The 63234-nt window shown below is 42.2% G+C and overlaps 2 protein-coding genes across 2 annotated transcripts; one reads left to right on the top strand and one right to left on the bottom strand.

The window, feature by feature from the left end:
* Positions 1-3191: 3191 nt before the first annotated feature.
* On the bottom strand, positions 3192-22260 carry LOC104613518 (cysteine-rich receptor-like protein kinase 10). The gene is made up of 7 exons (XM_088901590.1): positions 21353-22260; positions 5519-5641; positions 5220-5416; positions 4913-5123; positions 4521-4758; positions 3673-3823; positions 3192-3561 (listed from the first exon to the last, which is right to left on the bottom strand). The coding sequence occupies exons 1-7, from the start codon at positions 21798-21800 to the stop codon at positions 3256-3258; spliced, it is 1674 nt and encodes a 557-aa protein (XP_088757716.1). The 5' UTR covers positions 21801-22260; the 3' UTR covers positions 3192-3255.
* A 36791-nt stretch (positions 22261-59051) lies between these two features.
* LOC148801571 (uncharacterized) lies at positions 59052-59856 on the top strand. Its single transcript, XM_088900020.1, has 2 exons — positions 59052-59223; positions 59297-59856. The coding sequence occupies exons 1-2, from the start codon at positions 59053-59055 to the stop codon at positions 59846-59848; spliced, it is 723 nt and encodes a 240-aa protein (XP_088756146.1). The 5' UTR covers position 59052; the 3' UTR covers positions 59849-59856.
* Positions 59857-63234: the final 3378 nt, after the last annotated feature.

The following is a 63234-nucleotide window of genomic DNA, read 5'->3' as shown; positions in this document are numbered from 1 at the left end:
AATCTTAAAATTGCAAAATTTCTACCAATTTCTTTTAAGCAACCAATTAATGGTGAATGTTGATACTTGGTATAAAGAAAAATACACTACAATAAATGTAATAAGGAATCACCTGACATAAAAAGAAAAAAAAAAAACCCACATTCCAATCCCTCCAATGTTCTTCAAACAAAAATTTCCATAACCAAATTAGAATAACGAAAAAAAAAACAACACTCAAACCTTTACGTCAAGTTTGATACTTAACCCCCCAACCCATATAACACAAAAAAATACTCAAACCCACATCCTAATTCCTCTCTTAAATTTGATATCGGAAAACTTCAAAGTAAACAAGGTTCAGTTGTCAGGCATCCCATTCGCCTAGTTCAATGGAAAAAAATAATACACTTTCGATTGAAGAGAAGGGAAAATCTATGATGCGGAAAAGATATGCTATGGGAAGAGTTTTGACCAATCAAAATTCACCCATGAATTTTGATAAATAACATTTGATTGGCTACTATGTTTATAATTTCAGTTTACTGGTTTAAAGTTTTTCAGACATCATATCTTTTCTACATCATAGTCGAACCCTGAAGAGAAACAACGAATTGGAGAGAGGAAGTTGTTGTTTTGTTAGAAGAGAAGTCCACCGTTCTTTTCAATGGTAAAGATTAATTTAATTCAAGAGAATGGCGAACTAGAGAGGACACTGCTGTTCTACAACAAGAGAAGCCCTCTGTTATAGCCAGTGGAAATTAGCAAACTGGAGAGAGGATGTTGTCGTTCTGTTACAAGAATGTCAGCATCCGATTTTTGCTCGGTTTGCCGCCTAAACCTCCAATTCCCCAAACACCTGATCAAACCCATCCAACCTATCCGAAACACCCAAAGACCCAAAAAACCCGAATTTCACCCCGAGAGCATCAGATCCATCGTTAAACCTACCTGATACCTATCTGATGGCCCCGATCGACCCTCACTTACACCTCAATCATTAGATCAAACACAACCATCAGACCCGGGACCTCCCAAAACACCTACCCATGAAATTTGAACTCAAGATTCCTCTGTTCACCCGTTCATCAAACAAAGATTCCATTTCAACCCTTCTCGTACCCCAACCCATATCCACTTGATCCGAACACTTCTAAACCAATCAAACCTTTCCAATCACCCCCGGAATACCAGAAAACCCCTACATGTGGAATTCCATCCCAAAATACCTCCGTTTACCCTTCAATCACACCAAGATTCCATTTAAGGCCTCAGATTGACTGAATTACAAATTTACCTGATCCGGGCCAGTTGGGCCCATCTGACCTCACCAGTTGACCCAAAACATTCGGAAACCCCACCCTACCAATTTTCAACTGAAAGTACCCTAATTTACCCCTTCATAAAAAGATTCCATTTCGGTCAATCTTGTTAGCCTACACACAAACCTATTCCCTGTGGTCAAACCCATCTCAACCCTCCACTGTTTTTACCCGAAACCATCCATCATTGAACCAAGAACCCGGTTTAACCCAATTGTCGAAAATTACCAAAACACCCTCATTTTCCTTGAAATTACAAAATAGACCCGCCCTATTATAAAAGCAAAATAGAGATTCTCTTTTAACCTAATCCAAAGCATTCGAAGGAAGACACTAAATCACTAATCAACCGTTCCCCTTCTTTCCCGTTCGCAAAGAACAGAGGTGACAGCGGCGACAACTCAGCGACAAAACTCTCCCTTCACTGGTCTCTATCTCTTTCTCTCGTCCTCTTATGGTCTTATTCTTCTTGTTCTTTTCACCTTATTCCCTTCCCCTCGTCGTCTTGTTGCAGCGGCGATAGGTCATCTTTTCTTCCTTTCTCGATTTCGATCCCTCTCTTTCTTTGCCAAAAATCCCAAGAATCCATTCAAATCCTATATTTTTGGACTGTGCATATTCTTCGACTGAAAGAAAATCGACGGCGACAACTCACCTTCGAAAATTGATTGAAGCACACTGTTCATCTTCTTCGACAGAACCCAAAACCAGCTACAACTAACCTCACCTCTCTCTCTCTCTCCTTCTTCTTCTTCTTCTTCTTCTTCTTCTTCAGACCACCCAAAATCCACCGTTTATCGCTCCATTTCTCTCGACTCCAAACTGAAGCAGAGCATCGAAGACTCCTCAACCTCCTACTTCTAATCCACCAGAACCAAGACTGAGTTTTGTTTAGTACCTCTGTTCAGTTGAAGAATTTATGCTCAGATGCGATCAGTTTTCCAGAGTAGCTAGAGTAGCTCTCTGTTGTCGCCAACAACATATCCCATGTGCCATTTTTGACAAATTGCATGAATATATTAGTCTACGAGCTAATTATTATTTCATATTGTATACCGTAGAAAGGACTTTTATCTACGTTCCATTTCCAATTATTCATCTATGAGATTTTCCTTTTTCTTAGTGACAAAGACATTACATATCTTTGAAAATGTGGGAAATCATATAGGTGCATGGGGCCAACTGTTTCAATTACATAACACCATCATTTTCTGTGAAGGATCATGTATCCCCCTTCAACTAATGCTATGCATCTTTATTCTTTTTAATATAAAAGATTTTTATTAAAAATAAAAAAAGCGAGATCCCCCCTTCCCCTTCCTCCTCCTAACTCCCCTCATCTTAAGGAGGCTTACACCTCCTTGTGTTCGGGAGGCTTACACTTCTTGCATTTTGAACCACACCTCATGCCTCTAGCATTCTTAATTGAGTCAAATTGGCCCAAGTCCGATTCGGGCAATATTTGTTGGTAATGTCTAATCAGTCTTACTATAATCCAAATTGCACCCTCGATAGAGTGGTCAACTTATAGTAATGTTTATTTTTATTCAATGAAATCTAAGGCTATGTTTGGTTTGAAGGAAAAGGTAGGGAATTCTTCAAACCAAACATAGCCTAAGTGAACTTTAAATCAATAAAAATCAGGCGTCAAAAAGAAAATAAATAAAAATCTATTCTATGTACCTAAAATGTTGTTTACATGTCAACATTCCCTTCCCCCATCCGCTAAAATTTGATCATAATTATTATGTAATTCAACAACATTGAACATTGAAATTATGTGTTTATTATCTGAATCATCATCAATATATAACGAGTACTGGATTTAGCTTAATGATAAATAAAATAAAACAAAACAAAAAAATAGATATATATAGTTCTGTAGCCATCTCAAACTTGCTTCTTCCAAATTTGAACCCCTCTAGAGCAAGAAGCACAGACCCATTAATTACACTCATCGTGGTGAAACACTAGAAATTGTTACCTCATTGCTACAACTCCTGTAACTTGTTGAAGATTGAGCTGATCTAACCAGAACTCGTCCAACAGAAAATGCAGGCTGTGTAGGTTTTGGAAGGACTATTGAATCAGTTGCCAACATAACAACAACTGAGGACATGCTTGGTCTGTCTGCAGCATCTTCTTGAACACACGATAATCCTATATGAATGCATTTATGCACTTCAGTTGTCACACATGACTTCTCTAGTAATGGGTCCATCAACTCCAATCCTTTGTCATCACACCACAGTCTCCATGCCTATACTTAAAAAAAAAAAATCAATGCACCAAATTAAAGGTTAATATAAAAATTATTTTTCTTGACTTGTTCCTCCATGAAAGCATGGAAAGCAAACTAAGAGGAACATACATATGCAAGAAGGCTGAGACCGTGTTCTGAGAGATGGAAGCCGCTGTTCCTTTTCCCACTTACTATCTCTAGCAGGAGAACTCCAAAGCTGAAAACATCAGATTTTGTGGAAAATAGACCTTCCATGGCATACTCAGGGGCCATGTATCCACTGATATAAAATTAATCACATTAAGGAAAAGAACTCAATTAGGTTTAATTCCTTTCATATGTATCAATCAAACCAGTGTGTAGAAAAAATGGGTATGCTAAAATGGATGAATGAAAAAATTAGAAATGATAGAATCAAGAATGAAGCCATTCAAAAGAACCTAGCATCCAGTAAGGTTGGAACAACTTTTCCTAAGGCTTTCAATGTGTTGAATTAAGTCAATCAATTATGATAGCTTATATCAAACACAATTAAAAATTGAAAACAGTAAGTTTGAATGGAAAGAAAAACTCTTTTTATTTTTTATTTTTAAATTTTTAAATTTCTTAGTAACAGAAATCAGTGTTTCAAAAACCGACCTGGAACCAGAACCACTTTGGTCACGAGTTTCTAGATCAGTGGTTCGACCGTCTGGTTCGAACAAACAGCCCGTTCTGATTTAAAAAATAATTTAAGTAAAAAAAATGGCCAAAAACCATTGTCTAAGTTGAGAGATTGATGATTCGACTGATGGGGTTAACGAATCATTGACCAAGTCAATGGTTTTTGGCCCAAGAACGGTTTTAGGGTGAAAAGGAATCGATTGCCTAAACGGTTCCTGAGTCATTTGACCGTCCGATCCAATTTTGAAAACCATGACAGAAATTGAAAACATATACACGAGTTACCTAACTAAGAGACAAGGGTATTGGCTTACTATGTTCCGACGACTCTGTTTGTGTTAGCTTGGTTTTGGTTTCCTCCAAAAATCCTTGCCATTCCAAAGTCAGATATCTTTGGGTTCATCTCATGATCCAACAAAACATTACTAGCTTTTAAGTCCCTGTGAATGATTTTGAGTCGAGAGTCTTCATGAAGATAAAGTAAGCCCCTTGCAACTCCACATATAATATGAAGCCGGCTTTTCCAATCTAGTTGTTCTCCTCTGGTTGGATCTAACCATCACGAAAAAAACAAATTAAAACTGCATTTGTTAATTATAAGATGGTATGTTCATGCAGGTTGTTGAATACAGATAATTTCTAACTTGCTGGGTGCTGGCTATATAAACCACTACAAAACCAAAGAATTAATGAACTAATTAATCACCAAAGAGAAAGTTGTCGAGGCTAGCATTAGGCATGTACTCATAAACTAGCAGCTTCTCCTCTACATTTATGCAGTACCCCAAAAGTCTCACAAGATTCTTGTGTTGTAATTTGGCAATTAAAGTAACTTCAGTTTTGAACTCTTCTAATCCTTGCCCAGAATTCCTTGATAGTCTCTTTACTGCAATTTCCTTTCCATCTCCTAACACACCCTGCATGAAAATTACATCAACTGAATAAACAATCTCCTAGCTAGTTACTTACACACAATCATAATTCCAATTAATAAATATTATTATTTAATTTACCTTATATACCGGGCCAAACCCACCTTCCCCAAGCTTATTTATATTGGAGAAGTTGTCTGTAGCAACCCTTATAGTATTTAAAGGGATTGAAGGGAAGTCCTCATGAGATTTATCTCCTTCTACATTCCAAAGTTCAGACATGGTTCCCGACTGCAACTGAAGTAGTATTGAATCTTCTTGGCTATGTTGTTCCTTTCCTGCGTGGACAAATAAGATTGCATATGTAACAATTGGTATTTTACAAATGTATATAGCGAGAGTTACGACTTACGAGCTGAAATCCTTTGTACGTTAATTACCTTCTACTTTTCTAGGCTTCCAACAAATGCAGTAGTAGTAGATAAAGGAACTCGCTAAAACAGCCACTGAGATTGCCGTCACACTAGCGATGATGATAATCCTTGATGTTTTGCTCCCATTTCCTGCTTGTTTTTTTTTTTTTTTTTTTTTTTCAAAATGTCAATCCTAGTGCATTATGAAGAACGTGATGGACAGATTAATTAAAATAATGTCAAAGACCTATATATGTATATAATATAGGCTTTTATTTAACGCAAATGCAGAGGGTTCATGCTTTTGTCTTGTGTTGATTACTCCCTGAGCCCCCACATTCTAACAATTCAGAAAATACTGAAGTTTCCAGTATTTTAATGTTAAGGGCAAGTAGAAATGTTTTGTGGTCAATCCAGTATTTTAATGTTAAGGGCATGTAGAAAGTTTAGGATATAAGTTTCCTAATCGGTTCAGCAAATTAGGGGAGCTCCCTAGACAATTCCACTAATTTCTGCCACATAGAGGAGCCCTATCTCAACTAGACCATCCACCATATAGGGAAAAAAATTGGCTTCTACCCGATGGGAGAGGACATATATTGTCCAACCAAAAAGCTTGTTCACGTTCATTTTAGGGTTTAGGGGTTTTAAAATTTAGGGTTTAGAGGTATAGGGATAGGATTTAAGGGTTTAAGAATTTAGAGTTTAGATATGAAAAAATGGCCTTGGAATTTCAGCATATCCACATTTTCTGGCGGGGGGGGGGGGGGGGGTGATGCTGTCCAAACCAAGGTAGACGTGCAAGCAAGGTGAAGTCCCACCAATTTGGACAAGCTGAGGTAGGACAAAATGGTGCACTGAGTAGAGCCTACAACCAAAGTGCGGTTAGAGGTCTTGAGGATGAGGTCTTTAGGGAAGGAACTCTAATGCTCAAGTTAGTAAGAGGTAAAAGGGTGACTGGCCAAGAAGGGTTGAGGAAGCAAGAGAGCAAGAAGGCAAGAGAGTTGAAGGGTTCCAGAGAGACCATACCTTGAAGGGAGATGCCTTAAATAGCCAAGTGTCGTAGTGAACTCGGTCACATACTCACATCCCTTGTGGCGTTCAAGGGAGGAGACTACAAACTGAGGTTTTCGGATGATCCTATGTTTCTTGGTGGGGATGCTTATTAGTGAAGTGGGGACATTGCATGCCATGCTCTTGTTCAAGGTTTTTGCCTACAAGTATGCCTGCCAACTCCGATGCATGATGTGTTGGCTTACTAATGCAGTCGAAGAGGTTGGGTGGCCCTGGAACACAACAATAGCCACATGGCAGCTCGACCAGCTACGGTATGACCCTAACACCAGTTCCCAGTTTCAAACTCGAGAAGAGAGGTGTTTTGCCGAGGTGAAGAAGATGAGTTATTGTCGTGTTCAATTGAGGAAGTTAGTACTTTTTTTGGGTTTGTCAAAGTGTGGTTGGATCAGATTAGGGAACCATAACGTCGGTTTGAAAAATTCAAAATTTGAACATTGATTGTATGGTCTGACGGTTGTGTCATTTTGTATTCCTGAGCTTACATGCATTCAAAGCGTAGAGATGGATCTGGATCATTGGATGGATTCACTCTTGACCATTGGATGATTCTATATATAAAGCAAGGGGCAAGCCATTTAATTTTGTCATTTGAGTGAGTGTTCCCTCCAGAGTTCGGGTGGTCCTCAGCTAGACTTCATCCTTGTCTGGTGCTTCTATGCACTCATTCTTTAGTAAGATGTCTTCGTCCTTGTTTTCCTCTTCTTTTACTTCTTTGATGTCTTTTGGTTTTAGTTACTCCAGCTCGAGGGATGAGTTCCAGTTGAGGCCTCAACATGAGGCCACTGGAGTCGTTCCTGATACTAACACCAATGAGGCCGAGGTTGAAGAGGAGGCGGAGTTCGGTAATGAGTCTGCTCTGCTGAGGCTGAGTGGGCCAAAGCTTAGGAGACTGAGGGGCCAAGGTCGAGGAAGAGATCGATCAAGCTGAAGTGGAAATTCTAGAGGAGGAGCCCGAGGTTCCCTTGAGGTTTGGGGAGTGCTTCGCCATGGATTCCTGTAAGTTAGTAGCCTTAAACATGCAAAGGTTCAGAAAGCATATGACATCCTACCTGAGTTTGAAGGCAGATTCACCTCGGCTTGACGAGCTCTGCATGTAGGAAGAGAGCTTGGTGGCCAGATTGAAGTTCCCCCTAGATAGAGGCCTAGTGATTGTATTGAGGTGGCACCACGTCCTTCCCGTCCAGTTGATGCCGAACTCCTTTGGGTATTTGGTTGGGCTCCTTTGTTTCTATACCATTCATGACTCCCCAAGATTTAGAAGGATACTTCTAGTGACACAAGTGGGGCATTGGAGAGCTTGGCCCTCCACGAGGCTATAGTGGCAAGTTTTCATTTTGTATCGATTATTTCTTTTAACTCCAAGAGCTCAGTTTGACGCCTTTCTTCTATAGGCTATTCATGTCGTCACACAACTAGCCAACCGTACATGCACCCTCTGCAGGTTTGCTGAGTAGAGGGAGGGGAGAACATAGCACTGAAGGCCGAGCTGGTTGAGGTGAAGAAGGCAGTGGAGGACAAGGAGGAAGAGCCGGAGAAGCTACAAATCTACCTCCACAATATGAAGGGGAAGATGAAGGAGGCTGAGGTGAGGATGGCTTGAGCAAAGGAAGAGGCTTTGGTCGAGTTCAAGTTGTTTGACAACTATAAGGCCAAATTGAATGACATCACCACTTACTCCTTCTATATGGTTTTCACACGCTATAAGAGGAGGATTGGGCGTCGTTCCTGGAGATCACCCACATGATAGAGGAGCTTGGCCATTGAAACTAAGGGGTGCCCAACGAGCGAGCCAAGGAGGGAAGAGTTGAGGCTATCGACCGAGTGGACACCTAGGAGCATTTTGATGACCCCTTGGCTAAGCAATAATAGCCTCCATGGTCCTTAGGCATTGTCTTCATCAGCCATTTTTGTTAGTTTCCTTGTATTGTTTCTCTTTTTTTTTTTTTTGTTCCACCTTGTACAACTTGTTTCTCTTTCAGTTCTTCATCTTCTTCCCCTAGTTTGAATTGCTGTCTAGAACGTGGCCTCGGTCTTCGAGTGATCAAGGTCTTTTCCTTAACACAATGAAGTCTTAATGGCTTCCTTGGGTTTGCTCTGAATTGTCAATTTAAAATGTAGCTTCGGTGTTTAGGTAGCCAAGGTCTTTAACTTAAATTGAGTTGTCCATTTGAAGCATGGCCTTGGTCTTTGGATGATCGATGTCTCGGATATTATTGCTTAAGTTATTTTCAAGTCAGGTTGGCCGAGGTAGTTCTGATCTCTCGTGATGATTGGGGTGCTTGATGGTGCCTGATTGCATAGGATCCAGATGGAGGTTCCTCAATGGGCTAGTCATAGTCTTTAGTCAGCTCCGCCTCGGTTTTAATCTAGGGAATTCATCATGGGTCCTTGACCCCATAGGTCCATCCAAATGCCTTGGGGTGGTCCTTATTGGACATCCTCTTTCCACGGGTGGCAGGGACATCGTTCCCATTGTGCCCAACCCATGATGGGCTAAGTGTTAGGCCTCGACTATTGCTAGTCGACCAGGTCGAGGCATACGATACTCTGTGTGTGTAGAAGTACCATGGAATGTGGTGCACGGTGTTTGCAATGTAGCATTGTGGTCTTCGTCATTTGTTCTCTTGTGCAAAAAAAAAGCTTTATTTCTTAATAGGGGATTACAAGGATTTTGGTCGCCATTCATCTTGGCGCCATTCACTAATAGTACATCCTTAAATTACCGGAGTTCCAACTTTGTGGTATCGAGTTGCCATCAAGGTCTTCCAACTCGTAAGAGCTTGGTCCCAATAATTTTCTAATTTTGTATAGTCCTTCCCAATTTGATCCAAGCTTGCCTATGCCGAGCTCTAACACAATAACTTTGTAGAGGATGAGCTCTCTTGCCTTAAACTGCTTGTGGTGGACCTGAGCATCATAACATTTGTTCATTCATTGCTGGTATGCCACCATTTTGAGCTATGCTCAATCTCTAGCTTCTACTAGGAGGTCAAACTCTACTTGGAGGTCCTCGTTGTAGATCTCGGCCCAGAGTGTAGGGGATCTAATTTTCACTAGGATCACTACTTATGCTTTGAATGCAAGATTGAGTCCTTCTAATCGCTATCTTTGGTGTGGTCTGGTAGGCTCAACGGATGATAGGGACCTCTTCTACCCACCTGCCTTTAGCTCTGTTCATTCGTTTCTTCAAACTATGTAGTAGGGTGCAACTGCGGTGGTGCTTTTGAGCTTGTCACATTACTCCTCGAACCTTTTGTTTGTGAATTGAGTGCCATTGTTGGTGATCAACACCTTGGGAATGCTAAAGCAGTAGATGATGGATCTCCACAAGAAACCTTGGGCATTCTATGCTATGATGTGTGATAAGGGCTTGACTTTGACCCACTTGGTAAAGTATCCCATAACTATGATGAGGAATTTCTTCTGCCTGACTATAGGAGGGAAAGCACCAAGGATGTCCATGCCCCATTAAGTAAAAGGACAAGGAATGTTGATCGGTGTCAAGGGAACCCTTGGTCCATGGTGTAGATTAGAGAGTTCTTTTAGTGGTCGACTGGTCGTACATTTGCAGGAGTTATGCAACATCTTGCTTCATGATCAACCAAAAGTACCCTTGTTGGAGAGCTTTGCATGTGAGCGTCCAAGCACCATGGTGGTCATTATAGATTCCTTCATGAATTTCCCTCAGTATGTACTCAACTTCATCTAGGGGGAGACACTTCAAATAGGGAAAGATGTGCAATCTCTGGTAGAGGTACCCTTTGATGATGCAATACCAAGATGCTTTATGTGTTGGCTTCTTGACTTTGGCTCGATCTTGTGGGAGAGTGGATTCTTGCAAATACTGAAATATTGGATCTATCTAGAATGGCTACAACTACATTGGAGCCTGAGATGAGCTGGAAAGCTTGGAAAGGCATTGGCTTGAACATTCTTGGCATGTGGTATCTATTGTATGGAGAAGTGCTCGAATGGAGCAACAAGCTCTTCAACCTTCTTTAGGTAGCTAGTCATGCTAGGCTCCTGGGCTTTGAATTTTTTGTTGACTTGTTTATCATAAGCTGGGAGAATTGAACACATCTTGTGTCGACCTCCTGTGTAAGATGTAGTTCGACTATGAGAGCTTCACTTTTAGCTTTGTTGTTGAAGGCCTTGAAGTTAAACTTGAGGGCGTATGTGGAGGGTCTATGCCAAAGTTGAGGTCAAACTCATTGAGTTCTATGCTCTACCTTTTTAGAAGACTAGTGGTCTTTGACTTCTATAGCACTTATCTAAGGGGTTGATCTGTGAGGACACAAATGAGGTATAGCAATAATTGGTCTCCTGGGCTCAGCTTCCTTAGTAGGGGAAACAAACTTTGGTACTGCTTCAACTACTGGCAAGCTTATTCACATTCCATGGTCCTCTAGAAATCCTTCACTTTTTTTAGTGCTTTGATGAGCAAAAGGTGGTGGTCTATAGACTTCAACATGAATCTACTATGTACGACGATCTGCCTTGTGAGGTGTTGCACTTTCATGTGCGTTAGGGGAGATTACATATCCTGGATGGCATAGATCTTTTCAGGGGTGGCCTCGATCTCCATTTGGGTCACCATGAATCCCAAGAACTTTCCTAAATTGACACCGAAGGTGCACTTGGTTGGTTTCAACTTCATCTTATACTACTGAAGGAGGTCGAAGACTTCTTTAAGGTGGGCCAAATGCTACTCAGCCTTCATGCTTTTTATTAGCATGCCATCAATGTACACTTCTACATTCCGACCTAGGTGCTCTTTGAAAATGTGGTTTACCAGCCTTTGGTAGGTCAAATTGGCATTTTGATCGAGTTGCTCTTTGAATATGTGGTTCACCAGCCTTTGGTAGGTTGCACTGGCATTTTTTAGGCTGAAGGGTATGACCTTGTAGCAATAGAGGCCTCAGTCAGTGATGAAGGTGGTCACCTCTTGGTCGTTGAGGTGCATCCTTATATGATTATAGCCTGAGAAGGTACCCATGAAACTACGTAGTTCATGGCCTACTACGGCATCGACAAATTGGTATCTCCTCGATAGTGGGAAACTGTCTTTGGGATAGGTCTGGTTGAGGTTGGTGAAGTTGACGCAAATCCTCCATTTCCTATTGTCCTTCTTCACTATCACCACATTCGTAAGGTAGTCTGGATAGGTCATTTCTCCGGTGAAGCCTGTGTCGAGGTAGGGGTGCAAATGGATTGGATCATGATTTGATCTAGTCCTATTTTGTCGGATTCAAATATCACTATTTTGGATCGAATAATCAGATCTAATGAAAAATCGGATCAGATTCGAATCACCCCTATTTAATTTGAAAGGATTTGATCCTATATATGTTATTTATTTATTTATAAATATGTTATTTATATTGCATTTTTATATTATTTTTTATAAAAACATGTAAATATATAAAGAAAATATTTGAAAAATACTTGTATTTTTTCTTTATTTAAATTGTTATATTTTCTTTTCCTTTTAATAATTGTTTTAAAAATTAAACTGATAATTTTTTTTAAATTAAATTAGATGTAATCAGATTTGGATATCTAGCATCCTAGTTGAATTCGAATCAATATTAATGAGATCCGATTAGATCTTTGGATTGAATTAGATTGGATTTGCAGTTTATCAGATCATATTTGAATATACCTTGATTTGAATCCTATCCAATGCATTTGCATCCCTACATCAAGGATTTTGTTAACCTCCTCATTTATTTGCTATCACTTTTCTGAGGCAAAGCTCCTCTTCTTCTATCGTATAGGCTGGTGTTGAGTCGATGGGTTATCACCAAGGTTCAAAATATTGATACAGGCCAATATGTCGAATGGGGTGTATCATCTTGTATCTTGGATCACTTTTATTTTTTTTAGTTTTTTTCTCAACCTAGTTTTTTTCTCAACAGGCCAATATGTTGAGTGATATGTCTCGATACGTATCAAAATTTTGGACCTTGGTTATGACTTGGAGGTTAATTCTGAACATGTTTGTTGCAAGCAAGCAAAGACATCAACGTTAGAATTCAAAAACTAGATGATGTTACTTCAAGGACCATCCTCGAATTGGGAGCCCACTAGGATAGTCTTCTTTGAATCACCATTGAAGAGAGCTACCTGAGTCAAACCCTCGACGGGTTGGCTGTATTTTGTGCTGAGCTTATTCTAGAGGTCTAGGTCGTCAACGAAAAAAGCTTCCTGAGAGGTGGCTTTTCTCATATAGGTTGCTATGTAGCACTGTCATGTGGTGCATTGATTTCCTCGGGCCATGCCAATGCCATGATTGTTAGGGAACTTCACTACTAAGTGGTTGGTGGAGACTGAGGTGCGAAGTGCATTAAGCATTGGGTGGTCGAGGACGATGTTGTATGGCGGCTGGACTTTTACAACCAAGAAGTCAAACTTAAGTGTGCTCTTTTGGGAGCCGTCTCCTAGTGTCATGATCTTCTCCTCTGGTATTAATGAGTCACTAGAGAATCCAACTAGAGGGTGTTCATTAGTCGTAGTTGATCACATCCAATTTTCATTTTCAAGAGGCCTCTTCGAAGAAGACATCAGTCAAGCTACCTATGTCCACAATCACTCGACATACTTCAAAGTTAGCGATGTTCACTTTTATCACCAAGGTATCATCGTGTGGCATCTGGACTCCTTTGAGATCATCCTCGGGGAACGTGATGGGTGTGTTGACCTTGGGCTTCTTTGGCATTCGGTTTTCTACCTGATTAAGATGGGTATAGGCCTTTCGGGCTGAGGAGCTTTCCCCTTTTGAAGTCATTCTACTAGAGATGATGACTATGACTCTAGTTGAGGAAGGTTCTTAGTCTCCAGGTGTGTCAACATGGCCAAGGTTCTCTCTCTAGAGTTCTTGAGGGTTGTCTACAGACCCATTGAGATATCAACGCGACCAAGGTATCTGCAACTCTCCTTGTCATGGCTGTAATCTCTATGGAATTTACAATACTTGTCTTGGCTTTTCTTGTTGCCTTGTGATTTCATCTTATTTGGCCATCAAACAAAGTGGCAATCATGGAATTGCATTAGCACTTTAGTCAATGTTGCATTGAAGGGAATGAAGGCCCTAAAAGTTGGAGGCAGAGTCCTCCTCGCTGGTAGTCTGACCTCTTTTTAGTGTGGTCAGATTGGACATTATCCCAATCTTTGTGTTTCAAGTCGAGCCGATCCGAGCCAAATAGCTAGCTATTCGAGCTTGGCTCGCCAAGGTAGTACAAGGCTCGAGCTCAGCTCAAGTCAAAAGCTCATAAGCTCGAGCTTGACTTGAGAAAAATGTTTTATAAAAATAAAAACATTATATATAAAAATATTTTTTATAAAACATTTTTCTCAAGTCAAGCTCGAGCTTATAATAATTAGTAATTATTATATAAAAATATTTTTTATTTGATATTTAAAAAATTAAGAACTATAATAATTAGTAATTATTATATATAAAAATAAAAATATTATATATATAAAATTTTTATTATATATATTATTTTCTATGGTTTTATATTTTATTATATGTATGTATGTATGTATGTATGTATGTATGTATGTATGTATGTATGTATGTATGTATGTATGTGTGTGTGTATGTATGTATGCATTTATGCATGTATGTAGTTATTCGAGTAGTCTTGCGAGCCTCACGAGCTAAACTTTATTAGGCTCGAGCTTGGATCGATTAATGAATGAGCCTGTAAATTGGGCTCAAGCTCGGGCCGAGCCGAGCTTGTGTAGCTCGTAAGAGCTCTGCTCATGGCCACCCCTAGTTTCTGGTTGTGTTGGTTCTCCTCATCTTCCTGGCATTGATGTACTTGTGCCTACGCCAAGAGTTCGGTCGTGCCCAAGGGGCCTTCTTCTACAATGAAAAACAGAAGTTCGAGAGGCGCAGATTGTGCATTAGGGCAACCATTACTATGGATTTATTTGGGTTTTGGACCTGAATGACTCGGAATTGAACCTTGCCAAGAACTTTCTCATGGACTTCTCATCTTTCTTCTTGAACTGGTCCCGTGTGCTTATGGGCTGGGGTTGTAGTGTGGAATACCACTATCGAGTTGCACCTTGTAGGGTAGAGGTGAAGGCTTTGCACATCAAAGTTTTCATGGTCCTGTGCAGAAGCATTGTGGCCTTGAACCCTTCCAAATGGTTTTTTTTTGGGCTTGTGGTGCAGTTTTATTTCTCAGATTGAGTGGTTATCACTTGATAGGGGGAAGCTTATCCATGATTTCTTGTTTGAAGGCAGGCTCCCTGTGTTCTAGAGGAGGGTGTGTGGTGGTTGAAGTGACTTCTCTTGAGCTTGTTCATACACTCACACATGTCCTTGATTTTGCTGCTAATGTCGGTGCACTTGGGTGGCTATGGTGGTGCATGGTGGTCCTTGGCTGAGCTTTATTCGGTGTGTGAGTATTGCTATTGCTATTGTTGTGGTTGCACCTAGGGTCCGAGGTGCTCCTTGTTAGGGATGCGGGTGCCAGAATACTGGGATTCTTGGGAATGAGCATTCTAGGCTCGGTTTTAGGCATGAGACCCAAACCTCCAAGACTACTAAGGTCACTCACATTCAACCCTTGGCTCTATAGGGCTGTTGCCAAGAAACCCCCGGGCTGCCCTATTGTCTACACCATGGTGATGAGCTGGTCAACCTATCTTTGCAAGATGTTGAATTCTTCATTAGTTGTAGGTTTTGGCTACTGAGCTTCGTAGGGAGATTAGGTGCCTTTGGAATCGGATTCCCTAGATGGGGACTAAGTGCCAAAGTGGTCAAAAGTATTCTTTGGAGGCATGTTCACTAGTATATAGAGAAAAGAAACCGGAGGCTTTTTGTACTGGTTGCCACATACAATGCCAATCTAATTCTAACCAAACCAGGTGGACATGCAACAAGTGATGTCCTTCCAACTTGGATGAGCCGAGGTAGAAGGACAAAGTGGTGCACCGAGCAGAACCTGCAACCAGAGAACAGTTAGAGGTCCTGAAGATGAGGTCCCTAGGGAAGGTAGTTCGACGCTTGAGTTAGTAAGAAGTGAATGGGTCGTCCGAGTCAAGCTGTAGATGACGAGTAGACCTATTCCTAGGTTGAGTAGCCTGACAAGTCGACCCATCTCAGCTTGATCTAAGTCTGTCTAGGATAGGATTTCAAGCATGCGGGCTTGGGCTCGGGCCTAAAGTTTTCGACCTTTTTTTGGCTAAGGCCCTAGCTTTCTCAAAAAAGCCTAGCCCATGCCCAAGGCTGACTTGATAATGTATTATATAATAAAAATATATTTTATATAACAAAAATATATACATAATATATTTTTTCTTTATTATTTTTTCTCTTTTTCAAGTAATAGTGAGATCTTTCATTATTTTTTTAGGTTTTGAGGTCTTTTAATATAGATAAAATAGTTTTTAGTTGAATAGAAAAAGGAAAAACATATTTTTTCCAAATTTCTGGTTGGGCTCAAACTGTCCCAACATACCCAGGTTTTGACTGAAAGAATGGTAGGATCCATCGTATGGACGCTAAAAAGGTTGCGGAATGGGTGGGCGAATTTCAAAAATTTCCTACCTTTCTTCCAATTGGGAATCATATTCCCTAAATTTAGAATACAATATTCAAGAATCCTACTTGAACCATAATCAAACCAGATCTGAACCAAAAGACAAGGGAGGAATTATACCTGATCCAGAGAAGCAGTATCTCCCAAAGTTGGCGTTCACGCCCAAAGAACACACCAAGATCTGCTCCTACTGAAGATGACACAGCAACTGTGGAACGAAACCAGCAGGGTGCGTCCTACACACCGAATCCTTTAGAAAAATCCTCTGGAAACTATGAATAACACAGGAGCAACCAAGAACAATTCTTGATCCTCTCGAACTGGAAAAAGGGGTTGGCGGCTACTACAAGAGGAGAGTGCTAGAGAAGAAAGTGGCGAACTGCTATTTTCTCCTCTAGAGTTTCTAAGATTTCTTCTCAAGAAAGCAGAAAAATTCTCTCTTGAAAAATCCTAGGGTTCAAACTCTGATCATTCGAATTAGGGTTTTTTCTCCTCTTTTCTTCATGATTAAGCGGCCTCCTGATCCTATCAGGAGTTGCCTTTATCCAAATCAGTATTTGGATTAGGTCTGTTCTTAATCTTATCTACATATTAGATTAGCTTTAAGGCCCATCTTAATCTCATATTCGCCCCCTTAAAAGACTGATCAAATCAGCCCAGTTCAAAATGGGCTTTAGGCCCATTAAGTAACAGGTGCTCAATAAGTTTCCAAACTGCTACCCAGTTGGGCTTCTTTGTATGGTGTGGGACCCAAGCATTGATCTACACACCAGCCACATGGGTTCGGCCCAGCCTTTATTACAAGGCCCAACCGAATTCACTGGAAATCCCAGTGAACCCCTTGAGCCCATCATATGGACCCTATGGGCCCAACACTTACACTAAGTGGTCCCTGGGCCAAGCCATCTTATAAAAACCCAGGGACTGTGGGCAGGTGCAATATTAGCCCATCAGGTATTATCCCAAATGACCTTACACTTAACCTCTCAGCCCATAATGATAAAGTACTACTCGACAAGAGAGGACCTCTCCCTCGGCTGCAAGGAACAGTGCTGCACTCTCTACTCACATGGATCCCAGGAATTAAAACCATTTGCAAACAACTTGAAACTAAAATTATCTATATACCATATATATATAAATTTCGCAAAACAAAATTCCAATGATTGAAATCAACTGCCGACAGTTTGGTTTCCATTAGAGAGAGTGCTTCCCGATCATTACCTTTGTCCGACAAAGGGGCTGATCCTGTCACTATGATCACCCACTCAAATGAATTCTCAGACTGTCCCAACATACCCAGGTTTTGATCCTTGTTAAGGATCTCACTGATTGGCATATCAAAGTCAGCCCAATCCAACACCTAGTGAAGTATCATAATCGAGTCTAGGGGTCAGGTGTAACTTTCTAGTTTTGCCCATCTATCTCCAAGGTCCAGGGCAATACTGAAAATCTGGTACAGTTCAAGGGTTCAAGTAATCCTACACTGCGTGTGCCTTAGGTCTCACCCTGACGGCTGAGACAAGCCACCCCAATAGTTGGTAGCACACCAGTATCAGCCTTGGTAGGATAAATCTCCCCAAACTTATCCAGTGGCTGTAAACGTTTAAAACTAACACGAGTCTCATTAAGTGTCCAGTTTTAGGGTCTTACACAGATCATACCACACAACATGAATCAAACATGCACTTTATTTATTTACACTAAATGTCAAAAGTACATCAAATCAGATTGAAGCTAAGGGCATACAAAATTGTCTAACATTGACCCTCTCTAAGAATCTCACTGATTAGCATATCAAAGACAGCTCAATCCGACACGTAGTGTTGTATCATAATCGAGTCTAGGGGTCAGGTGTAACATTCTAGTTTTGCCCATCTATCTCCAAGGTCTAGGGCAATACTGGAATTCTGGTCCGGTTCAGGGTTTCAAGAAAACCCACATTGCATGTACCTCAGGTCTCACCCTGGGAGCTGAGACAAGCTACCCCAACCAACTTGGCGACACATCAGTGTTAGCCTTGGGAAGATAAATCTCCCCAGATCTATCCAACGACTGTGAAAATTCTAAACTAATACGAGTCTCATATGTGTCCAGTTTAAGGGTATTACACAGAAACACACCATAATAACATGAATCAAATATGTACTTTATTCATTTACATTAAATGTCGTAATGTACATCATTCTGATTGGAGCTAAGGGCATATACTATCTAACAAGTCGGGGTTTATAGAGGAACAAAATCGATGGTAACAAATCATGAAACTTTGGTGTGGAGGCTTTATTTTGCCCATGTTGTTAATGAGTTGTTCTTGAATAGATCTCTCTTCATTATCAATGTAGAGGTTGTTGCTCTTAACCTTTTTGAAATGTGTCAATTTCTCCTTTAGTGACTGTTATTTGGAGTTGGAGACTTGGTCACAGTGTTTGGGTTGCAAAAGGACAGCTGTCAACACTTAATTTTTGCTCGGTCATCTCTCTAGACCACTTCCCGTACTCCAAATGCTTGATCAAACCTCACTATTCTCTTTAGAATGTACCAAAAACCTTAATAAACCAAATTTTGGCTTAAATACCCTTAAATCTACTATTAAATCCATAAGATTCCCTTTTGGCAGTCATGATTGTGCCACATCACCACACATGCCACAGAATCAGACTCCATCACATGAAACAAAACCTTTAGATAACCAATCACACCAAATTTCAGCCCAAAATTCCTTAATTTCATTGTTCATCCATCAAAGTTCCATTTTGACGAATATGATAGTACTTCACTTTTTGAGCCTAAATCCTATGATTCATGCATCCCTGACACAATCAAACCCCCCAAAGCAGCCTCATAATTCAAATCCATGCCACTCTACCAAGTTTCAACCTAAACTTTCCTTATTTACCCATTCATCAAACCAAGATTCCATTTTAAACCACCCCATTAACCAAAATACCCTCTACCTAGGTTCTCATGTTTCCAACACCTCTAAAGCCATCAACCATTCCCATTGGACTCTAAATATCCTAGGATGCCCATTCACCAAATTTTAGACCAAAAATGCCCATTTTTCCCTTCATACAAAAAGATTTTAAATCAACTAGTCTTGTTGCCCACTACTCTAAAAACCAAAATCTTTATCAACCTCTTGATCGACCATCCATCAAATTTTAGACCCAAAAATCTCCATTTTACCTTTCGTATAAGAAGACTCCAAATAGGGATGGCAATTTTCCCCATTTCCTTGAGCCCCATGGGGATTCGCCCTAGATGGGGGTAGGGATGGGGATTATTTTCCCCCCACGGGCACAGGAATGAGGAAATTTTCATCCCTGTTGGTGGAGATGAGGCGGGGACGGGGAGAGCATTCCCCACCCCACGGGGACCCCAATCCTCGTCCTATGGGATCCCCACTAATATATGTATATATGTACACATACATTTATATATGTATATATTTATACATGCGTCTACATAGTAATATTTTTAAAAATATTATGGTTGAATATGTTTTAATCTTTTCTAATATGATTGTAATTTTTAATTATTTTATTTTTATTTTTTAATTAAAATAAAAAGCAAAATCAAAATGGTTAACATTATAAAAAATCACGGGGAGTGGAGATCCTCGTAGAGATGGGAATTCCCGGGGATGGGGTAACCTTGTTCTTGTTAGCGGGGACGGGGACGAGGACAAGAATGGTGATTTTCGTGGGGACGGGGATGGAGAGGCTCTCCGTCCCCGCCCCACCCCGTTTCCATTCATAATTCCAAATCAACCACTTTTGTTGCCCCTACTCTCAAAGTCATAGATCTTCGTCATGACACTACTTCCAAGGCCTCCAAACCCCACCATAACCTTCATCAACATCCTGATTGACCACCCATCAAATTTCAGACCCAAAAGTACCATTTTATCGCTCACATAAAAAGGTTCCAATTCAAATATCCTTATTGGCCATTGCCCTCCTATTTCAAGATATCTATTGCAACAAACCTTTTAAGACTTCTAAACCCCACCAATAACATCCTTAACCCCTTGATCGTCCACCAATCAAATTTTGGACCAAAATATTCCCATTTTACCCCTTACATAAAAAGATTTTAAATCAAGCACACTTGTTAGTTGCAATTATCCAAATTCAAGATTTTCATCGTGACATGCCAATTAGAATCCAAATCCATTAAGGATGTTGGATATCCGAATTGGATTCGATCCAGTTTAATATCTAGAAATTTAATAAATTATTGAAAGGAAAAAAATACCATTTATATAAAGAAAAACAAAAAGTACAAGTATTTTTTCAGCTATTTTCATCATATATATACATGTTTTTTTTATAAAAAATAAACAATATAAAAAATTACAAAAATACAATATAAAAATATTTATAAATAAATAAATAGCATATATATTGGATAGGATAGGAAATGATCCGATCTGAGGGTCCGTTTGGTTTGTAATTGGAATCGGAATCGAAATCCTCTGAAATTGGAATCCGAATGGTCCATTCCCATAGTCTGTTTGGTTCAAACAGAAATGGGAATGAGAATTAAAATTAGCAAGAATGAAATTTCATTCCTAAAGGAGGGGCAGGGAATGACCATTCCCTCAAATGGGGGAATGCAATTCTAACAAGAATAGAAATAGGATTCCAATTCTGCCCAACCAAACAGTTGGATTCTGATTCTGATTCCAGACCCCTATTCGTATTCCTTTAACTAAACAGGGGCCTAATTTTTAATATATATCAGAATCCAGTAAAATAGGATTAATTGGATTTCGAATCGGATGGGATCTTATCACAATCTGATCTGTTTGCACTCTTATACACCAATCCACGATAATGAGTCACTAAATAGGTGTAATATATACTTATATAGGCAATCAACATGGTCCATTATGTCATTTTGGTCGGCTATATTACGATATTTCAAAAAGTCATTTCAATAAAATTTATCTTCTCTTATGCTGCAATCAAATATGCAAACCTCCCAAAGACTAAAATTTTTTTGAAACAAGATTGAGATGGATGCAACAAATTATGTATAACAATCTTTAATTTCATCTTATTTTTCAAATAAAAAATATATTTAAAAAAAATACACAATTGTTTTCAAGAATATATTCAAAAAATACGAGAGGCACGTACCCTTCAGCTAATAATTATAGAAAAAGGAACAAAAAGTTTTCTGCATAAAAGTCGTAGTTAATTTATATATATCACCTCACCTCCTTTAGTGGTCTGATCAGGCGGCTCAGGAATTCGTTCGCCTACTGCCGCCGGCGCTTCTGGTGTTAAAGCATTCCGTGGCCGGTAGAAAAGATAGCCCTCGTACCTTAAATTGCAACTTGGAGCAAGAATACGCCACCCTCGCTTTCGTTTAACCTCGTCGTCTATCTGGGTCAATAATGTATTCAAACACTTATCACATCCATCGCCACGAAGATCTCTACTGCACTGTACAAGACCGTATCTTGTCTCACTCAGCTGCGGATTATAATCGTCAGCTTCAAAGAATCGAGATGACTTGGATGCTATTTTCACCAATCCGTTTATCAAATATTCAGCACTGATGTCGGGTTTTTCTAGTTCGGATCGATTTTGGATGTTATACATTAAGAATTCCGGTGACATTTCAACATCGCCAAAGAAACTTCTGTTTGAGTACCTTAGCATGCAGTGGTCGTACCATATAATAGCCTCTTTCTGGTAGGTACAAAGTTGTATGATATTTTCAGTTGTGAGCTTGACGCAATTCCGGCAATCTTCAGGTGTAACATCGCCTCTGCAGAGGGAGAGACCATAGATGCTATCGGCACCCTGGCCGGATTTAGCAGTATAGAACCCGCCATCATTGACTGTAGCGTTAGAGGATAATGAAGAAAGTAGATCTAGTTTGTATGATATGTGCTATTGATTGTGTTGTTGCTTCCAATGCAGAAATGATACAGCGGGGACTCGTTTTGGCCGGAGCTGATTTCCAGTTTTAGGAGGAACATGGAAGAAAAACACAAGAACAGCTTCCGATAAAACATTGTTTGTTACTTCAGCTTTTGCCTTTCTGGATGCATAATTAATTAATGGATGATGGGTCATGCCTAAGTAGCCGATGGAGAAGGTTCAGCTTAATTTCCATCACAATATTGCGGTTTTTTCAAGGCAGAAAGATAAGCTATTGGACTTTTTTTTCTTATTAATGGGTCTTATAAAGTTTAAAATGGGGGCTAGCACGTTGCATCAGCTGATGTATGTCTTGAAGAAAAGCCCTTTGCGGTCCAACCAGGGAGGCTACCACCACGAGCTAATTCTGAATTCCAGCCACCCCCTACGACTACCCCTCTTCCCCTTATAAACCACATCCTGCCCGTGAATTTGGCATCAATTCACGGTCAGGATGCATTCCCCCTGTATTTCGTGGCTAGTAAATTCTGAGCTGGGCTGATCGGTACTTCTCCCTAAAAAAAATAATAATACTCTTGAAGACCAGTTCTTTTTGATGTGAGCTGGACTTGGAGATAGCCCAATTGGCTTGTTTTGTGCGGACAGATGATGGTAGGAATTGAAAGTGAATTTGACTCAAAGATCATTTAATTTGAAGTGATCAATTCTGCTTGGACATATTAGTTAGGTTGTTCATTGACGTATTAAGACTTCTGCTCTCTTCCAGCTATAGAATGGTTCTTAATTTGGTTGCTGGTTACTTTTCTCAGGTCTTCTGATCAAACTTTAGTTATAGAATGGTTCTTAATTTGAGATATCACCTAATAACTTAACCTTTTAGCTAGGTTGATTGGTTCTTTGAGATCATATTATAACCTGTTGGGCTAATTATTTTATATAATGACTGATCAGTCTAGGTCAGAATTTTGTAGCCCCACTGTACAGGGGGATGAATCCTGACTATGGATTGATGCCAAATCCATGGACAGGATGCGGTTTACAGGGGGGCCGGGGGGCTTTTAATAGACTATGGGGGACTGTAATTCAGAATTCTCCATTGGGTTGTAGTGTATTTAACCCTTAATTAAATTTCAGTACAATGTTTGAGTGGGTCGTACTTATCCACACTTCAAGTTGAATGGACTATTGTGTGAGATTTGTATAAGATGACGTGTTAGAAAATAAAAGCCTAGTTAGGGGCCTCACCCTAACAGCTTAAGTTTTTATGTTGAATGGTTCTTTTAAGAAAATACTAGAAGAAAATAAAACTTGATTACAGATTTGATGGAAAAAAATACAATTTTTGTCAGTAGCAGTGAGACAGAGGCAAGACTAACCATTGTAGAACATGTCAACGATTGACAAAAATAACTCGCTACTCTATATTCAAGATATCGTTTTCTCTTTACACAATTGGCCAAACCACTCATAAATGAAGGCCAAATGAATTGCTAAAATAACAGAGTGCAATGGTCAATATTATGGAGGACCATCTATTATCTTGGATCAAAAGGTTGTATGGGTTTATAAAAAAAAGCAGAAGTTAGAATGAGAATTTGTTTAGAAGGGTTTGAGAAACAAAGTTTTGTAGAAAGGATGGAGGAGAAAGAAAGAATTTGTATCCACTTGACTTATCGACCCATAGGGTTACATGTACATTTATACAAAGAATAAAGTAATGAGAATAAAAAATAAAAATAAAAAAGGAAAGAGAAGAATAAAGCAATTGCCTATTCACAATATCTCTTAAACTAAGAATTGCCTCTCTTGGAGATTTCCAGTCTTGGATTGAAGTTTCCTGTTCCATATCGATCAATTCATATCCTTCCTCAATACGCCCCTTAAGTGAAAATGGACTAGAAGCACATGAAGCTTGGACCTCAAGAAATCAAATTGATGAGAGGAGATAGGTTTAGTAAATACATCTACAACTTGATCTTCAATGAGAATATACTTCATTGTGAGAGATTTTTAAAGAATTAGATCTCTCAAAAAATGAAAATCCACTTCGATGTCCTTAGTATGAGCATGAAAAATTAGATGAGTGGCAATATACATTGCACCAACATTATCACAATAGAGAACAAGAGAATAACCCTAAGTAACCCTTAAATCATGTAGTAGAGATTGTAACCAAAGCAATTCAGTAGTGGTATTTGCCAATGATCAAAATTTGGCTTTAGTGCTTGAATGAGCAATAATAGGCTATTTCCAGGCACTCCATGAGATTAAGCGAGAGACAAAAAAGATACCATAACTAACAGTGGAGTGATGATCATCAAAGCATCCAACCTAGTTAGGAACCAAAAGATTGTGCATCAAACAATAAACCCTAATAAAGCGTACCCTTAAGATAATGAAAAATGGGCTTTACAAGTGGTCAATGTGCATCAGTGGGAGCTTGAAGAAATTGATTTTCCTTATTAATAGCAAAGGCCACATCAGGCCTAGTCAAGGTGACATATTGTGACACTCCAACAATACTATAGTATTGTGTAGGATCAAGTAGAGGCTCTCCTTGTAACTTGGATAGCTATGAAGTAGACACCATAGGAGTTTACAATGGCTTCAATGTTGTGAGATTGGTCTTCTACGAGATATCAAGAATATAGCACCGTTAGGAAAGAAATAACTTGGTGTTGTCACAATGAGCTTCTACACCAAGAAAGTAGTGAAGAAAGCCAAGATCTTTAAGAGAAAAACTGTAAGATAGTTCCATAGCAAGTTAGGATACATGTGAAGCAAAAGATTTAGTAATAATAATATGATCAACATAGACTAAATTATAGAGATAAATTTTAGTCTTGTGATAGATAAAGAGAGAAGGATCACACTATGAATTCTTGAAGCCAAGACCATGCAACTGGCCATTCAACCTAGAGAAATAAGCATATGGAGCATGTTGAATCCCATAGAGAGCTTTATTTAATTTGCACACATAATTAGGACAAGTTTGATCCTAACCACATGATGTAGCAAGAGAGAGAACCGTATAAATAGTGTTCGGTTTGCCAATCAAATTGAAAGTGTTAGTAAAATCAATAATAGGAATCTAAGAAAACCCTTGGGCAACGAACCTTGCTTTATACCTCTCAATCAAACCATTAAGTTTCCTTTTGATTTTATATATCCATTTAGAACCAACAACATTCATAATTGGATTGTAAGGAACCAATTTCCACGTATTGTTTTGAAGAAGAGCATAAAACTCTGAAGCCATAGTTGAATGCCAATGAGGAGATTTAGCAACTTGAGAATAAGAGGAATGTTTCACTTCACTAAGACTATTATCAGCAGAGTACTGTTGGAATAGGATAGCGTGTAGTAGTATAGCACGTTGAGAATGAGTGGTCATTGAACAAATAGTCATGGAGTGAGTCCACTCAGATGGTGGAGGAACTACAAGTGTCGCATCAAGGATATCTTGCACCAGCCTTGTGTGAAAAAGAGGGGCCTATTAAGAATCATTATAAGAGCCAAAATCATGAATAGGAGATGCAAAAGAATCAATTGGAATAGAGATATTATCATGTTGTGAGGTTGGATTCACAAGATATTAGGAGGAAGTGATTCTTTATTTGAAGAAACCACCCCTAGAACAAGTGGTGAAAACAACAACCTCTTCCCTCATAGATACAAATGACATTGAGTCCTATGAAATACTTGGAAATTGGTGTTCATCAAAGACGACACAATGTGCAATAATTTCTTGAGATGTAGCTGGATTAAAACAGCGGAAGCCTTTATGTTTTGAATTGTAACCAACAAATATATAGGTAGTGGAACGATAGTCCATCTTATACTTGTTGTAAGGTCAAAGTAAATGATAGAAAACAACAACCAAACTTAATAATATAGAATAATCAAGAACATGGCCAAATAACTTCTTACATGGGGAGAGATTACCAAGTCTTGTGCAGGTAACCGATTAATAAGAAATATTGTTGTGTTTTCTACCTTAACATAGAAGGATTTGGTGAGAGAGGAGGATTCCAGTAGAGAGAGCGGACTCAATAACACATTGGTCCTTTCTTTCAATAGTCACATTTTGTTCATGAATATGAGGGCAACTCACATGATGGACAATTCATTTAGTATCTAAAAATTGAGATAAATAACGATATTCTCCACCCAATCACTTCAAAGCATTTTAATATGAATAGAAAATAAATTCTCAACATGTTTCTTAAATTTGAGAAAAATATCAAAAGCATTAGATTTTCTTTCAATAAGACAAGTCCATGAAAATTTTTAGTATACATCCATAAACTAAACATAATAATGAAATCCTTTATTGGACACAACTGGTGTAGGACCTTACACATAAAAAAGACCAACTCTAAAGAATAAGGAAGTCTGTATTTAGAAATAGCATTCTTAACAATTTTGAGAGATGCATGACCAAGGTGATGATGCTAGACTTTCAAAGAAGCTCCTTCTCCAACAAATATTACAACTACGCCCTACTTGGTAAAGTCCATGCTGGACTTTGATAAAGTCCATCTCTACTAGGTCCCCGGAGTATAGTTCTACCCATATGATCATTAAATAAAAAGAAATCCAAATGAAATTCAAATATGAAATCATTGTCTTTTGTGAATTTACTAACAAAAAGTTGATTCATTATCAAGGCAACATGTTTAAGGCAAATTGATGCTTATTGTAAACAAGAGAAGAAGAACAAATAATTTGTATAATCAAATTAACTTGCTCTATTGCCAATTTTAACTTGATCCATACCCAAATATTTAGACTTGTTTTGAAGATTCTCTATATCTAGATTCATATGATGTCTAGCACCATTATTTGGATACCAGGATAGATTGAAGTTGGAAGTCAAACCATTATGAGATGTCATTCCACTGTGAAATTTTGTAGGACCGGAGGTATTGTTATTATTTTCTCCTTGGTAGGGAGAGCATATCTCTTATAGCACTTTAGTGCCCCATGTCCATGCTTATTGCACTATTGGTAGATGATGGGGGTGCCTCTTCCTTTTCCTTGACCTCGTCCAAAGGGATCATTACTGATGAGGGACAAATCATTCAACTTCCCTGCTAAAGGACAGCTCGAACGAACAATGGTCGAGGTCAGGAGACTGATCTATAAGAAAATAGGATCAGAGTACCTAGGGTTTTTTACCCAAGCTGAGCACTTCGATGCTTAAGTTAGCCGCATTGGGTGGGGTTTCTAAGAGAGTAATGAACATAGAAAGAAAGTGATAGCAAGAGAGCTGGCTTTGCACTTAACCACGCATACCTTATGAGGGCGTGGAGGTGCCTTTTTATAGGTCCTGGGGTCCAAGAGTCGTGTCCAAGATATCCAGGAGTGATAGGTCTTATCGGCCCATTATCTTCGGGGCACATTCTATCGGTATTGGTGCTGATCCTCATTTAGTCACTCATAAAGCGTGTAGGACCAGGGGTTATCCTTGCCAGGTGGATGAAACGTTGCCATCTATTTTGGAACCAACAGGCATGCTAACCGAATAAGGACAACCGCCATGTAGGTCAGTACCTCGGAGGTCGGTTGGCTACTTGAGTTGTTGGCTGCCCAAGTCGGGGAGGTCAAGCTGGCATCCAAAGTTATCGGTTTGTTCTCTCGAGGTGATGTACTCCGCTTTATTGTGAAGCAACCTGTAGGTCTTCCTTTGATTGAGATGTAGGTCGGGCTAGTTGGCTTAGATCGTCTAGCCTATGACCTATCCTCATGTGGCATCGAGGTGTCATTAAACGGTTCGGATTTTCCATGTGGCATTTCGTGGTTGGTTGGCTAGATCACCCCTCATCAATTTCCCCCACTCCTAAACCTGAGGTGTTAAACTTGACAAAGGGAGTAGTTCAATTCGGGGTGATCACGGCCTGACACCTGATTTTGGTTCTTCATCGAGTTGTGGTTCAATATTGAACCAATTCACCTAACTGGGATCATCTAATAGTTTGCATCCTGAGCACATGCACTTTTTTCTATTGGTTTTCTACTTCAGCAGTCAGTTTGGCTTACTCTAATTCACTTGTGCAGGAGACATGTTGGGAGTAAGCACCAAGCACCTCGGGGCTCTTCCAAGCCATGAAGAGGAGGAAGAGGAAGGTTGCCCACAATGAGGCTCCTTAAGTCATGACCGATGAGCAGTTCAGGAAGGTAGCTACCAAGGTCATTGACCTCATCAAGGATGAATGGCAGGAGGGCATCAATATGGAATCCGGTGGCATCCAAGCTCCCGAGGTGAGTCTCCACTTCCTAGAGCCGACGGGACTGGCACTTTGGAAGTCGACTCTAGGGCGAGGTGCTCGATCCTAGATTCGGGGATGGCACTGGAGATGAGCAAGGTTGTCATGGTGTTGGAGACACAATGTACGTGGTGACCTGCCCAGGTCAACAGTAAGATACTTCGCTACCTCATGGTGGTGAGTGCTTTTAAGACCTTAATTTCTATTGTGCATCTTTCCTTGCCTTCTAACTATCTTGGGATCTTTTTTTAGGTGAGATCCTTGACACATGCTCTAATGAGCCAAGCCAAATTAGGTTACCAGCAGTGCGAGGCCTTGACGAGGGACGTTGAAGACTCTCGAGGTCACTTGGAACAAGCTTCTACACTCGTTTTAGACCTAAAGACTGAGTTGGCGCAAGAGAAAGCAAAGAAGGTTGAGCTAGAAAAGAAGGTTGATGAGCAGGCCAATGAGCTAGAGTAAAAAGAGGTTGATCTTGTGGAGCGAAGGTCAAAGTTCTTTGAAGACATCCATGTTGCCAAGGCCAAAGGCGTCAAAGAGTATCCTGCCTCTCAACAATTTCATTAGGAGAGGGATGACTTTGGTGTTGCGGCCTTCTGCTAGGGTTTCAAGTTGTGTCGTATGTTCGTGGTGTTTTTGAGCCCAGAGTTTGACCTGGTGAAGTTGAGGAGCTCGGCCTACATTACCGAGATGATGGAGCAAGTTGAAGAGGAGTCTGATTCTGAGGAGGAAGAAGGAAGGGCAGCGAAGATGAGGAAGTCAATGACAACGTTGAGGAGACAACTTGGGGATGATGACATATCCTGTAATGGCGAGTGATCATTTTCCTCTTTTCTTGGACCTCTCGTACATATGATGTATATCGAGCCTCTGAGCTTGGTTTTCAATTCCTGTTCCCCCCATATTTTTTTTTGTAGTAGTGATGCACTTCTTCCTTTTTGCTGAGTAATGAAAATTTACTTCTTTGCCCAATGTGCTGAAGTGTTCTTCTTTCTTGCACCTTTAATTTCTCTAAGTCAAAACAATGTTGAGGTGCTTAGAGCAGGTTGACATTTGATTTTAGTGAACCAAAGTGCATAGAGTGGGTCAGTTGGGGCTCGATATCGCCGATCTATTACTTACAACACTTAATGAAAATTCATAAGTTTTAACTTAGGAGCTTGGAACTTTAAATGTAATACCTTTTAGGTTGTCAACATTCCATGTATGGCGACCTACCTCCCTTCGAGAATTTCAAGCTCATAAGTCATAGGTCCTAGCACCTTAGTCACCTTGTAGGGACCTTCCCAATTAGGATTGAGCTTTCCTGAGCCCAGCTCAGGTACCATAACCTTCCTTAGCATGAGGTCACATGCTCGAAAGCAACACCTTTTGACTTTGGCATCATGGTATCGAGCTAACCTCTACTGGTAGGCGGCAGCTCTATTATTAGCTAGGTTACGTACCTCTTCGACCAAGTCAAGTTTGGTCCTCAACTCATTGTCATTCTCCTCCTCATTGTACATTTCTAACCGTGTTGGCACTTTGATATCAGTAGGGATAACAACCTCAGTTTCGAATGTTAGGTTAGACGGTGTTTCACCCATTGTTGTTCTGCTTGTCGTTCGATATGCCCATTAGACATTGGGTAGCTCGTCAACCTACAAACCTTGGGCTTGATCTATGTGAGCTTTCAAGCTTCACAAAATGGCCCTATTCGTGACCTTGACTTACATGTTTTCCTAGGGGTGAGCGACCACCGTGAAGTGTTGTTTGATCGATCCCCAGTTCGATACACCAATCTTAGAAACTGATATCTTTGAATTGTTTCCTATTGTGCGGGATCAATATGTGGGGCAGCCCGTATTGACAAACGATACATTTCCCAAAGAAGTTTTGGACGTTATAGGCTATGATGGTTGCCAATGGCTCGGCCTCAACCCACTAAGTAAAATAATCCATGGCCATGATCAAGAACCTTCTCTGCCCGGTTAGTGGGAAGGGACCGAGGATATCTATCCCCCACTAGGCAAAAGGCTATGGGCTGGTGAGTTGCTACTGGTTGGTAGCCAGTTGCCAGGGTATGTTGGCATGGTGCTGGCACCGATCATAGTGCTGCATGAACTAGACTACGTCAGCCTTCATTGTTGGCCATTAGTAGCCTTATAAGAGGGCCTTCTAAGCAAGTGCCTTGTCCCCCAAGTGTTCATTGCAAATTCCTTCATGGATCTCCCAAAGTACATACTCAGCCCTACAAGGTCAAAGACATTGCAAGTAAGGAAGGGTGAAAAACTTCTTATACACTTGTTTGCCAATTATAATGTAGTGAGTTGACTTGCGTTCAATCCTCTTAGTTGTATTCCGATATGAGGGCAATGACCCATGGTGTAGATACTTGAAAAGTGGATCCATTTAGCTTGGTTTTGCGACCTGCACAGGAGCAACCTCCTTCACTGCAGCCTTCTCTATGCTAGGGTGTGGCAGGTCTTCTATGTAGACCGTCCTCCTGGTGTTGTTTGTAGAGTCAACCAGCTTTGAAAGCACGTCGGCTTGGGCATTCTCGCACCTCAGTATTTGATGGATGGAAAATGAGTCAAATTGTCTGATCAGCTCATACACCTTCGCCAAGTACTTAATCATTGTTGGCTCTTGAGCTTCGTAGTGTCCATTCACTTGGTTCACCATGAGTTAGGAGTCATTGCAAGCCTCTATGTTTCTTGCACTAACCTCCTTCGTGAGGGATAGGCCGACAATGAAGGTCTCATACTCAACTTCGTTGTTGGACACCTAGAATCCAAACCATAGGGCATACTCCAACTTCAGTTTGTTAGGTCCTAGCAGTATCAACCCAACTCTGCTGCCTCTCTAATTGGACGAGTCATCCACATGAGGGATCCAAGGCTCTTCATCTCAATTGGCTGCATTGGTGGATGCCTTCGAGGTGGATGCAAGTTCATCTATTGTTGAGGTCAGCGAGATGAAGGTGCACCCTACCACAAAGTCAGCTAGGACTTGCACCTTGATCGTTGGGCACAACTCAAATTGGATGTCGTATTCGCTAAGTTTGACGGCCCAGTTCGTCAGTCTTCTTGAGACGTTCAACTTTTGCAGTACTTGGTGAAGGGGACTATTGGTGAGGACGATGATAGTGTGGGCTTGGAAGTAAAGCCGTAGTGTCCAAGCTGATATGATGAGTGTGAAGGCAAGCTTCTCTATGTCTGGGTATCTGGTATCGGTTGCATGTAACACCTTGCTTACATAGTAAACAGGCCACTGCACTTTGTCTACGTTCCATACCACTGTCGAGCTGACTACCTCGTCGCTCATAGAAATTAGGGTGGATTCGAGTCGAATCGAGCCGAATACTTGAATATTCGATCTCAACTTGCTAAAACTGTGTTAGGCTCGAGATCGATTCGAGCTAGAGACTTGAGCTCGATTCGAGCTAGAGACTTGAGCTCGAGCTTGGCTCAGCTCAAAGCTTGCAAGTTCAAGCTTGGCTCGGTTCAAGCTTGACTATAAGCCAAGTTTTTTCTAAAAAATAAAAAGTATACATATAAAAATATTTTTATTTTACATACAAAAAACTAAGAACTAAAAAAATTATTTATTATTATACATATAAAAAATAAAAAATATACATATACAAATATTTTTATTTTACAAAAAATAAGAATTGTAAAAATTATTTACTATTATACATAAAAAATAAAAATATTATTATATATAATAAAAATTATTTATTATATATTTATATATTTATATGTATATGTATATGTATGTATATATGTATGTATGTATGTATGTATGTATATAATAAAAAATTATTTATTTATTATACTAGGATTGCGAGCCTCACGAGTCGAGCTTTACTAGGCTCGAGCTCGGCTTGATTAGCAAATGAGCCTATATATCAAGCTTGGCCTTGGTTTGAAGCTCAGTTTAAATTGAGCCGAGCTGAGTAGATTGGCCATTGGATCCATTTGGATCTAGTTGTAACCAGAATAGGCGTCCATGAAGCTTAGTAGCTCGAGCCCCAAGGTGGTATCTATCAGTTTGTCTATCCTTGGGAGTGGGAAGCTATCCTTCATGAGGGTTCAGCTCAAGTCAATATAATCGACGCATATATGCCACTTCCCATTTGCCTTTTTGATGTGCAATGTGCTGACTATCCAGCTTGGGTACTCTACTTCTCTAATGAAGTCAGCACTAAGGAACTTCCCGATCTCCTTGTCAATGGTCCACCACTCTAGGGTGAAGTTCCTTTTCCTCTACTTTACAGGTCAAACCAACGGATCTACATTAAGTTTATGGTTAATAACAAAGTGGTCTATGCCAAGCATGTTAGCAGGAGACCAAGAAAATACATCTATATTTGAACATAAAGAAAACTTACCATTTCAGAGCAAAGAGGTTCCTCAAGTTGAGATCTGATCTGGACTATCTTCTCGAGCTAGATGTCTATGATCAGCACCAGGACGACGTCTTCCACTGGATGAGCTCTGTTCTCGCCAGACTCTGGGAGCGGTTCCAGGTTAACTAGCAGCAACCGATTCCATTTGCCTTTCAAGGCCACCACGTAACACTTCTAGGACTCTAACTGGTCCCTATGCACTACTCCAATCCCATTCTCAATGGAGAATTTCATGGTCAAGTGGTATGTTAATACCACAACACGGAGTGCTTACAAAATAGGTTGACCAAGAATGGAGTTATATGGTGATTAAGTGTCAATGACTAAAAAGTCATGGTTAAAAGTAATCCTGTTCAGTGTGATCCCTATTGTAACCGATAGGTAGATTCTTCCAAAAGGGCAGACAATATCTCCGTTGAAGCTGAGAATTGGTATGCCGGTGGGGATGAGGTCCTTCCTCTCCAACTACATCTTCTTGAAGGCCTCCACGAAAAGAATATCCATCAAGTTGCCACTATCAACCAAGATGCACTTTACCTTATAGTTGTGAATGATTAACCTAACCACAAGGGCGTCATCATGGGGTAGTGAACCCCTCTCATGTCATCCTCAGTGAAATAAATCACCTCTTCTGTCCTCGGCCTCTTGGGGGGGGGGGGGGGGGGGGGGGGGTTCTCCTCGTCATTGCTCAGGTTATGCACCAGCGTCTTTCTAGTAGACGAGTTGCATCCTACTACTTTTGACCCACCGGTGACCATGTTGATCACCCCGACGAGTGGTTGTTCATTCTGCTAGGGCTAGTCCCTTAGTGGCTTGGTAGCTCACTCTTCCTTCTTAATAAACTTCTTTAGGTACCTTCATCGGATGAGCTCCTCGATCTCATCCTTCAGGTTTCGATAGTTCTTGGTGTCATGCCCCTTCTCTTTGTGGAAATGGTAGTATTGGTCTTGGTTTCTATTAGTCAGTTTTCCCTTTAAGCAAGGTGGCCACTTCATGTAGTCGATCGACTTGATCTCCACCAAGATGTCTCCTCTCCTCACGTTCAGTGGAGTGTAGTTCTTGTGCTTTACAAGGGGAGTCCTGGAGCGTCGTGTTAGTAAATTGGAGTGGTGGGGCAATGGCCTGGGACAGCAAGGGGATGACCTGGATCAGCGGATCGATGACCTATTGTTCCTTTAGATGTGCTTGCCAATTCTCTTTCCTCAATCATCATCATGCTCTTTTCTCTTGCCGATTCTGGTGGGCTCTTCGTTGGCACGAAGTGTCTCCTCGGTGTTCATATATTTTTGAGCCCACTTAAGGAACTTCCCAATGTCCTCCAGGGGTTTTTTGCAAGCAACCTTTTCAAGAAGGGGTCTTAGACAACATAGATTGCCATAGTCCTTTCTACGATAGGGTCAAGGTTCTAGGTTTGTAGAGATTCTAGATTGAATCTCTACATGTACTCTCTAAGGTCCTCGCCAGAACGTTGGTAGACCATCATTAGGTGCTCGGAAGTCTTCGGGCGACGTTTGCTGGTGGCAAAGTGGGTAGTGAACAGGTTGACAAATAGGTCCCAAGTTTTGATGGAGCCCGAGGCTAGGCCTAAGTACCACATCCAAGCAATCTAGCAGAATGTGGTCGGGAAGGTGAGGTACATGCTTGCATCGTTTGCTCTGTGTACCTGCATCACGGCCTGGAAGCTATTGATGTGGTTGACTGGGTCTGTCATTCCATCGTAAGTCTCTAGGTTCGAGGCCTTAAAGTCCTTGGGCCAAGGCTCAACAAGAATTTCAATCGATAGGGTGAAGCCTAGGTGAATTGGGGCACGATCGAGGTATTTGACCGGCTGGCCTCTTGATCTTTAGTCGGGCTTATCTAATGATCCTTCACTCTAGGACTGAGTAAGCTCTTGATGGGCTAACACTTGGACCCCGACGCCGAAGCCATATGTTCCGACCTGTCCAAGATGATCACCTTGCTGGTCTCCTCATCAGGGATGTACATGGCGTCCCATGATTCGGAGGTCCAGGTCCTCATGGGTTCTCCGAGACGTTGAGAGGTTGGTACCTGTCATTTGGTGGGGCTATAGACCTGTTGATGTTTTGGTTCTAGGGCAGTGGGTACGTCTACAATGGTACCTATGGCTACATTGGCCTGGGAATAGCGAAGCATTGTTCCCAGGACTACATGCGTTGGTCCATGCTCTGGACGCACTAATTCAGCTCTTAAAACTGATAATGGTCCACACTAGTAGGAACCATCAAGGTTTTAACTAACTGTGTCTGCCTCCTAGCAGAGGTCCTTCATTCTAGTTATTCCATGGGGATGGTGAAGACATATCAAAATATGAGTGAAAGTAGTGAGAGTCTAAATTGGCTTTTCATTCCGGTTCCCACATACGACACCAATTTATAAGGGATGAATCACCTGACTTCCTTTCTGGAGGACAACTCGGATGAATAGTAGTCATGGTCGGGAGACCAGTCTACAAGAAAACAGGATCTGAGTACCCAAGGGTTTGGACCCGAGCTAAGCACTCAGATGCTTAAGTTAGCCAAGCTGTGTGGGATTGTTAAAGAGAGTGAGAGCAAGAGAGCTGGTTTTTCACTTAATCTTGTGTACCTTATGAGGGTGTGGAGGTGCCTTTTTATAGGTTTCAAGGTCCAAGGTGTCCGAGATATCTGGGAGTGATAGGCCTTATCGATTCATTATCTTCGAGGCACATCCTACCGGTGTTGGTGATGATCCTCATCCAGTCCCTCCAAAGAATAAGGGACCTATTAGACAATGTATGCCCTTAGCTCCAATCAGATTGATGTACTTTTGACATTTATTGTAAATGAATAATAGTACATAATTGATTCATGTTATATATGGTGTGTTTCTGCGTAATACCTTTAAACTAGACACTTATGAGACTCGTGTTAGTTTAGAATCTTTATAGCCGTTGGATAGACCTGGGGAGGTTTATCCTGCCAAGGATGACACTAATGTACTGCTAAGTTGGTTGGGGTGGCTTGTCTCAGCTGCCAGGGTGAGACCTAAAGCACATGTAGTGTGGGTTTGATTGAAACTCTGAACTGGACCATTTTCCAGTTATGTCCTAGACCTTGGAGACAGATGGGCAAAACTGAAAAGTTACACCTAACCTCTAGTCCCGATTATGGTACTGCACTAGGTATTGGATTGGGCTGTCTTTGATATGCCAATTAGTGAGATCCTTAGCGGGGGTCAAAATCTAGGTATGTTGGGGCAATCTGAGAATTCATCTGAGTGGTTGATCATAGTGACAGAATCAGCCCCTTTGTCGGACAAAGTGAATGATCGGGGACTACACTCTCTTTGATGGAAACCAAAATTGCCAGTAGTGGATTTTAAACGTGTTTGAGATTTGTTTTGCAAAATATATTTATATATAAATATACATATATTATATTTTATGGAAAATGTTTGCAAAGGTTTCAATTCCCGGGATCCATCCTGAGTAAAGAGTGTGACATTGTACCTTGTAGCTGAGGGAGAGGTCCTCTCTTGTCGGGCAGTGTTTGATCATTATGGGCTGAGAGTTTATGTGTAAGGCCATTTAGGGTTCTAGCTAATGGGATAATCTCACTTAAGTCCATAGTCCTTGGGCCTTCATAAGGTGGCTAGACCCAAGGACCATTTAGTGTAATGTTGGGCTTGCTAAGAGCCCATATTGATGGGCTTAGGGATTTATTGTGTTCAACACTTAATTCAGCCAGGCCTTGTAACAGAGGCTGGGATGAATCCATATGGCTTTTGTGGAAATCAATGATAGGGTCTCATGCCATATAAAGAGAGCCAAGCTTGCCAGCAAATTAAAAGGGAAGTGGGCTTGATGACTTAATGGGCCTAAAGCCCATTTCGAACTAGGTTAATGTAGTTAATTAAATATGGGCGAATATGAGATTAGATCTGGTTCTGGATTAGCAAGAAGATAAGATATGTCTTATCCACTTAAGAGTTCAGATCCAAATAAAGATTTGGATCAAGGAACCCTTTCCTGATAGGATTAGGAAGCTAATCTAGAGAGGTTATAAATAGAGGGCGGAATCCTTTCTTGATAGGATTAGGAAGCTAACTTAAGCATCGGAGCGACCTCGCCGGGCTAGCCACCCCGGGTTCTCTGATCTTATTTTGCAGATCCACCTAGCTCGCCGTCCAACTGGAAGCCAGATCATCCTTCAGCAGGGAGCAGTTAGATCGCACTACATCAATTAACGCCGTCTGTGGGAACCGCTACAAAAAGCCTTCTCCACACTCAACAACTCATCTGAATTCAATGGCATCCTCCAGTCACGCCGGACAGAGCACTGAAATGAACGCCTCTAGGGGGCAACCTCAACTTCCATCAGTCTGCATCGGTCAGTTCACCATACCGCTCATTGTGGCTGGAGTTCTGACACTGATCATGCCGCAAGCTTCCACGCAGGTAAATGCACCACTCCCTTCCGTAGTTGGCGCGACCTTCGCTGAACCATCTGTGGTTCCCCCTGGAGTCGGACAATCCGAGTTTGACGACCTGGTACACTACTTGCGGGCCATTTAGGTCTAAATGCAACAGGTCCAACAATTCCAACAATACCAGCAACAAATGTTTTACCAGTTCTACCAGCAGTAGTTCCCTCCACTGCAGCAAAGCCAGCTACCGGTCCCACCCCGGCATCCAGCAATTCAAAAGAACCGGCCTCGTGTACAGAACACAAGATCTCCCCACTGAGCTGAGGAGACTTTCCAGGTTCCACTTCCTCTTGGGAGCCAAGTCTCACCTCGCGGCAGGAGAGACGGGCAGGTCACTCTGCTTGCTTCATAGAGCAACATCGGAAACAGGTTCGGAGACACTCAGCCCACCAGGGCCATTCTTCCTTGGCGATCACATCAAGAAGGTTCACTCGCAGGTAACCGGTTCGAGGTCCTGGTCTCGAACTCAAGGCAAGGTCCTTCCATCCATGGCAGTCAGCCTCAACATCCAGGGAACCAAGAACCACCTCGCGGCAAAACAGTACTCGACCACACAGAGGTTAGCAACACCAATGCAGAACCGACGAAGAAACAACAGCGAAGGCGTCGCAAAGCACGCCGATCCTCCACTCAGAACAGCCAGCTCGCAAGGCCCAACCAGCAGGAACAAGTAAAAGGTAAAGAGGAGGCGAGCTCAGCAGCCACCGAGACCGCTCCTCTCCTCTCCAGGTCATCCCCTCTGTCCTCCAAGCTATTGATGACCCTGATGCCCAAGGACTTCAAAATGCCTCCTCTCAACAAGTATGATGGATCTTTTGATCCAAACGACCATGTAGACTCCTTTCAGTCCTAGATGCATCTAGCTGGGGCTGACAAGTCCTGCATGTGCATGGATTTCTCCACAACATTTAAAGGAGTAGCTCGCACATGGTACCGGAACCTTGCGCCAGGAACAATTAAGAGTTGGGCACAATTCTTGGAGTTGTTCACCTCGCACTTCATCTCCAGCAAGAAGTGCCCGAGGTCCCAAGAAAGCCATCTCAATGTAGTTCAAAGAGAAGGGGAGTCCATCAGAAGCTATATCAAGTACTTCAATGACACCTGCCTACAGATCCCCGATCTCGATCCAGCGATGAGGCTCATGGCAGCGAAGAAGGGTATAACTCACAGGGAGTTCAAGTGGCATGTGGTGGCCAACAAACCGAAAGACATCACAAAATTCCTCAAGTTCGCTGATCAGTTCATCGGGATCGAGGAAGATATGAATCAGAAGATTGATAATCCAATAGAAAAGAGAAAGAGAGAAGGTGATAACACAAGTAATGACGGGAACAGAGAAGAAAGAGCAAGTCCCCGACCAGGGGAGGAAACAAGTTTGGGATCCGATCTCCTTCGCGATCTCGCATGTCAGGTCAGCGTTCCAGAATTCCGCCCGTTGAAAGGATGAGCTATACACCCCTCAACGCGAAGCGCGGAGAAATCTTGATGGCAATCAAAGACTCCTCCTATGTGAAGTGGCCACCTCGGTTGAGGGGAGATCCCGCCACCAGGAACAGAAATGTTTATTGTACTTTCATAAAGACCACGGACATAGTACAGAGAATTGTAGGAACCTCCGCGACGGGATCGAGGAGCTCATCCGTCACGGTTATTTAAAAAATTTCATACAAAGAGAAGACAAAAACCAAGCAGATCACCAAACAAACTGACAGGGGGACCAAAGAAGAAATGCTCCCGAGTCCAGCAACAGACAGAGTGAGCAGCCGCCACGATAGTTGCCCGAAGAAAGGCCAATCCGCGGAGTAATCAACATGATCCGCAGAGTAATCAACAGTTCGCGAATTAGAAAACAAGGAGCAAAACCCACCTAAGCGACCTAGACTTGAAGACCCTATCTACTTCACGGAGGATGATGCGCGCGAGATCCAATATCCTCACGATGACGCCCTAGTAATAAAGCTGAGGATAAATGATTTCAAAGTCAAGCGCGTCCTAGTGGACTCAGGTAGCTCGGCCGACATCCTGTTTAAAGATGCCTCCGACAAGCTGCAGCTCCGGACAAGCAATCTAAAGCCGATGGACACCCCCCTAGTAGGCATTAGCGGCAAGGAGGTCAGACCTCTAGGGCGAGTCTCAGTACCCGTAGAGGTTGGCACGTGGCCCAATATTGTAAGATTCGAGCACACGTTCTTAGTGGTCACAACTCCCTCCTCGTACAATGCCATAGTAGGTCGGCCCATTACATACGCACTACGTGCGGTAGTATCCACCTACTACTTGGCAATGAAGTTCCCTACGGACTATGGAGTAGGGGTTGTGCGAGGCGACCAGCTCGAATCTCGCAAATGCTACGTCGCCGCCCTCAAAGGGAAAGCCAAACTAGCGGCTGACGTCGAGCTCGAGCGACCTATGGAGTATGCCGAGGAGTGAGCTACACCGACAGAGGAGATGGTTCACATCCCGGTCTCAACAGATGATCCAGCTAAGACTTTCCAGATCGGCATTTTGATCGAGGAATCACTTCGCACTCAGTTGGTAAATTTTTTACTTAAAAATTTAGATGTATTTGCTTGGTCCGCGGCAAAAATGCCCGGAATAGATTCTAAGGTTACTCACAAATTGGATACTGATCCCTTAATTAGGCCCGTTAGACAAAAAAATGCAACCTCGCCCCGGCGCGTTGGAGTATAGTCGACGAGGAGGTCGGGAAGCTTTTAGCGGCAGATTTCATCAGGGAGGTCCATTACCCGAGCTGGGTAGCTAACACAGTTCTGGTAAAAAGGGCCAACGATAAATGGCGCATGTGCGTCGATTATACTGACCTGAATAGAGCCTGCCCGAAAGATTGTTTCCCGTTGCCCAAGATCGACCGCCTAGTGGATGCGACCTCAGGGCATTAGTTGTTGAGCTTTCTGGATTCATATTCGGGTTACAACCAGATTAGGATGGACCCTGTCGATGAAAAAAAAAATAGCCTTTGTAACCGAGCTCAGACTGTACTGCTATAAGGTTATGCCCTTCGGACTAAAAAATGTCGGGGCAACCTTTCAAAGACTTGTAAATAGGACTTTTGAGCCGTTAATCGGCAATAAAGTTGAATGTTATGTAGATGATATGGTCGTTAAGACCCAATTTTCAAAATTGTTATTGAATGATTTGCAAAATGTTTTTGAAATTTTACGAAAATACAACATGAAGTTAAATCCCAACAAATGTGTCTTCGGCGTCACCTCGGGTAAATTCTTGGGCTACATAGTCAACCGACGTGGCATCGAAGCCAACCCAGAGAAGATAAAGGCCATCTTAAATATGAGACCACCTTGTAAGCTAAAAGAGGTTCAGAGGCTGAATGGTAGAATATCCGCTCTGAGCCATTTTATGTCAAAGTCGGCAGATCGCTGCCTGCCTTTCTTTAAGGCTATAAAGAAAAGTAAAGACTTTGAGTGGACTATGGAGTGTCAGCTCACTTTCGACAAGCTGAAAAGATACCTAGCTAGTATCCTGGTTCTGACCCGACCCGAGGAAGGGGATATTTTAAAGTTGTACCTCTCTGCGAGTGACGAGGTGGTCAGCTTGGTACTGATAAGAGAGGTAGATCGGGTCCAATGACCCATCTACTATGTTAGGAAGGTTTTGCAAGATGCTAAAACAAGGTATCTAGAGATTGAGAAGCTGGCGGACGCGCTAGTCATAGCAGCTCGGAAGCTTCGTCCATACTTCCAAGCCCACACCGTCGTCGTCCTCACCAACAATTCTCTAAGGCAGATCTTGCTCAAGCCCGAGGTGTCCGGCAGATTGATGAAATGGGCTATTGAACTCAGTGAGTACGACATCTGGTACGAACCTCGGGCGGCAATTAAGGCCCAAGCATTAGACGATTTCGTGGCAGAATGTACGTTCAGCACCGCAACCCCCGAACTGGCCGAGCTCGAGCACACGGAGGAAGCTTCAACCAGCGTGGCACTAATCCCGGTTAGTGTAGGTCCGACCTGGGACGAGGAGCCCTGGATCATCCATGCTGATGGCTTGTCCAACCAATAAGGAAGTGGTGCAGGCATAATTCTGTACGGTCCAAGCGGGGTGAAATTGGAATACGCACTCCGGTTCGGGTTCACAACGTCCAACAACGAAGTAGAGTACGAGGCATTAATAGCCTGGCTCACTTTAGCGAAGGAAGTAAAAGCCAAACACCTTATCATCTACAGTGACTCCCAACTCGTGGTCAATCAAGTCAGCGGCGAGTATGAAGCCCGCGACCCCACCATGGCTGCTTATTTGGCCAAGGTCAGAGAGGTTCTGCGCGACTTCATATGTTATTTCATCAAGCAGATCCTGAGATCCGAGAACATTGAGGCCGACGCTTTGTCCCGGTTAGCCAGCACAAGAAGCAACACCATGCGGACCGTGTACATAGAGGACTTACCTCGACCTAGCATTCTCAGTGGGGTAGGAGAGGTTTCTCTTGTAGCACAAGCAGAGCCGAGCTGGATTGACCCACTTGTGAATTACTTGCTTCACGGGACCCTCCTTGCACATCGCAATGCGGCCAGAAGGGTAGAGCGCCAATCGGCTAAGTACGTCATTATAGACGAACAACTGTACATGAGGTCTTTCACGCTCCCCTACTTGTGCTGCCTACGACCCTCAAAGGACAAACTCGTTCTCCACAACACCCATGAAGGCTTCTGTGGCAAACACTTGGGGGGCAAGGCTCTCGCCCAGAAGGCGCTACGGCAAGGTTACTACTGGCCCACAATGAAGGCAGATGCACTCGAGCTTATTAAAACGTGCGACAAGTGTCAGAGGCACGCCAACATCCACCACCGACCTACTACCGACCTCAAATACCTCACCAGCCCATGGCCCTTCGCATAGTGGGGAATCGACATACTTGGCCCATTCCCGCCTGCGATAGGACAGAGGAGGTTTCTGGTGGTAGTAGTGGATTATTTCACGAAGTGGGTGGAAGCGGACCCTAACGACGATCATAGCCCGCAACATACAAAATTTCTTCTGGAGGAATATAGTATGCCGCTTCGGGCTACCTCGAGTACTCATCTTCGACAACGGAAAGCAGTTCGAGGACATCAAGTTTCATAAATGGTGTGCCGAGATGGGAATACAACAAAACTTCACCTCGGTGGCACACCCCCAGGCAAATGGGCAAGCGGAAGTTACAAACAGAGCTATACTTCGTGGACTAAAAGCTCGCTTAGCCTAAGCCAAAGGACTGTGGGTAGATGAACTACCCGGTGTGCTATGGGCCTACCGGACCACCGTCAAGACCGCCACGGGTGAGACTCCCTTCAACCTCACTTACGGCACAGAAGCGGTGATCCTAGTAGAAATAGAGGTGCCGACACTACTCTTAGTGGCCTACGACGAGGAGACAAATGACGACGAGCTCCGTACCAACCTCGACCTGGTGGAAGAAATACGGGACCTGGCATACATCCAGACTATAGCTTACCAGCAGAGAGTGGCTCGATACTATAACGCCCGGTTCAAGAAACGACACTTCCATGTCGGTGACCTGGTTCTTCGAAAGGTTATGGTACCTGAGCCCAGTGTCGGTAAGCTCGGACCGAACTGGGAAGGTCCGTACCGAGTAAGACAGGTATTCGGGGAAGGTACGTACGAGCTCGGGACCTTGGAAGGGAAACAAGTACCTCGAGCGTGGAACATCGGCCACCTGAGAAGATACTACCTGTGATCGCCGAACTAGAGAGAGGACTGCAAGTCACTCCAGAAGCCTAAGGGCCATGATGCCGAGCTGACATAAGATCTTGGCACTACGACAAGTCTTAGTCACCTCTTCGGCATAGGCAGACAAGTCCTAGTCGCCTCTTCGGCATAGGCAAATCACCCCTCACGCCCAAAGCATAGACAGTTCGGGTATAAACCTTACGATGTCTAGCCCAGTTCGGCATATAATAATAGGATGGACCCACTAGTTCTAAGGGACAACCGACATCCAAGCGAGTAGCCCGTGCGCAGACAAGTCGGGTATATACCCTACAATGTCCACTCACCTCGGTGTACATTATGCGAAGTTACCCTTACTAGTAGTCCAGCTCGGTAGCTCAGCAGTTTGGGGTAACCGACACTTAGAAAAATTTTTTATTTTTGGTTACCCCTACTTGTAGTCCAGCTCGGTATCTCGACAGTTCAGGGTAACCTACACATTTCTACTCCTACTTGGTTTAGTTCGCTAGTTCGGGAGTTATCTACACTTAGAAAATTTTTGCACAAAAATAGTCAAAATGTTTTCATTTCATTGATGTAAAAATGTTGAGTACAAAAGAGAGAGAAAAAGCAAAAAAAACTTTCATTATAAACCGAGCTCAGAGGCCCGAGGTGTACATCATAAGATTCCAAGAGAAGAGGCAAAAATTATGCGTTAGGACTGCGAAGCAGGTCGGTCTCCATTTGATCCTCCTCCGCATCCCCTTGACCTGATGGGCCTGCCTCTGGGACTTCATCGTCGCTTTCCTCTTCGGAGTAGTCGGGCTCTTTGTTTGTCGCCTTTGCCACCTAGGGAGTGAGGTCAGACATAGAAACGACTCCGAGGTCCAGCTCGGGAAATTTTTGCCACATCAGATATTTGCACAACTTGAAGCTGGAACGGTAGGAGATCGTTCCATACTCGACCTGAAGGTTGTGGAACTCCGGAGACTCCTTGATGTTTTGAATAGCACACTCCCTCTCTTCAGCTCGTGCCTCTTGAATGGCGGTCTCAAAGATTTCGGTGCGCTCTCAGATCATGGGTTCAAGATTCTCGTTCTCACGCTGAAGCTTCCCCTTCTCCTTGGTCAGCGCCAGAATCAGCTCCTATTGGCTCCGAGCTCCCTTTTTAGCCCGAAGAACCTCGCCTCGAGCTATGTCCAGCTCACGGTAAAGTTTTCGTGCCTTCTCCTCAGCTTCCCGAGCTTGCTTCAGGCGGACCTCGGACTGGTAGACTAATGAGTTAATGGTGGAGTTCACCTAAGCAAAAGAAAAGAAAGCAGAGGTAAGTACACTTAAAAAGAAGACAAGGAAACGAAGTGAAAAGTAAGAATACTCACCACCATGCAATAGCCGGCAGCCCAGCCTTCGAGCTAACTCATAGGCATGTCAGCCCACTCTGCGACCTCGGCAGGAAAAACGGCGTCCTTACTCTTAAGCAGCCCGAGCTGAGGGGTCATTATACTTTCTTGTGGGAGCTAGGGCTCGGGCGCAGAAGTATTCTCCGGTTCATGAGGCAGAACGCCTTCCTCCTGGTCTTTGTCCAGGTCCACAATGGGAGGCTGAGGACAGACCTCCTCCACCGGGAGCTCGACAAAGGTCGGCTCCGGCGCAGCGACCTCGGATGGAACTGGGGCAGAAGGACCGGCCTCCCAGCGAGACTTCTTTGAAGCCTTCCTCTTCTTCCCTCTCTGAAAACTCTTGAGAAGGTTCTCAACGTCGACCTCCGGCATGGCTACTACAAGAGGAAAAGAAAAAGTTAGTCACGAACTAAAGAAAATTTAAAGAAAATAAGTACCGAGGTGAAGACCCACTAGGAGGTCCCTGTAGGAGTTAATAACCGCCCTAGTCTCCGCGTCTAAACTTACTCTGGGATCTTTGATAGCCACCCTCCAGTGAGTTAGGAAGGGCCATCCCTCAGGATTCCGAACAAAGAAGTATCTTCTCTTCCAGGCCGGTACATTGTTTGGGCTACCGAACAGGATTTTAAACCCAGGCCGAGGAGAGATGTAGTAACTTTGTCGGACATCCCCGTGTAGACAAGCAGAGTTCTTTTTGATTGAGCAGATCGAACTAAAGATGTCTAAGGACAGAGGTCGGTTGTATGTGTGGAACAGGGAGATAGTACCTACTATGGTCCGGATAGAATTCGGGTGTAGTTGATCAATGGTGATGTAAAAAAACTTGATTATTTCTATAATAAATGGATGGAGAGGGAAGCGCAGCTCGGCTAAGAGCTGCTCTTCGAAAACTGCGAGCTCATGGTGATCATGAGCCCAAGGGTACTAACCTAAGGGAATGCTAAAAACTAGGCTATTAGGAAGATGGTAGCGAGCTACCAATGACAATAGCCTATCCGAGGTCATGGTAGAAGGACCGAAGTCATCCAGATCCCGACCCCAAGAAGAAGATGGACCCTCCTCTCTGGAAGTCGGTCCCTCCTCCCAAGCTTCGGGCTCTTCAGGCCGAGATGGCCCTACTTTAGGTAAGGAAGTTTCCTCTAAGGGGCGAAGGGGGGAGCTACCCAGCGAGGAGCTGACCTCGCCAGCGGGAGCCGGGGACTGCACGTCGGCACCCTCGAGCTCACTAGAATCACCTAGGAGCCTATCTATGCTAGCACTAGACATGATTAAAACAGGAACAAGAAAGGAGAACAAACTAAGAAAAGACAAACTCACCAAAAGGAGAATGACCTCAGAATACAAAGAAGGAAATAGCGAGCTGAAGGACTCCGACGCGACCTCGGGAGAGCTCAGTCACAGGATTTTTGGCGAGGAAGAAGGGTCCCTCGGCCCCCTATTTATATTTCACCGCGAAATGATCAACGGCTGAGACCTGCTCGATCCGACAACCCTCATGAAAACCGATTGCACGATGCCCGAGGACGAAATCGGTTGAGCGCATTTTTGACATTCGCGGAGTCCATAAACAGCGTGACGTCCGCGCGTACACCTGACGTTGCCTGGGCTATTGCTGGTTAAACCGAAAGTTCGAATAGGTCCGACCAACTGATCCGCACGACAAACCGCCTAGACCTTGTGCCAAATCCACTTGGACTCGTCATGAACTCCCCGCACCGGGTCGGGACCCCTGGCTCGGGGAGTGGGGGCAATTGATGAAGGGTGATTTGGCCCGACCTAGTATAGAGGGGACACGTGGACACAACCTAATTAAGATGACAACTCAGCTTGATATGACCAGTCCGCAATAGATCGAGCTCAGATGTTCAACCACCTCGGGTTAAGGTGACCTCGGGACAAGGTCACCTCGGACGAGATCACCTCTGTACCAGATCGTAACAGGATCACCTCGACTCCAAGGCACTTCGGCATTCAACCCAGTTTGAAACTTAAAAGCATCAGCTCGGGGATACTGACTCAGATCACTATGTGATAATCCCGGAAATCCCTCCAATAGATTCTGAACCTTACGGGATCACGCCGCGTAACGGCTAGCCTTATCACCTCCTCACCCAGTTTGGGCGGAATTGATAAGCCTAATCAGTTGATAACGTTATCCCTCAATTAAAGCGGAAACGGATCCCATCGTGACGAAGATCCTCGAACCGATCTGCAAAACCCACAAGGACTCAGCTATATAAAGGCTCCAACCCCGAGAGCATAAGGTACGCGTGATTTATCTGCTCTCTAGCTCTCTACATTCAAAGCCATTTCAGCTCACAAACGGCCTACTAACTTAAGCATTGGAGCGACCTCGCCGGTCTAGCCACCCCGGGTTCTCTGATCTTATTTTGCAGATCCACCTATCTCGCCGTTCGACTAGAAGCCAGATCATCCTCCAACAGGGAGCTGTCAGATCGCGCTACATCACTAAGAAGAGTATATTCGTTATTCCAAGAAATATAAACAAAGCTTCTAGATCATGTATACCTTTTATGTAAGAATTGTCTTCTGTAGGGCTTTTCCAACTAAAAGATGCAAAAAATGCATTGATGTCTGCATTAGGAAATTATTTCTGGATATATTGTTCTACGGAATGTCTGATTGCAAAAGTCTGTTTCTTACGTATGCTCTTTTGAAGACAATTTGGATCATACAGGTATCTATCAAGATAGAAACCAGAAGCAGATTTAAGTCTGAGAGTGGCCAATTCCAAAAGCAATTGGAAACTTACGAACAATGAAATCGATGGTTTGAATGGCTCTTTCCCCTGATCCAACGAAGTTGCACACCCGAGCTAGTTATTGCGTCTGAATGAGGGTTTTGTGAGTGAGAGAGAGTTAGAGAATCAGAAAATTCTTACCTGAAGCAATTGATGGATTGTTCCAATAGAAGCATCCGAAACTGATAACTTGTTGGCAAAGACACAGCTCGATTGAAAAAGAAAGGAGGGCGGATCTGCTCCTCACATTGGGCGTCTCACACGCGCTTCACACACACATTCTACCATGCACGGAAACATTTTCCATACTTATAAGTTATTTTTCAAGGGAGATGTTCCCAATGCACGGTGAATGTGAGGCGCTCAACTGTGAGGAGTAGATCCCATTCCAAAAGGATGAGGGTTTTGTGAGTCCAGAAACAGAGATTGCCAGATTGAAGAAAGTGGAGGAGAGCGCGTAGAGAGTGAAAGAGTGGTTTTGGGGGCGGGAGGGAAAGAGACCAAAAATACCGTGGGCATTCAAAAAACGATACAATGAGACCGTAGCTGCAAGGCAAATATGTAATTATGAAATTATTAATAATTTAATCATTAATTGTTATTATTATTCATTAGTAATGAATTAATAATTTATTAATTATTAATTATTTACTTCTAATCATATTTATTTATTTTAATAATTTCTTAATTATTAATTTCCATGCATTACATAATCATTTTAGTATTTATTAATTTTTATCTTTCTATTAAAATATTTATTACTTTATTATTTTTAAAATATATATACACACATATATCGGAAATACTCAATCGATAATGAAAAATAATACAACCCAATCAACCATCATATAAAAAAGGTAATAACCAATCAGGTGGATTTTTATCATGGTTTTTGAACCGTCGTTAACTCGAATGGTCAGACCGTTGCGGAATGGCCCGACCTGGTGCTCAATGGGCCGTGCCACGGCCTGGCACGATTGTATGGGCCGATGGACCATGCTGGGCTTGAGGTTTCAGGTTAGCAGGCTGGGCCTGTGCGGCCCACCGTTCCACCCATGGCCCGTGGGCTGGTATGGCCTGTGGCACAGCCCGACACGGCCCATATATATATTTTATATAAACTTATATTATACAAATATACATAAATGTATATTTTATATATAAATATATATAATATAATATTTATATATTTTATATATTTATATATAATATATAATATATTATATATTATATAAATTATAATTATATAATAATATATAGTATATAATATATTAATAAAATAAACAATTTTTTATTATACTATTTTATTTAATTATTGTATATAAAAGCAATTATATACATCAAAATTCATATAAAATTAAAATTTTAAGTTTTTTATTCAATTTTTTAAAATAAATAACTTTGGCTCGGCCGAGTCATGCCATGTCAGCCCAACACGTATGGCCTGTTTTACACCTCTACGTTCAGTTGAGGAACCATCCACACAACCAGTTCTATTTTACCCCAACCCTGGTCCTTGGCAAAAATCCGTTGAATCGATCAACGACTCATTGACTAGGGTGGTCAAACCATTGACCCATTCAACCCGTTCAACATTTTTGGCCTTTTTTTTTAACTTTTTGATTATTTTTTAACTTTTTTGTTAGAACGAACCATTTATTCAAATTGAATGGTCGTCGAACCATCGACCCGAAAACAGGTGGCTAGAACGATTCTGGTTCCAAGTTGTTTTTTTAAAACATTGATTTTTATCAAATTTCACCAAGGGTTGTGATTGGTCAAAGCCTTTTCAATATCATATCTTTTGGGCAATATAAAAGTTTCCATAATTATAATAAATAGCTTCTAGTCATTAACTTGATGGTTATAACCATCGATAAATAAAATTTGTGGCCATAGAAACAGTTTGTACCCGTAGGCAAAAATATCTTTAGCCACCAACAAAATGACGGTAGCTGTAAGTTATCATCTGGTTTTCTGATATATAGCCACGGATACCTAAAACTGTGGCTAAATGTGCTTTTTAGCCACAGACCATTAGCTTTTAACCACAAACATACTGTAGCTAAAGTATGTCCATAGCTACAGTTCAGTAGCTATAGAACCATTTTCTTGTAGTGTAGGGAATACGATTCTCGGAAGGAAGAAATAAATTTTTGAAATTTCACCCAGCCACCCTGCATGGTTCGGCCATTTATATGATGGATCTCCCTTCCCTTCAGGACTGGGGGTCATCTTTGCCAGGTGGATGACACGTCGCCGTCCGTTTCGGAACCAATAGGTGTGCTCACTGGATAAGGACAGCCTGCCATGTAGGTCAGCTAGATACTTGAGTCGTTGTTTGCCCTAGCTAGGGAGGTAAAGACAACATCCAAAGTCATCAGCTTGTTCTCCCGAGGTGATGTGCTCCATTCTACTATGGAGTGACCCACCGATCTTCCTTTGGTCGAGATGTAGGTCAGGCTAGTCGGCTTAGGCCATCTTGGTCGAGTGTGACCTATCTTCACGTGGCATCGAGGTGTCATTAAATGATTCAGATTTGCCACATAGCTTTTCGTGGTTGGTCAGCAGATCACCCCTCATCAATTACCACACCCTTTCCTCTTCCACAACCATAATTTCCTCTATTCTGATTGGGAGGAAACTGCGAAAACTGAGAACCATTATTGTTAGTTGTAGCAATATTGGCATCATATTTTCACTAGAGATAATATGGTGAAGAAGCCATGACTCATGGTTAAGAAGCATGGCAAGTACATCATTGATACTTAATAGATCTACACCACTCTTATTTGTTATAGTAGTGATAAGAGATTATACTCACTCGCTAAACCAAAGAGAACATGAAGTACTAAATCATCCTTCGATATTGGTTACTGCAATCATATCTACAATTGTTTTAGCTTTCTAAACATAATAACATATTGATAAATTACCTTTCTTCAAATTTTTGAAACTAATGCCTAAGTTGCAGTACCAGCATGAATGAGAAGAAAAGGATCTCCCTAAGGCACTCCAAACAGCGATTATAGTGGATAATCCTACAACTTGTGCTAACAAACCGTTAGTTAAAGAAGCAACAGTCCAACTCAAATCAAGTTGATCTAAGTGTACCTATGAAAAGTAAGTAGGGTAACGAATTTTCTTACTAGTATCATCAAGATCTGAGATTTCTTGTGGTAGTGGCTTAGTTGATCCATCAATCAGGTTCATCAGTTTATGAGCTTCAAGAACAGGTCATAATTATGCTCTCCATAGCAGAATATCCTTCCCATTCAGCTTGATAATTAAGTAATGAATGATATTGGGAATCGAACTCATGGTTACAGTTGTAGATAAATTTTGTAGAGGATGCGAACTAGACCCCATTTGTTTAGACGAATCAACACTGTTAGCAACAATAAATAATTTAAAACTTGGCTCGGATATACCAAGTTTGAGAAACAAAGTGTTGTAGAAAGAATGAAGGAAAAAGAAACAATTGTGTTCACTTGACTTGTTGACCCATAGGGTTACATGTACACATAGAATAAAATAATGAGAATGGAAATAAATAATTAAAAAGAAAGGGGAAGAATAAGACAATTGCCTATTCACAATATTTCCTAAACTAAGAATTGCCTCTTATGGAGATTTCCAATCTTGGAGTTTTATTTTCCATACTGTCGATCCATCTCCTTACTCAAGAAAGATTTCAACACAGAATTGACTGTTTTAGGCTAATTAGAAGATATAGATGCTAGCTTAATAATGGAGAGATAGAAAAACAAGATTAATTTGTTTGTCCCCTAAAATTAGAATTAAAACAAGAAATAAATTTTTGAAATATTTAAAGAATGAAGATGGTGTAAGGTTGGATAAGGCAAAGGCAGTTGAACCTTTGAAAGTCTGAGAGGAATGATAGTGGAGTGGATTGATTGAGGGAGAAATGAGGAGGCCGAAGATGGTGTAAGACTAGATAGGGCAAAAGCAATTGATTCTCTGAAAGTCTGAGGAATGGTAGTGGAGTGAACTGGTTGAGGGTGAAATGAGGAGGCGGGATCCATGGGAGGAGAATAGAAAAGATTGAACAAGCTTGATGTAGGTGGTGGAGAAAGTGTGAGAGTGAGAGGAACTAAGAGAAGGGATAATTAGATTTGGGATCCCCTTTTGCACAGGAATCAATGGTATTTATAATTTTCTCCTTATAAGTGAAAGGGGTTCTAGAATCTTCTAGTGCCAAATAAGCTAATGTAGCCAATTGTCAACCAGTAGCTTTGTACTTTACTCTTAATTCTCTTTGTCCGTGATTTTTTGTATTCTTTTGTATTTTTCAATTTCTTTTTTTTTTTTTTTTTGCAAAACTCTAATGCCTTGTTTGTTTTACGGTAAGTTATTTATTCATGTTCTTTTATTTCTCAGGTAAATAAGGCAATGACCATTTTAGTTATAAAAATTCATTATTAAAAGGAGCATTTTTGTCCCATTTAAGTGTTTGTGTCTTTTTTTCAGGTGGAAAAGCTATTTACCCATCTACGAGTAAGTGATACTTGGGAAAATAAACTTTCCTTGGTCGTCACATAAATCTAAAAAAAAAGAAAAGAATATGGGTTTCTTGGTCATTGGGAATCAAAATCCCATTGACCAACTTTCCTGAGTAAGTTTTTCCTGGGAAACACTTATTCGGGTAAGTGCATTTGCCCATGTTCTTTTATTTCTCATGTAAATAAGGCAATGACCATTTTAGCCATAAAATCCATTATTAAAAGGGGCATTTTTATCCCATTCAAGTGTTGGCAACTTCCCCCTAAGTGGTACCCAGGAAAATAAACTTTCCTTGGTCCCCACATAAATCTGAAAAAAGAACATGGGATTCTTGGTCAATGGGAACCAAAATTCCATTGACCAACTTCCCCCCTCTCAAAATCCGAAAAAAAAAAAAAAAAACGAACCCTAAAAGTTAAGGACGAACCTTTGTCGCAAATCAAAGGAATATGAATTAAAAAACTTGATGCTTCTTAGAGTCAATGATGATAAAGCTTGGAACATTTTAAATAAAACTTGATGTAGCATCAGGATATATATATGAGTAAGGAATATGATAGAGTAAATGATGCTTCTTAGAGTCAATGATGAATTAAAAAAATTGATTCAAGAAAAAAGTGAAATTGATTTCAAAAAGCAAAATTTAAGGAGAGAAAAAACATTTTGGACTTCATCAATCAATATGAAAGGGCTTCTACATGGTAGATGAGTGAAAAGCCTTTTTGTTTGTACAAATAAAAAATAATCATCTTTACGATGATCACTTGTTATAGATTTGAAAAAATTCTAGATAAAAAGATTTCATATTTGATTAGTTACTAAGCCTAGTTTCTATATAGACCTCCCAAAGATTTCGCATTTGAATGGGTAGTAAAAAACTACTCGAAGATGGTAATAGAATGGTGGATTATGACTTACTTATGATCTTCCTATTATACATGCTATGTTTTACTTATGACTTTTCATTCATATTGAATGGTGGATTATGACTTTTATATTCACTAGTAATTAAGCACGTGTGCTGCATGTATGAATTTTTTTTCATATTAATTACTTGAATTTTAGATATGTCATAGTTAATATATAAATTGAAAATTAATAAAAGTAACAATATGACTAAAAATAAATTTAAATACTTGTACTAAATGTGCATGTGCAAAAATTTTAAATTACAATTACAATTACTACTACTACTACTAAATTTTGTGTTCCATTTCTGTCTTAAATAAAAATAATTGTTATTTTAACAATTATTCTTATTTAATATGATGATTATTTTAACAATTATTCTTATTCAATTATGACATCATGAGTTTTTTTGAAAAGTTGTATCATTGACCCATCATTTAGGTAAGAAAATAGCTTTGCTTTTGGATTAATTTTAAATTATATATTCTATTTACATTATATAAATAATTTTTACTTATCACACTTAATTTTTGTTTGACATAATTAATATATAATTTTTTATATATTCTTTTGATTACTTGTATTTTTTTATTACCTTTTAAATATTTATTATTTAATTATCATATCATCGATTAATCCATTTGACCTAACCACTAACCTACGACCCAAAAAAAGTTTGATTTCTAGGCTGACATTAAATTTTGTATTACATTTCGATTATTGATAAAATTATATCATATGTATAATATTTATTTTTGTTCAATATAATGAATGTATAATATTATAGATGTATCCAAAATTTTATTTTTTTATAAATATATAAAATTATATCTTATGTATAACATTTATTTTGCGATTCTTTGTATTTTCTATTTTAAAAATTTTATTATTTGACTATTACATCATTTCGTTTCTAGGTTGATTTTAATTTTGACATTCCATTTTCATAATTTATAAAAATACTTCTTACATTTCATACTTATTTGTGTTCAATATAATGAATATACAGTATTAGTGACATGTCCAATTCTTTTTATTTTTTGTATTATATATTTTATTTTTTTATTTAAGTATGGCATTATTTATTAACGCATTTGACCCTAAATGGTTGAATTGCTTACCCACCACCGAGAGGGAAGAAAATGGTTTTATTTTCAAATTATTTTTCAAAATATTTATTTTTATATTATTAAAATTAATGTTGTGGATTTAATTAGTAGAATTTAATAATGATTAAAATATATCTTAATTATAGGATTTAATAAGAGAATATACCTTAGATATGAGATTTAATGAGAGATAATAGGAAAATAGTTTTACTTCCAATTGGTTTTAAATTTTACATTCCATTTCCATCATTAATAAAAAAAAAATTCTTATTTTTTATCAATGTTTTCAACCTATTATTCGAACTGTCACTCGGCCTTGATCGTGGGTTTGGTTCTATTGAAATTCCCCCTTTTAATTAAAAACCATCTAACCCAGGTGCTTCAACCATTGCCTTGTTCGACCTAATAACCAGGTTATAGGTTGCACAATTAATTTTGTGCGAACCTTTGGAAGCCATAACTTTGCACTTCGATGTCTGATTGAGGTTATCTTTTTTTTTTTTTTTTTTTTGAGTAACTTATCAAGATTTATACGTCCCAAGGGCCTTAGGTGCCTTGCCTTTCTATTTTTGCAAAAAACCCTTTTTTGGCCCCAAAGTGAAAATTTAATACTTTTTTATAAATAAAAAATTAAAATCTGAATTAAAAAACATAAATAAATGTAACATAATACATATATTATATGTCATAAAACATAACTATAAAATATATGTAAAATATAATTATACTATTTATTGATAAAATATGTATTTTTACATACACACACATATAGTGTTGATGTAGAAGGGTTTGACGTGTTTGACCTTGAAAGTCAAACCGGTGACTTGTGACCCGAAGGCAAAGGCGAGCCTCCGAGTCGATTTTTAAAACATTGTTTATCATATTAATTATTGTTTAATATGTCAAATATATGGTGTTAAAAATGTTTCCATTTTTTTAATTTCTATATTTTTTGCATTTTTATATATTTTGAATTTTATTATTTAACTATGGCAACATGGATTGGTCCATTTGACCCAAATGGTTTAATTTCTTACCAACACCTAGATGAAAACATTATTTTTTTTTCATGTAGATATTAAAAGTATAAGTTTTTATGTTATTGAAGTTATTAATTTATTATGTATGGATTTAATTATAGAATGTAATGATGAGAAAAAAAAACCTTAAATATATGATTCAATGATGGTGAATGCAAATTAATATCTTAAATGTTGGATTTAATGAGAGAGAACTGAATGCATTGAATATCTTAAAATTACCTGTTTTCAACTCATTTAATATCAATAGCCAACTACCCTATTTGCCCTCATTTTTATCAATAAATTTAAATATAGAGGGGTAAGTTTTGTCATAAAAAAATTCCAGAAATATTCTTGAGGCTATTCGTACTTTTAAATTTTATTATTATTTAATTATGGTAACATGGATTGGCACATTTGACCCAAATGATTTAATTTCTTACCACCACCTAGATGATAATACTATTTTTTTCTAGGTAGATATTAAAAGTATAAGTTTTTATGTATTGAATATCTTAAAATTACCTCTTTTCAACTCATTTAATATCAATAACCAACTACCCTATTTGCCCTCACTTTTTATCAATAAATTTAAATATTGAAGGATAAGTTTTGTCCTCAGAAAATTTTAGAAATATTCTTGAGGTTATTTGTACTTTTTAAAGTAGTATAGATATAGATTTAAGCAAAACTTAGCTCTATTGGTCACACAAGCATGGAGATTATATTATGAATTTAAGTCCTTGTGGGCTAAAATCATGAATGCTGTGTTTGGTTTGAAAGAAAAGGTAGGCTACTTTTTCTTTCAAACCAAACACAGCTGAAAGGAAAGTAGTTTCCTAGGAAAAAATTTCATGATCCGCACATTTCTCTATTGAAAGTTCATGGGTTAACATGCATATTTCAAGGTGATAGGTCCAAAACCAAAACTAAGCCCAAAAGCTCTTAATAGAGTGAAGGGCAACCTATTTGACCCAAGTAACACAACCTAGAAGTGCCACATGTTTGAATGTGAGAAAATCTTTATTTGGAGCAAACATTGATTGGGTTGTTTAGGAATTATAGGAAGCTCAAACTCAAGGAGAAACTTTTTGCACTGAGAAGAAAAGAGAGAAATATTACTTATATGGATGGTGAGTTTTATATATAGCCACATTTTCTAATCCTTTTTCTAAGGCTCCATTCGTTTACTCGTAAATAAGTCTGGGAATGTTGATCGATGTGTATTTTTTTTCCATTGACCAATTTTACAATGTTCTTTTTGCATTAAATAGTAGGCCCATGGTAAAATCACCTTTACTTACCTAGGTAAAACTTGTTGATCTCTCAGGTGGGAAAGTTTGTAAGTAACTTTCCCACTTGGGGGGGGGGGACTTTTATAAAATATTATAGGGCAAATTTGCCCATTTTAATACTAACTTTTTATAGGTAAAAAAGTCACTCTATTATTTAAGTAGGAATCTTGAGAATCAAAAGAACATGGATAAGTGAATTTACGCAAGAAACATTTATCTGGGTAAGTGCACTTATCCGAATAACTTACAAAATTGTAAATGAATAAAGCCTAAGAAGTAAGTATCAACCCAAACACATGTTTGGAGGAGGAGCCATCCTATCCAATATGGATCATTCATAGGCCCATAATTTCAAGGAAAAATGAGTTACTGTTGTCTTCATAAAGTTTACTTTTTCATAGGCCCATGCTTTCTAGTCCAATATTTGCATAAACATTTTAGTCCATGTTTCTGAGTATTTATTTGATAAATGAATGCTTATCCTAATAATAAGTGATGATGCACAATCTGGCCGGTCTTAGCTGTTGATGATCTTGCCTCTGAAATGAGTAACAGGGACCTGAAATGGGAGAAGAGAAGCTCCGGGGAGAACCCGGCGTAAGGGCTCCGAAGCTCAAGTTAGAATCCTTCAAAGGCAAGAATAACCAGATAGCGCGAGAGTTAGCATACCTCCTCCCTGGGGGGGGGGGGGGGTAGAAGCCTTTTATAACCACCTCGCGTACTCACTTCCAGGCCTCCGTCAGGTCGGGCATGATTACTTCTGAACTCCTGCCAGTTCGGGTGTCACTTCCTCTGGTCGGACAGAACAGCCACTGTTCCTTCTGTCGGAGCCATCTCTGCGGCTAGTGACGACGGTTGCAGGTGGCGGTGGCAGGAAGCCGTTTGAAATGCGGCTGTCAGGCGTCAGATCCCAAATCAGTCAGGTACGCCGCCCTTGGGTAAGGACGTCCTTGGCATCGGGTACGTCTGGCGGGCCTGGTGTTTTGGAAGTGAAGTGTTGGAGTGGCGAGCGAGGTGCCTTGAGTTCGGTTTGGAGTGTTCCGAGCTGCCACGGGTCAGCTCGGGTCAGCTTTGTGAGGCTTGGGGCCCAGTATAGTTCGTGCTCCTTGCAGGGAGCTCGGGTTCTTAGTAGGGAGCTTGCTCTTAATAGCGAGCTCGGAATCCCAGTAGGGAGTTTGTTCTTAATAGGGAGCTCGGGTTCTTTAGGGAGCTCGGGCTCCTAGTACCGAGCTCGGACTTGGGGAGCTCAGTTTTCACGGAGCTCGGGTTCTTTAGGGAGCTCGGGCTCCTAATACCGAGCTCGGACTTGGGGAGCTCAGGTTTTAGGGAGCTCGGACCTTCGATAGGGAGCTCGCTCTTTATCAAGGAGCTCGGACTAAGTACAGCGGTCTGGAGTTCGGGCTCGGTAGTGAGTTTGGACTTGCTTCCAATGTTCGCTTTGGGTGCTCTACTGTCCCGAACTGCTTGCCTTTGCCGCGTATCGGGCGATCGCGAGGTCGGGCCAAATTTCCCTTCATCAATTGCCCCCCACTCCCTGCGACGATGGTTCCGTCTTGGCGCGGGGAGTTTGCAAGGTAGCAGGAGGGTTTTTGGTCCGTGCTGAGCGCGCTTGCTCTAATTTGATTTTCAAAAAAGGGCGCGCGTTTGGGAGCCGTGACGGCAATGGTTCGGGAGTTGCGCTGCAGACGCTTTTATTGCAAGGAGACGTGCGCCGTTACTCCGTCAGTTTCGGGAAGACGCGTGCCGACACCTGTCCTCTGACAAGACGTGCGCGACGTTCCGTCAGTTTCGGAAAGATGTGCGCCGATTGGTCTTGGAAGACGTGCGGCTTAGCGCGGCTGTGGGCCGTTGGATTGGCTTCGATCTGGGCCGTCACTTTCCGTACGCAGTGGATATAAATAGTGCGCGGGGGGGGGGGGGGGGGGCGTCCTTGCTATTGTTGTATATTTCGAACTCACGCCTTAAGTTTCAGCTCGCGTCCAGGCTTTTCAGCTCGCGTCCCAGGGCTTCTTGCTTGTTCGAGTTCTCGCGGTCTGCTTCAGTCTTCTTCCCGGGTGAGTGTTCTTTTGGAATCCCGTTCCGTTCCACGATGTCCGGTATGGAGGGTTCAGACTGTTCAAGCGGGTCTGATGTGGGTTCTACGAACCAGTTTGCGTCTCACGGTAGTTCAAGTGAGCAAGATGTAGGTCCTGAGGAAGGGGTCGGGCCTACCACCCGAGGTGCTTCGGGTAGGTCGGCATCCACCTCCCGCCGTGGCCAGGTTGTAGATCAGTTCGGCCCTTCGACTATGACGCTTGAGGAACTTCAAACCCTCGTAGACTACTATAGTTTGCCCAGCGAGTATGGTTATTTTATCCCTACGGGGAGCTTTCCTTGGGAACACGGTCCTGATGAGATGGTGATTTTCCGGGAACAGCTCGCCACGGGGCTGCGACTGCCCTTCCACCCTCTTCTTGTCGAGGTCCTAAACCACTTTGGTGTGACGGTTGGCCAACTTCACCCGAACTCTATTAGGAACTTAGTGGGAACGATCTCTTTATTTTGCGACGAGAACTTCCCTCTGGATCTGGAGATATTTTCTTCTATCTTAATGTTGAAAAAGCAAGTGGGTCCCCTTCCTGGGCGTAGGCGGGCATACTACCTGTCCCCTCGCCCGGGCTTCAAGCTCTTACACGGACTCCCCAATAAGGTCCCGGCGTGGAAGCGGGACTATTTCGGGGTGCGAAGTGCGATGGGGTGGCCGTTTCAGACCGGCTGGGGGGTGGTCGCTCCTGATTCCGGCATCACACTTGGTGAGGAGACGGCGGAGGGCCTCCAGCAATGGGCGCGGCTTGGGCTGGATTGCCAATGGTATCTGACGGAGGCCAAGCTTATTGCTGCGGGCCTGAGCTCGGGTAGGTTCTTTCCCTAGTGATCTTGTCTTGTTCTTCGCTTATGTCTTGCTGATGCCGACCTCCTTTTCGCAGGTACAATGGATTCTCGAGGGTCACGAGGTGCGCACTTGTTCGAGGGGATGAAGAGGAGAAAGTGGGTGGCCAAGCGAGCTCGCGCCGAGCCATCCCGAGCTGCGGAGCCCGAGGTGCCGGACTGTCCAGCAGAGGAGCCCTAGATGGTTCCTCCTATGCAGGGGCTGGCGGGGGCTCCTTATGCTGAAACCACACACACGGGGGCTCCTGCTTAATCCGAGTCCGCTCATATGCGAGCCGGGCTGTCGGGCTCGGAGGCCCCGGGGGACTTCAGGAGCGTGTTGTCGCCTGTGCATGCTCTTCAACGGAGTAAGGAGGCGATGTTTCCTGAGGAAGTTGCGGCGTGGACCGAGCTCCCTCTACACCAAGTGGCCTGCCGTGCCGTTACTCATGCCATGGTGGTAAGTGATCCTTTCTTTAGAGCTTGGCTTCTATTTTTTCATTCGTTTCTCTGATCTCGTTTTCCTTTGATAGGTGAACTCCTCCATTCACGCCTTGGCGAACCAGGTGGAGAAATGCTCGCGGCAAGCGCAAGCTGCCGAGGAGGCTGCTCGGACTGCCGAGGAGAATGCTCATGCTGTTGATGCTGCTGCTCGCCGTGCGCGGTCTAGGCAGGCGAGGTCTCAGAGGGATGCCGAGGCCATGGGAGTGGTGGTGCAGCGCATGGCGGAAATGAAGCTGGACCTGGAGCACCGGGTCGAGTATCTTCAGGAGGATATCAGGGAGAGGACTCAGATCTTTTCTCAAGGGATCGAAGACGCGAAGAAGAAGGCTGTCAGCGATTACATTGCTTCGCCGGATTTCGATGACCTGATGGTAGACTCCTACAGGAGGGGTTTCAAGCTAAGTCGGTGGATGATCCGGAATACGTACCCCGACCTCGATACCAGCGCCATATCCACTTCGCGCATCACTCCGGAGATGGCTAATGCTGCGGATGCCGAACCAGACTCCGAGGGGGAGGCAGGTCCTTCGGGCATTGTCGGAGAGGCTTCTGATAACGATGAAGTAGCCCCGGGCTTGTGAAATGAAATGAAATGAAATGTACACATCTGTTTTGAAATGAAATGTCTTTTTGTTCATGTACTGGTGTCTTCGAGCTATATATATATATTTTTATTTATTATTTATTATTATTATTATTATTATTATTATTATTATAATTATTTTTTATTTTTTTTTTGGCGAACTGACCATTTCGGTCTGTCAGTTCGTTTTATGAAATGACTTCGGCGTACTTGCTTTGGTGGCCTATAGATAGTACCTTCTCAAGTTGACAACGTTCCATGCTCGGGGTACTTGTTTCCCTTCTAGGGTTCCGAGCTCGTACGCTCCCCCACCGAGTGTTTTCATTACTCTGTAGGGTCCTTCCTAGTTCGGTCCAAGTTTCCCTACGCCGGGTTCGGGCACCATGACCTTACGGAGAACCAGGTCGCCGACGCGGAAGTTCCTCTTTTTTACTCGCGCATTGTAGTACCGAGCTACCTTTTGTTGGTAAGCCGCAGTTCGGATGTGCGCGAGGTCTCTCACTTCGTCCAGTAGGTCGAGGTTGGTGCGCAACTCGCCCTCGTTTGTCCGTTCGTCGTACACTTCCAATCATAACGTAGGCACTTCGATTTCTGCCGGGATCCCTGCTTCGGTGCCATAGGTGAGGTTAAAGGGGGTCTCACCCGTGGCGGTCTTTTCCGTGGTTCGGTGTGCCCATAAAACACTTGGTAGTTCGTCTGCCCACAAACCTTTGGCTCGGTCCAATCGCGCTTTTAGTCCGCGGAGGATGGCTCTGTTCATTACTTCTGTTTGGCCATTTGCCTGCGGGTGTGCGACCGATGTGAAGTTCTGACTAATTCCCATACTTCGGCACCATTCTTGGAACTTGATGTCTTCGAACTGTTTTCCATTGTCGGAGATCAGTACCCGAGGTAGCCCGAAGTGACATACGATGTTTTTCCAAAAGAAGTTTTGTATGTTTCGGGCGGTAACTATTGCCAGGGGTTCGGCTTCTATCCACTTCGTGAAATAATCTATTGCCACCACTAGGAATTTTCTCCCGCCTGTCGCTGGTGGGAATGGCCCTAGGAGGTCGATGCCCCATTGGGCGAAGGGCCATGGACTGGTGAGGTATTTGAGGTCGGCAGCGGGCTGATGGTGGATATTGGCATGCTTCTGACACTTGTCGCATTTTTTGACGAGCTCGATTGCCTCTGTCTTCATCGTTGGCCAGTAGTATCCTTGTCGAAGTGCCTTTTGGGCGAGGGCTCTACCCCCCAGGTGTCCGCCACACAAGCCTTCGTGGATGTCGCGGAATACTAGCTCGGCTTCGGCTGGGCGCAAGCATCGCAGATAGGGGAGCGTGTAGGATCGTCGGTACAACCGTTCGTCTATCATGACGTATTTGGCTGCCTAGCGCTGCACCCTCTTGGCTGTGTTGCGGTCCGCGGGGAGGGTTCCGTCTAACAGGAAGCTCGTGAGTGGGTCGATCCAGCTCGGCTCCGCTTCGGTGACGGGAGCGACCTCTCTTGCCCCACCGAGAATGCTGGGCCGAGGCAAGTCTTCTACGTACACGGTTCTCCTGGCGTTGTGGCTCGTGCTAGCCAGTCGGGACAGGGCATCGGCCTCAGCGTTCTCTGACCTCGGGATTTGCTTGATGAAGTGTGATTGGAAGTTGAGCAGAGCTTCCTTTACTTTTGCCAAGTACGCAATCACAGTGAGTTCGCGTGCTTCGTACTCGCCTGTAACTTGGTTGACCACGAGCTGGGAATCACTGCAGATAACCACGTGCTTTGCCCCGACCTTGCGTGCTAGGTTTAGCCCGGCTATCAGTGCCTCGTACTCTGCCTCGTTGTTGGATGCCGCGAACTCAAAGCGTAGTGCGTATTCCAGTTTTGTTCCGCCCGGGCCGCGTAGCACTATTCCAACCCCGCTGCCTTGTTGGTTCGAGGAGCCATCTACGTGAAGGATCCAGGGCTCCTCCTCCCAGTTCGCGCTTGGTCTACCCAGGAGGGATGCCACACTGGCTGCTACTTCACGGGGTTCGGACTCGTTTGGCTTGGGAGCTCCGAGTTCGCCCAAACTGGGGATCTCGGGCTCGACCGGCTCAGGGGCTTCGAGGCTAAATGTGCATTCTGCGATAAAATCTGCCAAGGCTTGGGCCTTGATGGCAGTTCTTGGCTTGTACTGGAGATCGTACTCGCTGAGCTCGATGGACCACTTCGTCAGCCGGCCGGAAACCTCGGGTTTGAGTAAGACTTGCCTCAGAGGTTTGTCGGTCAGGACGATGACGGTGTGGGCCTGGAAGTACGGGCGGAGTTTCCGTGCTGCTATCACCAGAGCATACGCTAGCTTTTCTATCTGCGGGTACCTTGTCTCTGCTCCCTGCAAAATTTTACTAACATAATATATGGGTCGTTGGACCCGGTCTGCCTCCTTTACTAGTACCGAACTGACCACTTCGTCGCTGGCCGAGAGGTATAGCTCCAAGGCTTCGCCTTCCTCGGGCCGAGCTAAGGTTGGTACTTTGGCGAGGTAGCCTTTTAGCTCGTCAAACGCGAGCTGACAGCCTTGGGTCCATTCGAACCCTTTGCCTTTGATCGCTTTGAAGAAGGGTAGGCAGCGGTCTGCCGATTTGGACATGAAGCGGCTTAGGGCGGCTATGCGGCCGTTCAGCCTTTGGACTTCTTTTATTTTCCGAGGTGGTCTCATATCTAGGATGGCTTGTATTTTGTCTGGGTTGGCCTCGATGCCACGTCGATTGACAACGTAGCCCAGGAACTTGCCCGAGGTGACGCCGAAGATGCATTTGTTGGGGTTTAATTTCATGTTATACTGACGCAGGATTTGGAAGACAGAATCTAAGTCTTGTATTAATTCTTGCGAAAACTGTGTTTTGATGACCATGTCGTCTACATAGCACTCTATCTTTGTGCCGATCAGGGGCCGAAACAGCTTATTTACAAGTCTTTGGAAGGTCGCCCCAGCATTTTTTAACCCGAAGGGCATGACCTTGTAACAGTATATACCGAATTCGGTTATGAAGCTGGTTTTTTCCTCGTCGAACTGGTCCATCCGGATTTGGTTGTAGCCTGAGTAGGCATCCAGGAAACTTAGCAATTCGTGTCCCGAGGTCGCGTCCACTAGACGGTCGATCCTAGGAAGGGGGAAGCAGTCTTTCGGGCAAGCTCGGTTCAGGTCGGTGTAGTCGACGCACATGCGCCACTTGCCGTTCGCCTTTTTCACCAGCACAGGGTTGGCCACCCAGCTCGGGTAATGGACTTCCCTTATGAAGTCTGCCGCGAGGAGCTTTTCGACTTCCTCGTCGACCGCTTTCCAGCGCTCCGGGGCTAAGTTCCGTTTCTTCTGTCTAACGGGTCTGACTAAAGGGTCAGTGTTAAGTTTGTGAGTTATAAGACTAGGGT

Source organism: Nelumbo nucifera, chromosome 3, assembly GCF_055504915.1.
Source record: "Nelumbo nucifera cultivar China Antique chromosome 3, China Antique-T2T, whole genome shotgun sequence".
NCBI lineage: Eukaryota > Viridiplantae > Streptophyta > Magnoliopsida > Proteales > Nelumbonaceae > Nelumbo > Nelumbo nucifera.
Note: the sequence above shows the minus strand (reverse complement) of the source record. Positions and strands in the feature narration are given on the sequence as shown.

Bases quoted from the DNA above. Each gene is read 5' to 3' on its own strand.
- LOC148801571 (XM_088900020.1), top strand. From the start codon at position 59,053: ATGCGAGCCGGGCTGTCGGGCTCGGAGGCCCCGGGGGACTTCAGGAGC. The intron at 59,224-59,296 runs GTAAGTGATCCT...TTCCTTTGATAG, and splicing joins CCGTTACTCATGCCATGGTG to GTGAACTCCTCCATTCACGC.
- LOC104613518 (XM_088901590.1), bottom strand. From the start codon at position 21,800: ATGCTAAGGTACTCAAACAGAAGTTTCTTTGGCGATGTTGAAATGTCA. The intron at 5,124-5,219 runs GTAAATTAAATA...ATTTTCATGCAG, and splicing joins GGTTTGGCCCGGTATATAAG to GGTGTGTTAGGAGATGGAAA. The intron at 3,824-4,520 runs GTAAGCCAATAC...ATTTTATATCAG, and splicing joins AACAGAGTCGTCGGAACATA to TGGATACATGGCCCCTGAGT.